Source organism: Lacerta agilis, chromosome 12 (assembly GCF_009819535.1).
Source record: "Lacerta agilis isolate rLacAgi1 chromosome 12, rLacAgi1.pri, whole genome shotgun sequence".
Taxonomy (NCBI): Eukaryota; Metazoa; Chordata; class Lepidosauria; order Squamata; family Lacertidae; genus Lacerta; species Lacerta agilis.
Window position 1 is genome coordinate 54,634,531 of NC_046323.1, and position 60,948 is coordinate 54,695,478.

The 60,948-nt window shown below is 47.8% G+C and overlaps 5 protein-coding genes across 6 annotated transcripts; all 5 read left to right on the forward strand.

Annotated features, from left to right (window-relative positions):
• Positions 1 to 4,147: 4,147 nt before the first annotated feature.
• On the forward strand, positions 4,148 to 16,128 carry LOC117056027 (zinc finger protein 398-like). The gene is made up of 7 exons (XM_033166046.1): positions 4,148 to 4,490; positions 7,872 to 7,998; positions 9,210 to 9,317; positions 11,136 to 11,258; positions 13,142 to 13,246; positions 14,204 to 14,251; positions 15,279 to 16,128. Exons 1-7 carry the CDS (start codon positions 4,170 to 4,172, stop codon positions 16,007 to 16,009), a joined length of 1,563 nt encoding a protein of 520 aa, XP_033021937.1. The 5' UTR covers positions 4,148 to 4,169; the 3' UTR covers positions 16,010 to 16,128.
• A 5,632-nt stretch (positions 16,129 to 21,760) lies between these two features.
• Positions 21,761 to 35,290, forward strand: LOC117055822 (zinc finger protein 282-like). 2 transcript variants are annotated; one of them, XM_033165690.1, is made up of 8 exons: positions 21,761 to 21,845; positions 24,039 to 24,443; positions 25,693 to 25,819; positions 26,999 to 27,112; positions 28,479 to 28,589; positions 29,156 to 29,269; positions 29,674 to 29,772; positions 34,710 to 35,290. In XM_033165690.1, the coding sequence occupies exons 1-8, from the start codon at positions 21,822 to 21,824 to the stop codon at positions 35,267 to 35,269; spliced, it is 1,554 nt and encodes a 517-aa protein (XP_033021581.1). In that variant the 5' UTR covers positions 21,761 to 21,821; the 3' UTR covers positions 35,270 to 35,290. The 2 variants fall into 2 exon arrangements, with proteins under 2 accessions (XP_033021581.1, XP_033021583.1); XM_033165692.1 differs by having other exon boundaries at positions 24,042 to 24,443; positions 34,710 to 35,289.
• Positions 35,291 to 38,767: 3,477 nt separating this feature from the next.
• Positions 38,768 to 40,600, forward strand: LOC117056028 (zinc finger protein 84-like). The gene is made up of 2 exons (XM_033166047.1): positions 38,768 to 38,861; positions 39,219 to 40,600. Exons 1-2 carry the CDS (start codon positions 38,768 to 38,770, stop codon positions 40,598 to 40,600), a joined length of 1,476 nt encoding a protein of 491 aa, XP_033021938.1.
• A 3,165-nt stretch (positions 40,601 to 43,765) lies between these two features.
• On the forward strand, positions 43,766 to 44,876 carry LOC117056029 (forkhead box protein H1-like). The gene has a single exon (XM_033166048.1). The coding sequence runs from the start codon at positions 43,766 to 43,768 to the stop codon at positions 44,774 to 44,776; it is 1,011 nt and encodes a 336-aa protein (XP_033021939.1). The 3' UTR covers positions 44,777 to 44,876.
• Positions 44,877 to 48,905: 4,029 nt separating this feature from the next.
• LOC117056031 (zinc finger protein 777-like) lies at positions 48,906 to 57,952 on the forward strand. Its single transcript, XM_033166049.1, has 6 exons — positions 48,906 to 49,069; positions 50,227 to 50,616; positions 52,351 to 52,474; positions 53,242 to 53,418; positions 54,320 to 54,493; positions 56,979 to 57,952. The coding sequence occupies exons 1-6, from the start codon at positions 49,046 to 49,048 to the stop codon at positions 57,950 to 57,952; spliced, it is 1,863 nt and encodes a 620-aa protein (XP_033021940.1). The 5' UTR covers positions 48,906 to 49,045.
• The last annotated feature ends 2,996 nt before the right edge of the window (positions 57,953 to 60,948 follow it).

Here is a 60,948-nt window from a genome sequence, read left to right on the forward strand (position 1 = left end):
TGCATTTTCCTTCTAGGCGGTAGATGCAATGTAATCATGTAAACATAATTTTATGTTACAGTTTATGCCCTACAAACACGTATCAAAATGTGTAACGTGAGTTACCGCAATTATGGTAACTCACGTTACAGTGCTCAAATTTTGCATTCTAATTGCTCTCTTTATATTTATTTAGGAATTAAAGCAAATATTTTAAAATGGTCCTTACACCTGCTGAAAAGATGAAACGCAGGAGGGAAAAATTAAGAGCTGAGGGAAAATATAATGAATACAAAGCCAAGCAAAAAGAATTTATGAAGAAAAGCAGAGAGAAGAAAAATGCCAAAGAAAGTAAGTTGCCAAAGGCTGAACAGGTGAAGTTGCTGAGTGCCAGAAGAAAGAATGTAAGAGAAAGAGTTTCCAAACATAGAGAGTTGAAGAAGAAAGTCCCAGTTACTCCTGTTGGGACAAATAAAGACTCACCGTCTTGCCTAGCTCTACCCAAGTCACCACGCAAGAAGCGTGCAGTTATATGTAAACCTTTTGAAAGTTTAGGATCACAGAAACCATTAGGAAAGAAAGCTGTTCTATCTAAGTCTGCATTGAGGACTGAAAACTATTAATAAAGTAGAAAAGTTCTATAATCGCGATGGCATAAGTCGACAAGCACCGGGAAGAAAGGATGTAAAAACAGTAGTACGAAATGATGGTAAAAAAAAGTCCATATGCAATTACGGCATCTAATCAATTCAGTTAAAGAGACATATGCATTGTTTTGCGATGAATAGGGTAAACTACTGGGTAAAACTGAATTTGCCAAACTACGCCCACAGCATATATTGTTGTCCAATAAACTTCCACATAATGTGTGCCTGTGCAAGTATCATGAAAACTATATCATGGCAATAAATTCTTTGCACAGTTGTATGCCAGGAAATTTTCCAGCATACAGTTCTGAATTTCCCAACTCCTTGATCTGTAAGGAACTGAAAGAAAGCTGTTGGTTGGGGAAATGTGACAAATGCAAATTTGGCTTTTCAACGCCTTTTAAAGTTCATTATATATCTTCTCCCAGAAGTCCTTTACCTTTGGGCATGTCCACCACATATGAAAAAAGGTACCTTCTACTTGCTTACATTTCCAACATTTATTACATAGGTGTTTTTGCTAAATGTGAAAAGCACATTTAGCAAAAAACCAGAGGCCTTTCTGCTGGGCATGACCAACTATGAAATCCCCAACAAGGACAGAACATTTTTTATGTATGCCACAACAGCTGCTAGGATTTTATTAGCTAAAAACTGGAAAACTGAAGAATTACCAATAGTGGAAGATTGGCAAATGAAGATGATGGAATACATGGAACTCGCAGCACTGACCGGGAAGCTCCGAGACCAGAGGGAAGAAGCGGTGCAGGAGGATTGGAATAAATTTAAAGACTATTTGAAACAGTATGTAAAGATTGCTATCTGAGAACGGAATCAGAGGACTTATAAGGTTACAATTATGAAATTAGTTTAAGATAGGAGATAAGAATTAGGTAATAGAATTTCTTTTTAATGTGAAATAAGATTAGAAGAGAATGATGATTATATAATGTTTTGAAATTACTAAAGAGGATATACAGTGAACACAGAAAGAGAGGATGTGAGGAGGTCCCTTAATAATGTTAAGTAATAGTATGAGTATAATTAAATAAGCGTTTTTGTTTTTGTTGTGATTTTTGTTTTTGTATTTGTATGAATTGTATTTTATTTTTGTTTTTTGTAATTTTTGTAGTGTGTTGTTTTTGTTGTATTATCAACAATTTAATAAATTCTTATATAAAAAAACAAACAAATGCAAAGGTGGCAAACAGAAACTTGATGAAGCTTTTGAAAATATTCCGGAACGTCTTTCAGCAACCTGGAATATTTGGAAAGAAAATGAATATGATAGGTTATGCAAGATGGCGGTTGAGGGGAGTGCGAGAGACATTGCTTGTCACATTGGAAGTATGACAGAAACTTTTATGCAGCACTGTTATATAAAAAGGGAACAAGCCAAAGCCTACCAAAAACAGAGAGAAGCAGTAGGACGGAAAGACTTTGATCAGAAGACTGCACTTATACAGGTCGACTTTTCGGAAAATTACACCTGTGCGGCACAGGATGAAGTGCCCGCTGGAAACAAAACCAAGTAAGCTTGTTTACTTGTTCAATGTGGTATAGTGGGAAGCGCCACCGTTCCTGCTTCTGACAACCTAGATCATTCAAAGGAGACAGTGGTATGTTACACAGATTTCATTTTGCAGCAGATTCCTAACGAAGTTGACATAATGTATGGTCTGATGGACCGAGCTCACAATGTAAGAACAAATATGTTGTGGCTGCAATTGCTGCTCTTGAAGAAAAGAACCACAATAAGGTGGAACTACTTTGCTACTTTGATCGCAGAAGAATGGATGCTTTTGAATTATGGTGCTGGAGGAGACTCTTGAGAGTCCCATGGACTGCAAAAAGATCAAACCTATCCATTCTTAAAGAAATCAGCCCTGAGTGCTCACTGGAAGGACAGATCCTGAAGCTGAGGCTCCAGTACTTTGGCCACCTCACGGGAAGAGAAGACTCCCTGGAAAAGACCCTGATGTTGGGAAAGATGGAGGGCACAAGGAGAAGGGGACGGCAGAGGACGAGATGGTTGGACAGTGTTCTCGAAGCTACTAGCATGAGTTTGGCCAAACTGCGGGAGGCAGAGAAGGATAGGCGTGCCTGGCGTGCTCTGGTCCATGGGGTCACGAAGAGTCGGACATGACTGAACGACTGAACAACAACAACAAACACTTTGCTACATCGCATGGCAAAGGCCCAGTTGATGGCATAGGAGGGACCATTAAGCGTCAAGTTTGGAATGCAGTGAGAGCAAGAAAGCAAATAGTTTTCAGTGCCACTCAGTTTGTCACCACAGCAGCCAAAGTCTCTACGGTGAAAGTAGCGGAGATCACACCAGGCCAAATCGTTAAAAGAAACGCTACGCTGAATACAATGAGTATTTTCAAAAGTGCACAGCCAATGAAGGCCATATCAAAGATGCACCATATTAAGATTCTGGAACACAAACCTATTTGCTCCATACTTTCTAAAAATAGTGATGCAGTAACTAAGCAGACCTATGAAGTGGGAGTTCTACCTTCATTTAGTTCTAACCTTCCTACTGTTGCAAGTTCAACTGTTCCTGCTGATATTAAGCTTGGATCTTGGGTAGAAGTGAGTTATGAGGGAAATGTTTTTCCAGGAACTGTGAAAGACATTAAAATTGTTGAAGAGCAGCAGGAGTACAAAGTTAGTGCTATGAAAAGAACTGGAAATTTCCGGACATGGCCCATGCCTGCTGATGAAATATTTTACATCCGATCATTGGCGTAATTTCCCCACCTACTATGGTTAATTCAAGAGGCTATTATAGATTCTAAACTGTCTCTAGCATTCATGTTTAAATAAATATTTGTCAAAATTTCCTAAGTGACAAGAAAATAATTATTTACCTTCATAAAATTCCAATGCATGAAATTATTATTTCAAAAGTAACGTGAGTTACCATATTATGTAACGTGAGTTACCATGAGAAAAGTTATTCAATTAATAACCATTGAAATTTGAAATGCCTGACCACTATGCTATGAAAGGCAAGGTTTCTGTAATGCTATTACCTAAAAAGTTTTTTTCTAAATTCCTCATAAGAGGAGGAAAAAGAAAAAATGTGGGTACATAAAATTAAGCTGTCCAATTCATGTAACGTGAGTTACCACACAAAAAAATAATTTTTATTTTTAATATTTTGAAATTAACATGAAAAAGGTAATAAGCTTTTATAATAACCAGGTATGTATTACATACACAATTGTTTTATTCAAGATTGCTTCTCATTTACTATGTTTAGATATTACTTAATTGTTGTAATCACAAGTCAGATGTAACGTGAGTTACCATGGAATGACCCTCCAATAATGTTGGAGGCTCGATTCTCGCCCAGCCCTGAAATCTCATGGGGTTGGACTGGATGACCTTTGGCGTTCCCTTCCAAATCTACAATTTTCTGATTCCATTTCCTCCACCCTTACAGAGCAAGCCATGGAGTTCGAGGTTTCAGAAAGCGGCCGCCGGCTGCCGTCGCGCCCTGCGGCGCCCTGTAAGGCCACGTTTAACAGGGAGATGAAGGTGCCCGTGCCAGAGGCGTCTTCGTGGTTTGCGGCGCCTGCCGTGGAAGCCACAGACACGGCGCTTCCTTCCCACGGCGCCCGGCTTCAGGGCCTGGAGAGGAGGATGGTGGCTGCGGAGCAGAAGTGGGTCGGCTGCGAGAGGGTGGTGGCGGAGATGGGGCAGGAGCTGGAGAGCAAGCTGTCTGCGCTCGGGACCCTGATGCGGGAGAACAGCGTGCTCCAGAGGAGGCTGGACAACTTGGAGAACCTGCTGAAGAACCGCAACTTCTGGATCCTGAGGCTTCCTCCGGGCGTTAAAGGAGAAATCCCTCAGGTAACATTGCCCCGGCCGGCTTGATTTGCACTACAAAAATGTATTTGTTGAACGCCCCTTCCTTGGAGGTTTTTTATACAGGTACTCTTTCGCTGCGATTCTTCTTCGTTACTTTTGCATCCCACCTTTCCTCCATGGTGTTCAAAGCGGTTTGCGTAACAATCCCCATCTTATCCTCACAACAGTCCTGTGAGGTAGGTGGGGCCTAGAGATTCCAAAATAAACGTCGAAGAAGAACTTTCTGGCGGGAAGAGGAATGGGCTCCATCGGGAGGTGGTGGGGTGTCCTTCGCGGGAGGTTTGTTTTTATTTATTTTTGGACAAAGTAATAATCATAAATAAATGAGAATAAAAATGTGCACCCCGCCACCGAGGCCATTCCATTGTAACTGTCCAACATCCCAGAATTTCACTGCCTTTTGCGATGGTTTGACCCCTTTCCATTTTAACAGTACAAATTCAACAAACACACTCCATATCTCCTCAAAATCATTTCTCCTGCATTTCCCCCGTCTTATCTTAATAGCACATGGTTTTTTTTAAAGGAATTTATTGGTATTTAGGAAAAAATACAGAAAAGAAACAAAGAAAATACATACAAAATACAAACCACAAAATACAAAGCAAAAAAAGACTTATACAATGTCTAAAACACATCTAAAACAACAAAACACCAATTTAACTATCTTAATCTTCTTTAAAATCTTACTTAGGGGGACTTCCTCACGTCCTCTCTTCCGCATTCATTTCTAATATACTGTAGTAACTTTATAACTACTTTAACTCTACTTTTACAACTAATATTAATCCTTATCTATCACCTTATTCTTAACAAAAATACGTAAAATACATAAAATCAGAATTTATCTTCTTATATCCTATCTTAAGCTAACATTTTAATGAACAGCACATATTAATTTATCATTAATAGCTATATTCCACACCTATGGAATATTCCACACCTATATTGCCCCCCCCCCCACTTCCTGGCTATAATAACTTGTGCAGCTGTCAACAAATTTGTGAGCAAGTCCTTCACAGCCTTTGAACCTTCTGCCCCAACATAAATGGATAATAATGCCACCTCTGGACTTTTGGTCAGCAGTTTTCTGTTATCTCCTTTAACACCCTTTGCCAGAAAAATCCTGGCACCCCCTCCAACATAACGTAAGGTGTTTTTTTTTTTTAAGCAGAGGTTGGATGGCCATCTGTCAGGATTTCTTCAGCTGTGATTCCTGCCTTGCAGGGGGTTGGACTAGATGACCCCTGGAGTCCCTCCTTGTTCTCCTTTCACCTGCAAGTGAAAGTAATCACATACAGCTCCCGAGTTAAAACAGTACAGCGCATCACCAGCTTTCATTTCAGGATGAAGCGAGGCTGCTATTTTAAAATACTGTATTTAAAAAATGATTGATCAGCCCTCAAGTTTAAAAAGTTCAAGGCATCATCAGAGATTTGCAACATATCCTAGACAATGACAGTTCTCTTTCTCAAGCTCTGGGAGGAAGACCTTTCACCACCTACAGGCAGCCACCCAATCTCAAACAGCTCCTCACCCACAATAATACAACAACAGGACTCAACATGGACACTGGTACCAGAGCCTGCAATAAAACCAGATGCCAACTCTGCTAAACCCGGACAACACCATTACTGGTCCCAACAACATCCAACACACCATCTCAGGACTATTTAATTGCTCATCTTCCAACATTGTGTATGCAATCAAATGCCAACAGTGCCCTTCAGCTCTCTATATTGGACAAACAGGCCAAACCCTACGCCAAAGGATAAATGGACATAAATCTGATATCAGGAATCACAAGACAGAGAAACCAGTAGGAGAACACTTCAATCTCCCAGGACATTCTATAAGAGATCTCAAAGTAGCTGTCTTAATACAAAGGAATTTCAGAAATAGACTGGAAAGAGAAGTGGCTGAATTGCAACTCATTACCAAACTTCACAGTGAAGCTGTGGGTTAAAGCACAGAGCCTAGGGCTTGCTGATCAGAAGGTCGGCAGTTCGAATCCCCGCGATGGGGTGAGCTCCCGTTGCTCGGTCCCAGCTCTTGCCCACCTAGCAGTTTCAAAGCACGTCAAAAGTGCAAGTAGATAAATAGGTACCGCTCCAGCGGGAAGGTAAACGGCGTTTCCGTGCGCTGCTCTGGTTCACCAGAAGCAGCTTAGTCCTGTTGGCCACATGACCCGGAAGCTGTACGCCGGCTTCCTCAGCCAGTAAAGTGAGATGAGCGCCGCAACCCCAGAGTTGGACACAACTGGACCTAACGGTCAGGGGTCCCTTTACCTTTACCTTACCAAACTTAAAACCATGGAGAGACCTGGTCTGAACAAAGGCATTGGATTCTTATCTCATTATACCTGACAAAGCTATCTTTACCTATCTCACCCCTTGCTTTTTCCTTTAGGACTAATTGCAGTCATTAACGGTCATCAACAGGTTTCCCACACCCATCAGCCAATCCCCCATTCCCACCCCCCTTCTGAGTAATACCCCTCCCCACTCTCCCACTATATATAAGGGTCTGGTGACTTCTGTTTCAGTGTATCTGAAGAAGTGTGCATGCACACGAAAGCTCATACCAAGAACAAACTCAGTTGGTCTCTAAGGCGCTACTGGAAGGAATTTTTTTATTTTTTATTTTGTTTCGACTGCAAGTGAAGGCAGCTTTATTCCGACAGGCCTTTGGGAACGGTCAGCTTTGGAAGAAAAGGGCTTTCATATTGCAGTGACAAAGATCCCTTCTTTGTTTTTAGCTTTTGGTATTCTAGCTTTGTTGTTTGAAATGGTGCAGAGTCCTGGCCTGTCATGCGCTGACTGGACGTGGGGAACCCCCAAGGGAACACCTAGGGGACGAAGGCTCAGAGCCAGTGGTCAGAGGGAAAGGAGGGAGCAGACTGGGAGGAGGAGGAGGAGGAGGAGGAGGAAGTGTTGGGAGTTTGGTGAGCAGGAAGAGACTGTGGCTGTGGCTGTCCAAACTCGGAAGGTGCGTGTCGGCAGCCTGTGGAAGAAGACAGGGGGTCTCCCCCTCCTGCTGCGACCAGCTTGCCTCTCTCCTGTCTCCCAGAACCAGAAGAGGTATGAAGGGGGTGGAGCAAAGGGCGCCAAGACAACTGAGCCTTAGGCTGCTGGGGAAGGAACCGGGCAAGGAGCCTTAGAGAGCGGTGGGAAGGTGGGGGGCCTTCAGTCCTTGGGGCAAGACCTCTCGGGAAGAGTTGCTGAGACCCCCCCCCCCTCGGCCTGAGCTGCGGTTTGTTTCCTTGAATGAAGAGCTATTTGAGGGTGGGAGATAACAATTCATGAGCATCGAAAGTGGGTGGAGGCGGGCGCTCTTTGACGTTTGGGACGCTTTCCACCCCAGGTGCCGGTGACCTTCGGCGACATCTCCGTCCATTTTGACGCTCAGGAGTGGGCCAACCTGGATGAGGGGCAGAAGGAGCTGTACAAAGGGGTCATGCGGAGCAACTACGAGATGCTGGTGTCGCTGGGTAAGAGCTTTGACACCCAGGCATCGCGATCTCTGACGGACGGTGCCTCTCCACCCCTCTTAAATTTCCCAAACGATTTGCGGCGCCTTTGGGCTGTTCCGTTACGCACAATCGCGTTATCGCTGCCTGTTGCCCGTAAACCGCTTTGAAGGCCATTCTATTTTTCAGTTATTATTTATCAGATTTGTCCGAAGGTCTCGGTTCACGACATGAATGGAACCGCAAAGTACGCACTAAGAACAAGGACAAAGCAAGCCAACATTTAAAAGGAAGTAGATGTTTGAATTACAAGTGGCATAGGAATGTACCGTATTTTTTGCTCCATAAGGCGCACCGGACCATAGGGCACACCTCGTTTTTAGAGGAGGAAACAAGAAAAAAAATATTTTTCTGGTTTTCCTCCTCTAAAAGCCCTGTTTTTTTCAGGATCAGCTAAAAGTTTTGCAGCTTTTTTGCAAAGGGAAAAGCCCTGTTTTTCTGAGGATCAGCTAAAAGTTTTGTAGCTTTTTTTGCAAAGGGAAAAGCCCTGTTTTTTGGGGGGGGGGTTGAGGATCCGCTAAAAGTTTTGCAGCTTTTTTGCAAAGGGTGAAAAGCAAAACTCCTTTTGCAGAGGGGGGAAAGCAAAGAGGAAAAGACCCATTTTTTATGGGGTTCAACTCACATTTCTGCAGCTTCTGAAGGAAAGGGAGCCCTTTCTACAGTTTCCAGACAGATAATCTAATCAGCCAGTCCCATGTCGCTGGGGAAACAAACAACCTCCCTCTGCAGCACATTCAACAATGGAGGGCGGGGCTGAAAGGGAGCCGGGACTCTTATCTCTCTCCCGATCTCTTGCTGATCAGCTGCTGAGCGGGGTCCTTTCAACACCCCCTTTTCTCATTGTAAAATAAAAAGCATGATCCTCTTTTGGCCCCTGGGCAATTCGGCTCCAGGGACCACCATTCGCTCCATAAGACGCACAGATATTTCCCCTTAATTTTCAGGAGGAAAAAAGTGTGTCTTGTGGAGCGAAAAATACTGTAATAAATGAGATCAAATCAAATATTTGCCATGCTTGCTTTTGGGAACGCTGCATCTATATTCCGATTAATGTGCATTCTCCCCCCCCCAAAATCCTCTTCCTCGTGCCCCCCTGGCATTTCTGCTCATTGTGCAAACCCCACCACCTTGTTCTGAATGACACTGACGGCCTCTCCTTTTCCCGTGGCCAGACTATGCCATTTCCAAGCCCAGGATCCTGTCCCAGATTGAGCGAGGGGAGGAGCCCCGTGCGGAGGACCCAGGAGACTCGGACGCAGAGGAGCTGCCTGTGGATCCAGGTAGGTGGGTGGGGTGGGGTTGGGTGGAGGGGGATGAGGGATCAAGCCCCTTCTCCCTCAAATATGGCCCTCTCCACTTTCCCGGCGGCAATGTTACCGTTTGGGGATGAAAACACATGAGCAAGACAAAAGAGATATCCAGCTAGGGACGTTTCCCAAAGCTGAAGGCTGGAAGTCCTGATCCAAGTTTGCAGATGACACCAAGTTGGGAGGGGTGGCTAATACCCCAGAGGACAGGATCACACTTCAAAATGACCTTAACAGATTAGAGAACTGGGCCAGAGCAAACAAGATGAATTTTAACAGGGAGAAATGTAAAGTACTACACTTGGGCAAAAAAATTGAAAGGCACAAATACAGGATGGGTGACACCTGGCTTGAGAGCAGTACATGTGAAAAGGATCTAGGAGTCTTGGTAGACCATAAACTTGACATGAGTCAACCGTGTGATGCAGCAGCTAAAAAAGCCAATGCAATTCTGGGCTGCATCAATAGGAGTATAGCGTCTAGATCAAGGGAAGTAATAGTCCCACTGTATTCTGCTCTGGTCAGACCTCACCTGGAATACTGTGTCCAGTTCTGGGCACCACAGTTCAAGAAGGATACTGACAAGCTGGAAGGTGTCCAGAGGAGGGCAACCAAAATGGTCCAAGGCCTGGAAACGGTGCCTTATGAGGAACGGCTTAGGGAGCTGGGTATGTTTAGCCTGGAGAAGAGAAGGTTAAGGGGTGATATGATAGCCATGTTCAAATATATCAAAGGATGTCATCTAGAGGAGGGAGAAAGGTTGTTTTCTGCTGCTCCAGAGAAGCGGACACGGGGCAATGGATTCAAACTACAAGAAAGAAGATTCCACCTAAACATTAGGAAGAACTTCCTGACAGTAAGAGCTGTCCGACAGTGGAATTTGCTGCCAAGGAGTGTGGTGGAGTCTCCTTCTTTGGAGGTCTTTAAGCAGAGGCTTGACAGCCACCTGTCAGGAATGCTTGGATGGTGTTTCCTGCTTGGCAGGGGGTTGGACTGGATGGCCCTTGTGGTCTCTTCCAACTCTAGGATTCTATGATTCTTAACGTGGCGTATAGTTGAACTGCGGAACTCCCTGCCACAGGAGGCAGTCATGGCCACCAACTTGGATTGCTTTAAAAGAGGAGCAGGCAAATTCACGGACACTAAGCATATCACCGGCTACTGACCCGATGGCAGCGTTCTGCTTCCTCTATCCGAGTCCAGCAAGGAAAAGAGCAAAGAGCTCTGTTGGCCTCAGGTCTTGCTTTGGGCTTCCCGTTGGGGCAGCTGTTTGGCCACCGTGATGGCAGGATGTTTGCCTAAACGGGTCTGATCCAGTAAGGAAGAGTCATCGTATTTTTTATGTACAGTGGTACCTCCGTTTACGAACTTAATCCGTTCCGGAAGTCCGTTCTTAAACCGAAACTGTTCTAAAACCGAGGCGCGCTTTCCCCAATGAGGCCTCCCGCCGCCGGTGCCCTTCCGCCGTTCGGATTCCGTTCTTAGACTGAGGCAAAGTTCGCAAACCGGGACACTGCTTCCGGTTTTGCGGAATTCGTAAACCGAATAGTTTGTAAACAGGGCTGTTCTTAAACCGAGGTACCACTGTACTGCCGTTAAGGAATTGGGACGTGGCACACGAGGAAAAGGGAACGGTCTGGAGGAGGAAAAAAGCGAGCACAGACACAAGTTCCAGCTGCTTGCCCTCCTTGACCCTGCAGCGAGTGCCTGTGCAGGGGTGTTCTTTGGCGTGGGAGATGTGTTAAGTGAGGAGCAACAGGTCATGGGTGGCCTCCTTTTTCCTGGGCTCAGGATCCCCGATCGCTGCAACGGACGCTTCCTCCTGGGACGGGAAAGAGGTCAAGGAGGAGGCGAGGCCCTTTGACGACCCAGAAGAGAGTCAAGAAATGAACCTCGCCATCGACCCCGACTTGGGTGAGTCCTCTTGACCCGGGCGGGATCCCTCGATCTCACGCCCTGCGCCCCTTATTCGAATGGCTCTGTTGTTCTTTTTTCACGGGTTAGTTCCACCACTTATTTCAGCTAAGGGTGTCGATGTTTTAACACTGGTGTTACTTACCTGCGAGGCACCAACACTTTGGAACTCCCTGCCTGTTGATATCAGGCAAGCGCCTTCATTGTATTCCTTCCAGCACCAGCTAAAAACGTTCGAGTTTAGATGTGCCTAACCAGGTGTTTTTATGGGACGCGTGTGGCGCTGTCAGTTAAACCACAGAGCCTAGGGCTTGCCGATCAGAAGGTCGGCGGTTCGAATCCCCGGGACGGGGTGTGCTCCCGTTGCTCAGTCCCTGCCCCTGCCAACCTAGCAGTTCGAAAGCACGTCAAAGTGCAAGTAGATAAATAGGTACCACTCCAGCGGGTATGTAAACGGCGTTTCCATGCGCTGCTCTGGTTCGCCAGAAGCGGCTTAGTCTTGCTGACCACATGACCCAGAAGCTGCACGCCGGCTCCCTCGGCCAGTAAAGCGAGATGAGCGCCGCAACCCCAGAGTCGTCCGCGACTGGACCTAATGGTCAGGGGTCCCTTTACCTTTAACCAGGTGTTTTAGTAAGGAATTGTGCAGGGATACAGGTCACCATATCTACCAAGCGATTGATCAATTCTGCCTTCACCAACCTGGTGCCCTCAGATGTGGCTGGACTAGCAACTCCCACCAGAAAAGAGGGGGGGGCCTCTTGTGTTCGAATTCTGCTTGTGGGTTTCTCAAAGGCAATTGGTTGGCCACTGTTCCACCTGGCCTTTGGGTTGGTTTCTGTTTAATATTTATGCTTCATCTTTTATTGGTGGGTTATTTTGAAATTGAGACCTGCAGTTTTAATTGAATTTTAAATTTGTATTTTAATCTGTTATTTTAAATTGATCGTTTTTATGTTTTTTGTTGTGATTTTAATTGATGTTAGCCGCCCTGAGCCCGGTTCTCTGGCTGGGAAGGGCGGGGTATAAATAAAATTATTATTATTATTATTATTATTATTACTGTGAGAACAGGATACTGGACAAGGTGAGCCGTTGGCCTCATCCGGCAGGTTCTTCGTAGCTTCTTAGCAGGGTGGGTTTGATTTAAATCATGATTTAAATCTTTAATCACTATTCAGTGAGACTCGATTTAAATCAAAAAATTTTTACAGAAAGACTCATTCTTGCTGGTATAATCTTAATATTTACAACCAGATGAAGGTTTCATTTTTGGAATAATAAATTTCCAGAGTAGTTTTTACAGTTATATCAAAAATTACTGATTTGGTTGTACTATTAGAAATACATAGACCGATAATTATGAAATTATTGTGAGGTTTAACTGTTAACTGTTTATATTTGCACAAGTTTTCTGCTGTACTTTATTGCAAGGAGAAAAATAATCATTTCCTTAATAACAATTTAAACAATTTGTTTAACTAAAACAATAACATTATAGCTTATGTATCCATGTTTCTTAACTGATGTGGTTAAACCTTAGATTGAGTTTTTGCATACATGAAGAACTTAAAACAAATCCTTATTTCCTGATGAATAGCCTTTGTACTATAATGTAACTTAAATAGAAAACTATCTTTAGAAATATCTTTCCTCCAAAAGCATTTTTTTTTAAAAAAAATCCAATTTGAATTTTTAAAAAATCCGATTTTTATTTATTTATTTTTTAAATCATTAATTTTTATCCACACTGGTTCTTGGCAGCACTTGGGGCCAGGGGTTCCCCAAATGCCATAGCAAAGAAGTGGGGGGGGGCTGGCTTAGTTTAGTTTTGATTCCCAGAGAAAAGCATTTGGGGTATAATTTCCTTTTGTTTTCCCAAGAACTCCAGATTGTTCAACACGAGACGACGGGGCCGCAGATTAAGGAAGAGCAGGAGGAAATCCACATCAAGGAAGAGCCTCCGTCTCCGGGGAGCCCCGGCAGCGGTGAGCGTTGAGGCCCCTTGGGCACAGAACCAGGATCCCTCCCTGGGTTTGGGCCCTGGGATGAGCACCAAGAACAGACCACCCGCAGCAGCGTCGTTGGCCGTTCTCCGGGTTGGTGAGGCTCGTTTGACGACAGTGAGAAACAGAGCATTGAGCGTTGTCGGCCTGGTCCTGTGGAACTCCCTGCCACCAGAGATTCAGCAGCCGCCTTCTATGCCCAACTTTTAAACACCTACTGTACTCCGCCAGTCCTAGGCATACAGATAAGAACACCTCCTTCCACTGCGGTTAACTGGGCTCTGCTTTTAAATGGTCTGCCGATCGGAAGGTCGGCGGTTCGAATCCCCGCAATGACGGGGTGAGCTCCTGTTGCTCGGTCCCTGCTCCTGCCAACCTAGCAGTTTGAAAGCACATCAGAGTGCAAGTAGATAAATAGGTACCACTCCGGAGGGAAGGTAAACGGCGTTTCCATGCACTGCTCTGGTTTTGCCAGAAGCGGCTTAGTCATGCTGGCCACATGGCCAGCTGTACGCCGGCTCCCTCGGCCAGTAAAGCGAGATGAGCGCCACAACCCCAGAGTCGTCCACGACTGTACCTAACGGTCAGGGGTCCCTTTACCTTTACTGTACGATCTTATTTTTCCGTTGCTGTAAGCTGCTTTGATATATATTTTTTATGTTGCAGCGTTATACATATTTTAAAATGATTTGATAAACAAATAAGCAGCTCCGTATGGGATGACATTCGTCCGCAGACTCTGCTGTTGTTGGTCTTTTTCTGAATGTTGGCCTTTTCCCGTCGGTGAAATGACGGTTGGATTCTTGGCGGGGGGCGGGTGGGTCAGCAGGGGGAATGATGACCAACTTTGGTCTCCTCTCTCATCCACAGGGCCGCTTGTTTCTGCCTGGATAAAACAGGAGGAGGAGGAGGAAGAAGAAGAAGAAGAAGAAGAAGAGGGAGAAGAAGAACAGCCCATCGAGGATCAGCAGGTCTTGGTTCCGGCAGGTGAGGGCTGGCTTGGGAAGAATCATAGAATCCGTAGAGTGGGAAGGGGCTCCAAGGGTCATCTAGTCCAACCCCCTGCAAAGAGGAGGAAGGCCTTTTAGTTTTCTGCACAGAATAGAGCTGTTGGGGAGATGTTGCAGCTACCTAACAGTCCGTAGCATTCTTCAGGCAGACCCCCATCCTGCAAGATCTTTACTCAATCTTTCAGTGTGGCGGCAGCTAAACTGTGGAACTCCTTGCCTGTTGACGTCAGCCTTCACGATGTGCTCTTTTCAGTACCTGCTAAAAACTTTCTTGCTTAGGAAAGCTTTCCCAGATGTTTAGTTTTAATCTGTTTTTAGTCTTATTTTAACTTTTCAAAAGTAAAAACTTTTTTTATATAAAATTTATTTATTTGGTTTTGCAAATAATTTTTTTACAGAGAATATATCACACACAAATAATAAAAACAAGGTTCCAAGGAATCTCCTGGACTTCCATCCTCCCTTTTATCAATCCTTTCCTCCCACATCTTTTTGATAATCCAAAATGTTTACCTCTTCCGTTCAAAAGTTAAAACTTCAAAGTGGTCTGCAAAAAAAAAAAGTCAGTAAATTATTAGTAAAAACAAATTAAAACATTTGAGGAAGTTCCAGGCTCAATCCACAATCGCATCTCTCGGCAAGGTGGGGGGAACCCTGGAGAGCTGCTGCCAGTCAGTGTTGGCAATACAGAGCTACATGGAGCAGCACTCCATTTGTTAAATCAGCCCTTGATTTAGAACATTGAGGACTAGAATCTTGCTTTATTTTTAGGTGAGCTTGGCAGTGGTGCCTTTGCTTGGCATGCAGGAAGGTTCAGCCTCCAGTGGCCTCTCTAGGTAGGGCTGGGAATGTCTCCTCATGTGAGGAGTGCTGCTGCCTGCCAGTGTGGACATTACTGAGCAGGATGGACCCAATGATCTAACAGCTTCCTGTGAGCCTCAGGAGACTTTTCCTTGCCCCTGCCCAGCCCCCTTTTCCTAAAGACGGTTTGCTTTTTGTCCCAGCTGGACGCCGGACGCCGTGCAGGGCTGCAGAGGAGGAGGAAACCGACCAGAGCTCAGCCGCCCCACCCAACGCGACGGAGGACCCCGAGCGGAAAGCGGTAGAAGGCAACCTCTTCCAGTGCGAGATGTGTGCCGCGGACGGCTCGCCGCGGACCGCCTCCGCCGACCACCCCTACAGCCGCAAGCGGAAGTTCCAGTGCACGGGCTGCAACCGGAGCTTTGCCTTCCAGGGCCAGCTCTCGCAGCACCTTCTGACGCATGCGCCCGGCGCCCAGTTCCCCTGCGCCCAGTGCAACCTGTGCTTCTCCAGCCAGAAGTCGCTGGCCGTCCACGAGCGCGTCCACTCGGCCGACTGGGCCCTGCCCTGCTCCGTCTGCAGCAAGGCCGACCCGCCCGCCTTCGACCAGAACCAGCAGTCCCCCGCGCCCGGCCGGCCCGCCCCCTGTCTGGAGTGCAGCGTCTACTTCACTGACCCGGCCGCCCTGGCCGCCCACCAGCGGATGCACTCGGACGACTGGCCTTTCCGCTGCCCGCAGTGCGACCGGACTTTTGTGCACCAGGGGCTGCTGCTGGAACACCTGGAGAACCACAGCCGGATGCAGAGCCGCCGCTGCCACACCTGCGGGTCGTGGCTGTCCTACAAAGGGACCCTGATGCCCAGCGGGGCCCGCCTGTTCCACTGCAAGAGGTGCAACACCGCCGGACGAGTCCCGGGGGACTTGAAGGCCTGAGGCAGGAGGAGAATCCGACCCACCATCAGTGAGGGGGCGGCCCTCAAACAGGCACATTCTCCTGGCAGACCCTTTGAGCTCAGCAAGGCAGTCAGGGATCCCTCTCTTGGGAGAAAACGGGGCGTTCTCCCCCCCCCCCCCGAGACCCACACAACTTTGCTTGTGGCTTTGTGCAGGTGGCAGGAAGGCAGACCAGCAAACGGAGAGCCAGGCTGGGGGATGGGAAGAAAGGAGAAAGGGCCGCCCAAGATTTGGCACGACATTCCCTGAGCCTGGCAAGCAAGGTGGCAGCGGGCCGTAAAAACTATTTCCCTGCCCCCCCGGTTTCCTGTGCTGGGGTTTAAGTCTTCCCCCTCCCGGGAGCCTCCAACAGCCTTCGCAAGGCCTCTCAGAGCCCGGTAAGGTGGGGATAGCCCCTCGGGTTGTGTGTCCGTGTTCCTGCCTTTGTGTGCAAACCTCCAGGACGTAATCGCCAGGGCCTAAACTGCAGGCCTGCTGATGGGCCTAGCTAGGATTTTGCGGTGTGGCAAAGCTGTGGCACTCACGAGCCGCACACCACCCGTGGATGCGCTTGGGGAGGGGTGAGGAGGGCCTTGTTAACTTTCCCCCTGCAGCCCTCCGTTTCTGCGGCCTCAATAAGCCCCCGTTCCTTTCCCTTTGGCAAACGTTTCTCTTTTCTCCCCGGGCTCTGTCCACCTGAGGGACACACCTGCCTGAGTCTCAACCTCCCGGGCAGAGCGGTGCCTGCATAGATTTCTGCCCGTCTTGCAGGGGGGCTGCACGTGCTGAATGCCCAGGGATCAGTGGGGCTGGGAAGGCAACAGCGCTGAGACGTGAACCCCTATCGATAGCAGCAGCAGCAGCTCCAGCTTTGCGGAAGGTTTGGCCCTTGGCACGGTCTCCTCTCCTTTTCCTGGGGGCCACAGGCACAAATGCCCGCAAAATACCCAAACGAGGAGAAGGCCTTTTCAGTGACTTCTGCAGCGGCCAGCTCTGGGGCCCTCTCCTCGAAGACAGCTGCTGAAGCCCCATGAAGACATTGAATGCCCAGTGATCTATGGGGTCCAGGCATGAACCCAGTACGTGTGTGTGTGTGTGCCCCTCAGGACCCCCTTAAGTCATGCCCAAGGAAACCTCTTGGCAGTGCCACTTCCTTCTGCAGCTGCCAAGGGAAGAGACTCCAGAACGGATGGCTCCCTTTGCCTCCTCCGTTCTTCCCCCCAGCGAGCCCATTTCCTCCATGCCTGCTGCCTCTGGGCTACTGAAGGTCCCAGAGCTCCTCATTAGGTGGTTGCCGCTGCCCCCTGCCCCACAGAGGTGGATCGGGGCCTTCTTAAAGGGGCAGCCACTCTTGACAGGTGATCCTCTGTGAGATGTGTGCTAGCTTTAACCTGCCCGCTTTCCAGTTTTCTGGATCCCTCCGTAGGGCTTCATCCCGCTCTCCCTCCCGGACTTCAGAGGTTCTGGTTCTGCCCTTGCCACAGAACTCTCGCAGTCGCTCTTGCCTTTCCAAAGCAGGGGTTCAAGGAGATGTTTTTCCGCAGTTCGGTTGGAAGAGGTTGGCTGCTGAGCTCTCCCTGTAGTCTTGTCGTCCTTGGCCCCCCCCCCACCTCGGTCCGTGATCATATTATGGGACGTTCAACCTCTGGAAGATTTCTTTACATGCACACCTTTTATAAATAGGAACTTTGCTCCCTTAAGCTCCATTTGTGGCTGTGGCGTTCTTCCCCTCTCCCCTTGGAGTTGTGAATCGTGCTCCTTTGGAGGTCTTTAAGCGGAGGCTTGACAGCCACTTGTCAGGAATGCTTTGATGGTGTTTCCTGCTTGGCAGGGGGTTGGACTGGATGGCCATTGGGGTCTCTTCCAACTCTAGGATTCTGTGATCCTTATGACATAATCAGTGGGTCCTGGAAGAGGAGGGAATTTGCCACCAGCTGACAGGCTGTCCTGCGGGTTCCTTCCCCCGCAGGTTGACCTGCAGCTGCTATCAGCCCAGTCCCCATGGCCTGGGGTCAGGACTGACTCTGGGACCATTGCTTTTGCCGCCCTTAAAGCTGCGTTGATGGCTCCTTCCACATTTGAGAAGCGTAAAGTTCATATAGCGAGCCATACCCTCGGTGGGGCTGGGGGCTGGTTGAGAGTCCTTCATTCCCCCCCCCCCCAGGAATCTCCTGTAACCTCTTTGCTGCGGAGCCGACACACAAGTTTAAAACATTGCTGGGATTATGAAAATAAAAATTCGGAAAACAACCTAGTGTGTAACTTTTTCGTTTTGGAGTGCCTTGTTTGAAGTCAGCCCTGTTTAGGGAAGTTGTTAATATTTGATGTTTTATTGTGCTTTTAATATTCTGTTGGGAACTGCCCAGAGTGGCTGCGGAGACCCAGCCAGATGGGCGGGTATAAATGTTGTTGTTGTTGTTCAGTCATGTCTGCCTCTTCGTGACCCCATGGACCAGAGCACGCCAGGCACGCCTATCCTTCACTGCCTCCCGCAGTTTGGCCAAACTCAGGCCAGTCGCTTCGAGAACACTGTCCAACCATCTCGTCCTCTCTCGTCCCCTTCTCCTTGTGCCCTCCATCTTTCCCAACATCAGGGTCTTTTCCAGGGAGTCTTCTCTTCTCATGAGGTGGCCAAAGTACTGGAGCCTCAACTTCAGGATCTGTCCTTCCAGTGAGCACTCAGGGCTGATTTCTTTAAGGATGGATAAGTTTGATCCTTTTGCAGTCCATGGGACTCTCAAGAGTCTCCTCCAGCACCATAATTCAAAAGCATCAATTCTCCGGCAATCAGTCTTCTTTATGGTCCAGCTCTCACTTCCATGCATCACTAGAGGGAAAACCATAGCTTTCACTATACGGACCTTTGTCGGCAAGGTGATGTCTCTGCTTTTTAAGATGCTGTCTAGGTTTGTCATTGCTTTCCTCCCAAGAAGCAGGCGTCTTTTAATTTCGTGACTGCTGTCACCATCTGCAGTGATCATGGAGCCCAAGAAAGTAAAATCGCTCACTGCCTCCATTCCTTCCCCTTCTATTTGCCAGGAGGTGATGGGACCACTGGCCATGATCTTAATATAATATAATATAATATAATATAATATAATAATTACATTATTATTACTATTATTATTATTATTAGAGTTGAACAGACATAAAAGAGTAACAGCAAAATCCTGGGACAAACTCGAGTAACTTTCACTCACTGGGATATGTGGGGGGTCCATTGTTCTGTATAGCTGTAGTAGGGGATTTTTTTCCAATAGCCACACCATTGTGATATTTAAGTTTAGTTGCTCATGGTGGTGACTGCTGGGGAACCCAAAAAAGTGGAGTCCACAGGCTTATAAATTACACAAATTCTATAAACAATGACAACACGAAGCTAATAACAATATTAGTAGCATATTTTTTATAATTCTTAAACAGAAAATATATGTTGGAGTCACAAATAGTGCAATTCAATCAAAACCGCCTGAACCAAATTAGAACAAGGAGTCAAATAATATCACAGAGGCAAACAAGCCTTTCAACAGTCACAATCCTGTAACCGTGACTAATCGAAGCTCCAAGCTTAGAAATTCTTAAAGAGAATTCTTAAACAGAAAGTATGTAATAGAATCACAGAGAATGTGAGTCTCTCATTGTTGCATGAACGAAATTAGACATTATAGATTTATAAATCACACAGGCATTCTCTCACCCATATAGTGTGTGACTTTATATTGCTATTAATCGACTTGGGCACCAATTTGGAAATCAGAGGAGACTGGTCCAATTCGAGAGATTGAAACACTGCCTCACCAAGCCCAGGCTGCCCTTAGCTAGTCTCTCAGCTGCCTGGCTTCTTCCCAAAAGTCCAGGGGGTGGCTGTGCCTCAGTTCCAGGCTATGGGACTACTCTTGAGTGCATCAGGTGTTAGGAAAGGGGGAAGCACCTCTGGTGGCGGACCAGCTGTGCTCATGGGGCATTTTGTCTTGATAACACAGTAAATGTACGTAATTAAAAAGAGGAATTATTGCAAAAACAAGCAATTGGCTCCGGATGGCTCTAGCCAAGCCTCCGGCATCCTCACTCAGTTGACCCTTCTAAAGAATCCTTCCGTTTCTGGCAGAATAAACTGAACCTATGACCCTTGCATTTCTTATTTTGTTTCCTGACAAACACCCTCCCCTGGTGATGACTTCGTGGCTCCTTGGATCCTCTCCACCTTCTTCCTGAGAAGACAGGCTGTCAATCTTCTCCTTCGCGCCTGCCTGTGCCACTTGAGAGCCTTGTCCACATTCCAACATGGTCTCTGCTCCAACCTTATCTGCCTGCCTCTCAAGGTCAAGGGGAGGATGGGGAGTCTGCATCTGCCTTCTGTCCTCTGCCTGAGAGCAATCTGATCCCGCCAGTTGCAAACCGCGGTCTGCTGCCGGCTGCATTCCTAGGCTGGGAGCTAGCGTATTCATGACAGATACGAGTTTTCGTTGGCAGTTTTCCCTCAGTGGAAACTTCTGTGGGGCGGAGAAAGAAAGCATGTGCATTAGCCAGCCACGCCGTCAGGGGTCCGCCCAGTGCCGCACGCCACTCCAACTCCCATCATCCCCTCTCCAGCGCTAGCATTTGAACGACGGCGGATGCCGCAAGGTTGAAGCCGATGGATATTTGTGGATGCAAACTGGTTGGCATTCACTTTTGGAAGCCCATTTGGCAGACGTTGACAGGCCAAAGCGAGGAGGGAAGTTGCCCAGCCGCAGCCAGTGGAAGCTCCTAGGTGGAAGCCGGTGGAGTTCGCATTTGGATGCTGCAAGGTTGAAGCTGGTGGATATTTGTGGTTGCAAACCGGTTGACATTCATCTTTGGAAGCCCATTTGGCAGATGTTGACAAGCCGCAGCCGGATATTGGATAGTGACATCACAGGGATTCCGTAGCCAACGGCAACAGCTGGGTGGGGAAGCACCTCATTTTTAAATAAAATTAAAAATTGATTAAATAAATTAAAAATAAATAAATTGATTAAATAAATTGATTAAATAAATTAAAAATAAACAAATTGATTAAATAAATTAAAAATAAACAAATTGATTAAATTTAAAAATAAATAAATTGATTAAATAAATAGATTAAATAAATTAAAAATAAATAAATTGATTAAATAAATTGATTAAATAAATTAAAAATAAACAAATTGATTAAATAAATTAAAAATAATCAAATTGATTAAATAAATTAAAAATAAATAAATTAAAAATAAACAAATTGATTAAATAAATTAAAAATAATTAAAAATAAAAATGACTGCTGAGGTGCCTCAACGACAAGCTGTATGCAGTTTTTATTAAATAAATAAGAACGGAAGAATTCTCGCCCGCAGTTCAGCAGGGGAAACCTCTGTGGGGCGGAGAAAGAAAGAGCGTCCCATAACCAGCCACGCCCTCAGGGGGGGCCGCCCGGGACCTCTCGACACTTCAACTCCCATCATCCCCTCTTCGGCGCGGCCGGCGGCAGGGCATGACGGGAGTTGTAGTAGCTTGGAATCCGGCGGTTTCCCGCCCCTCAAAAAACCGCCATCCGGAGACTGAGAAGGGAGGGGCGAGAAGAGGCAGTTCGTTCCTCCCGCCTGCTGGCGGCGCTGCGCTGAGGGGAAGCGGAAGCTGCCGCCTGCCGGTCTCGCGATACCGGGGCCGGCGCACACTCCGTCTCCTCGGCTTCCCGCTGGGTAGGCGCTGCGGCTGCGGTGCGCGTGCGCAGTTCGGCCTCCGCAGCTTTCTCCCACCCCCCACCCCCGCTGACTCCGAGCGCCGCTCGCCTTGTCTGTTTCTCTTCGGAGCCATGGCTGGGGGGGCGCCTGTCCAGGTGAGGCTGGGGGGGGGGGGGAGAGGGCGGGAGCAGCGACACACCTGACGCGAGGCCTTGTGGGAAGCAGGGGGAGGAGGAAGACTCACCCCCCTCCCCAGATTCTCCTTGTTTTACCTCAGAAATCTCAGAGCGGGGGGTGGGAAGGGTCGCCTCTCCCGCTTTGTTCATCTCCACCCCCCAAAAAAAGTCCCTCAAGGCCTCCCCTCGGGCCCTCAACCTCCCTTCTCGCCTCAGGGAAACGAGGGAAGCCCCCGTGGAAGCGAGGAAGGACCCTCCCCATTTGTTTATTGTTTATTTATAGCACCCTATATCTGGAGGTCACTTTTTATAAATAATTTTTATTGAATTTTACATTTTTATCTTTTTTAATAAGAATATTATTAATAAATTAGTATTATTAATACCCTGCCCATTTGGGCAGCTTCCAACAAAAGATTAAAAATAAATTAAAACATCAGTCATTAAAAACTTCCCTAAACAGGGTTGCCTTCAGATTCTTCTAAATGTCAGAATATCTAAAATATAAAATATAAAACCACAAAATATGTAATCAAAATACGAACAATAACACCCCACCCCCCCAAAAAAAACCTCATTTTAAAAGGGCATTTCAATGTCTAGTCAGTGAGCTCTCCACTCGCACAAGCGGAGGAGGCGAAGTTCCTGCACTCTCAGTGGGGGAGGGGGGGCAACTCTGGAATTCCTTAATAGTCCCAGATTCTGGAAAAGGAAAGGAAAATCACAGGTCTAGGATGCTATTTGTTTGTTTTTATGAGGTGGGGTGGGGAGCACCAGACCCTCCACGTGTCCCTGTTTTTCAGGGCCTGTCCCTGGCATTCCTATTATCAAATGTTGTAGGGTATGGGGTAGGCGTCGTGTGGCGGGATAAATTATTCCCTCCGCCTGCCCGATATTTATATGCCACCTGGTTGCAAAGGTCCGCCTGGATGGTTCACAAGGTAAAAAGCACATCCCTGCTGCTGGTTGCACTCACCAAGTGATTCCCCTGGCGCTGATGGGCAGCAAATGGGTCGGATACAGATGTTGGCCAGGGAGGAACTTTCCCGTAGGGGTCCTGGAAGCAATTGACTTGGAAACCCTTCTAAATACGCTATTTTTGATATTTCAGTGAATCTCTCAAAATGCAAGCCAGGGTATGAAAAAATGAAAAAAGGGTGTCCTTCCTGACAGTGAGAGCTGTTGGACAGTGGGATTTGCTGCCAAGGAGTGTGGTGGAGTCTCCTTCTTTGGAGGTCTTTAAGCAGAGGCTTTACAGCCATCTGTCAGGAATGCTTTGATGGTGTTTCCTGCTTGGCAGGGGGTTGGACTGGATGGCCCTGGTGGTCTCTTCCAACTCTAGGATTCTATGATTCTATGTTCTGATGCTATGGGAAGCATGCTGAGATGAGCAAGGGATGCAATTTGAACTGATCAGGGGCCAGAAGCACTTGCTCCGCTGACTTGCTCCTGTGTGAGCTGATGCACAGACAAAGAATACAAGGAGATGCCTTATACTGAGTCAGATCATACGTCCATCTAGCTCAATATTGTTTATAGTGACTGGCATTGCCTCTCCCAAGATTTCGGACAGGTTTCTCCTCTAGCCTTAACTGGAGATGCCAGGGATCTTTTGCATCCGAAACAGATTCTCTGCCACTGAGCTATGGCCCTTCCTCAGCACTTCTTTAACTCCCCCTCCCCACATCCAGTAAGAACCATGAAAAAAGACTGACAGAGTTCCTTTCTTGCATTGCTTCACTTGCTGCTGATCACCACATAAGAAGTGAGGACAAAGACAAATTCACTTAAAGGTCACAAAGGGAGAAGCTTCTCTTGTGACTCATGCAGTAGCGAAGATGATTAGATTAAATTGCATTTTGTCTCTTGTCTCATGTTGGCTAAAGGTAAGGGAAGAGCAGTGGCCCTGCTTGATTCCTCCTCAGGCTGCAAGTTGTATGCATCAATACCCAACCATTCACTGGGTTTGTTCAGTACTTGCAAAATTACCACTTAAATGGCAGAATTTTTGCACCCATTTTGCCCAAGCTGCTGCCTCACCAAAATATGTTGCTCCCTCTGACCTTCAGAAGGAGAGAATGGGGTAGGAGGTGGGAAGGATTTTTCTGAATGCAGCAGATGTCATCTGAGACGCAAGATGGCCTCTGACTTTGGGTTTCTGTCTCCGCAAAGCAGGCTATGGAGTGTGATGCGGAGCCGAGGTCTCTCCTGCCTTTCCAGTCCCTTGTGAACCTCAAGCAGGCCACTACGCGGGAGATGCAGGTGCAAACGTCAGAGGCTTCCATGTGGGCGGCGGTGGCTGCCATCCAGGCCATCGACAAAACGGTTGACAACCACAGCATGCGCTTGCTGCGCTTGGAAGGCAGGATGGGGTCAGCAGAGAAGAAGCTGGGGGCCTGTCAAAAGACCTCGACAGAAATGGAGAGCCAGCTGGAGAGCAAGTGGGCTGCGCTGGGGACCTTAACTGAGGAGTACAGGCAGCTCCAGAAGAGACTGGAGAACATGGAGAATCTGCTGAAGAATCGCAATTTCTGGATCCTGAGATTCCCCCCTGGTGTGAAGGGAGAAACGCCCAAGGTTAGGAGTATTTTTAATATCATTTATTACATTTGTATGCCGCCCTTCATCCATTGATCGCAGGGCAGTTCACAACATAAAATGACAATATAAAAAAAACACAAAATGCAATCAGCCAAAGGCTTGGTTGGCACCTGAAGGTGTATAATGAAGGCTTTGATGTAAGTGCAGAACATTCTGCTACCAGAGCTAGCAAACATTATTCATGTTTACTGCATGGAATTATGCAAATTACTCAAGTGCTGTAGATGCAAACAATAATATTTGGGCTGCCAGGAAGAACTTGGAGCCATGAAAAATATTTTAAAAGTCAACTATGAATCCTCCCTGTAGTCATTTGAAGTCTATCCAGAATTCTCCTCCATAGCTCATTTCAGACTTTTAGCAGGTGGCTTCCCCACCTTTTTTTTCCAGCCATGAGGACTAGAAACACAATGAAAGCATTGGTTTTCAAGAGATCAGTAAGCTGTTTTTTTGTACTGAATGCATGGCTCTGTGATTCACAGCGCACTATTAATGCCCCCAAAATTCTTCCTGGCTGCCTCCTTGGGCTTTCTGTGGGAGTGCTAGAGGTTATTCCTTTTCCTTGGGTCACAGCACCAAACAGAAAGTTGCTATCCCAGTGTTCCCCACATCTGTATTCCTGAATAATAGAATGCTTTGCAGATGTTTTAGCAGTTCACACTTTACAATGGGGCTGTAGGATGTTGAGAACTTTTGGAAACAAATTTATTTTATCTCAGTGGCCAAAATGTGTGGCCTTGAAAACAGGATGCTTTTGTCAGACAAAACAATAGTCCTGTTAGCACATAAAAACTAAGCTCAGTGTGAACAAGTAAGTGTGCTGGTTCACAGAAAGAAAACTGGCTGCTTCATTCCTCCATGTTTTGGCTTCATGTTACATCCAAACCTGGGCTTGTGGTTTATCACCCACAGACAGATCACAAGTGGTAAGCAAATAACAAACCTTAGCTACAACAAATCATGAGCTCAGGGTCATATGTAATACCAAGCCAAACCGTGACTTAGTTCCCAGTAGCAGGGGAAGTGACTGTGATTTTCACTCTGTGCACTGATACACCTGCTCATTCATGTTTGGCTAAGTGTTATGTGTGCACCAAAGGACAGCCTCTTTTATGTAGAAAGTTATTCTTCCAACTCCCATCTAGTAACATTTCTTGCCTACCAGTTAGGCCAACTGGGTTGGGAGTCAAGAGGGTGCTGAGCTTTTTAACTTCGGTTATTCCAGGTTCCAGTGACCTTCGATGACCTCTCGGTCCATTTCAACGAGAAGGAATGGGGAGACATGGACGAGTTGCAGAAAGAGTTGTACAAGACAGTCATGAAAAGCAACTACGAGATGCTGGTCTCGCTGGGTGAGATTTAAGAAACCCTGAGTTGATATATAATGGGATGTAGGCTCCAAGTTCTTACTTGTTTGGGTGACCATGATCAGTATCTTGAGAGCTAATGTGGTTTAGTGAATAAGAGAGGCCTCTCCTCTTTGATGATCTGCAACGTGTGTGTGTGTATTTAAAAAGAAACAAAATAGGGGCATTTTTTTGTCATGGAAGAGTGTGTTCAAGCTCAGGCAGAGAACCTGCCACTGGACCCCTTTTTTAGTTTCTGAGCCATTACCATGGGTTCATAGCTCCAACCCTTTGCTTGGTTCAGGAAATCCACAGCTGGAGCAAATCAGCTGGGGAGAGCCTGGAAGTGGCAGAGCAACCAGGCTCCATGGCATCAAGCCACAGCAGCGTAGCACTGGTATCCAGCATAGCCTAGGCCAGCTCAGCTTCTCCCACCCCTGGGATGCCCAGTTTTTGGTGGGTCACATGCACTCTTGGCAAATGAAGCAAGGAGCTAGCTCTGTACAGGAGGAAGCCAGTGGAGTCATTGGTGGGGGCGGGGTGGAGACGCCTGCCCCATCCAACACACACCCCCTTCCCCCAGCATGGCAGATAAGGGATTTGCATTGCAGCGAAGCCTATTAGAAAGTCAGATTCTGTAGCTTCCTTCCCCAACCTGCTATCCTTCTGATGTTTCGGACTGGAATTCCTAACGTCTCCAGCCAGCATGACCAGTAGTCAAGGATAATAGGAATTGTAGTCCCAGACATCTGGTGGTCACCAAGTGGGATGGATAACTCATGGGCAGCAGCAATATTTTGGCTAGTTTTGCACCTTGATACACACCCATTCTTGATTGTTGGAGCTGTTTGATGTTCAGCTCGAGGGAGAGGTTGCAGCTTAGCAGTAGACTGCACACTTTGTGTTTTAGTGGGGCTCCAGTTAGTTCATCTTACAGATAATTTTTTAATGGACCTCTGGTAGCAGAGCTGTGAAAGGTTTCTTCTGCCTGAAACCTTGGGACAACTGCTGCTTGTCAGAATAGATGATACTGGGCTAGATAGACTGGTGGTCTGACTCTGCATAACACAGCTCTTCCTGTCAAAGCCAGGGCTTGTTTATTTGCAAGCCTTCGCAATTCTCTGAGCCTTTTGTTAATGAATGGCATATAATGACCTCCTCTTTTTCCATTCATCGATTGAACAGACTATGCCGTCGCCAAGCCAGAGATCCTGACTCGGATTGAGCAGGGAGAAGAGTTGTGTGAGAAAGGACTTGGAGATTCAGAAGGCAGTGGTGTCCCTGAACAACTTGACGCAGGTGCATTAGCAGGCCTCCGAAACAAGAGCAGAGAGTCCTTTTGCTGCCTCATCGTAACAGAGATATTATCTTGCAATTTATTTTGACCTTTGCCGCTGGCTGTGTTGGCAGCATTTGGATATGACTTGCAAGTGAAGCCTGTAGACCAATGTGGGTGAGATCCAGCTCCTCAGCCCCACTCCTTTGCCTCAAAGGATATTGGTCGGAGCTTTTTCCCTGGTATGACACCAGGAAAGAAGAAAGCTGAGGACAGGAAATGCTGCCTGAGTAATCCTTGTTGTGTATGGACATCATTGTGTAATTTCTGTTCTTTTATTGGATTTGAGTGTGGTTTTATTCTGAGAATATAAATTGCCACTTTTTGGCTATGAAGTGGAAAAGTGGAACTAATCTAAATGAATAAATAAGTGAATGCATGGGGACATTGGGCTGGATGCCCCTCCTTGCACTTTAGTTGTACTCAAAGTATGGAAATGAATCCACATGTTAAATCCACCTGTTTAAGGTGTTTGTTTACCTGGGGGGCTTGAGGAACAGAACTGATATTTGTGTTGCAAAAGACGCACCTTTTCCAGCATGTTGATTGTTTTCTTTTTGCCTCATATACAGTGGTGCCCTGCTAGACGAATGCCTCGCTAGATGAAAAACTCGCTAGATGAACGGCATTCGTCTAGCGGAAGCTGCCCCGCAAGACGACAAAGTCAATGGGGCTGCTTCGCAAGACAAAAAATTTTCGTCCTTTTTTTTTTCTTTTCGTTTAGCGGAGCGCGACTGTCATTGCTGCTTCGCTAGACGAAAAAACCGCTAGACGAAAAAATTCGTAGAACGAATTATTTTCGTCTAGCGGGGCACCACTGTACTTCATGCCTGTAGTGCTTTTGCAACAACTTTCATACTTGGCAAAAACGTGTTTCTTTCCTGTTACAAATATTAATTTTTGTATAGGAAGAAGTGGCCTTATATGCCCATGACGTTGTGTTTGTCCTCATGCACCTTTTGCAGCAGTGTGTATAATTTCTCCTGCCCGTTGTTGGTCCTGGGTGATACCTTTTTAATTGCAGAAAGTTCTTGCATCCAGATTGGAAAGCCATCTTATTCCACCAGGCAATTTGTAAATGCAAGACTGCTTGGAGAGCCTGGGCGTTTTCAGAATGTGACATGGGCTGCGTTAGGGTGCAGGGATGGTTAGAAAATGAAGATTTCTTACATGGGAACCTGGTTAGGAAAGTGATTGGAATGTCTTGGGTTGTGTAATGAAACACAGAGAGTTTAAGCCTCAAGTTTGTGACCAGTAGGTTGTCGTGTGTGCATGGTTTTCAGTGTTCCATCAGCTGATGCACAGCAACCTCTTCTCTCTCCCATTCAGACTGCCCCACTGCTCCAGTCGATGTTTCTTTGTGGCTTAAACAAGAGGTGGAGGAATCCCAGAATGGGGAGGCTAAGCTTCCTGAGGAGACGAGCAATGGCTGCCACATGGGTGAGTATTTAAATGCATTGTGGTTTCTGCTCAGCTCTTAGGCTCCCAAGCAAGAAAGCAAGCCCTTGACTTGAGGGCTCCCCTTTTTCCCAGCAGGCTCTCTTTTATTGTAAAGCCAAGATTATGAGGAAGCTGCTGACACAATTGGCAGCCTGACATATTCATTTAGTCCTTTGCAGGCAGCTTTGGAGACACAAGGCATATTCTTCGGGTGGGACCATACTTCAAAGGTTTCTCTCCTTCCTCACCTCCACCACAACCCCATGTCACCTTTGCTGTTTTAACTGGCTGGTTTTATGGGTTGTGTTGCACTTCACTGTGCCCTTTATCACTGCCCCTTCAAACACTTTCTTCCAAACCATCCATCCTTTTCTTTGCTCCTTCACCTCCTTCCTCTGACCTCTTTCACACTCTTCCCACTGACCTTCCCTGGCTGCTAAGCCCTCCTCTTTCTGTCCTCCTCTCTTGCCACACACGCACTTCCTCCTCCTGCCTGTGGCTCTGGATGAGTTTTCTCCTTGATGGAGAAGAGCAGCGTTCTGTGACCTCCCCTCTCCTATGCACAGGTTCTCCCATGGATGTAGTAGAGTCATCCTCGTGGATTAAAGAGGAAGTGGAAGAGGTGCGCTTTGCTCCTGAGGATGGCCAGGAAAGAGATCTCGTCCACAAAGGTAGCCTGGGTGAGTCCTGTCTTCGATCTCCCTTGGAACCAATTATGGTTGTCTTGTTAGGAATGCATTGAATGCGTAAATCCTCATGAAGACATTGCAAGAGGGTGTAAACAAGCTGATTTAAATTTGTAGTGACGGCTCTAATATAATTGTTGCAGCAAACCTTTAAAGGCTTGCAGTCCTGATTCTTAGGCATGCAAATTTTCTATCCCTGGCCATGTACCACCTTCCTTTCGCTTTTGCTTTTTGTTTGTTAACTACGTCCCAAAGCACATGCCAGACTGTGGTGGGTGGCAGATTTCCCCCTGCAGTTTGGCTAGTTACCCTCCTACCAAAATATATTTCTGCTCTGAACGTTGTGGAAAGAGTAGAACGGGACAGCCTTGGTTGCAAATTTTCTTCTTCCTCGACAGAATACCAAACTGTCACAGTGGACGAAGAGCACATGGCGGGACCCCAGGAAGGCATGTGTGCACAGGAGCCATTGTTCCTTGGTGAAGGGCCAAGCACTGGTGAGTAGCAGGACAAAGATTTTTTGGCTCTTGAGAGTGTTGGTCCTTAGATTCCCCCTTGGGTGGGGCTGGAATTCTTGCAGGTAGCAGCAAACCTTCTGACCCAGCCAGTGTGCTCTGTCTTCCCACTGTACTAACTGCAGTGTTCTGTCTCACCACCAAACTTGCACATAGTTTGAAGCAGCAAAGCTGCATTCCTAAGCAAATTAAGGGGGAAGATGTACCAGAGAGCAGGATTGTGATGGTTGGGAGGGCTTCTGGTATGATGAGCAACGGCTTGCAGAGCCTCAGGGCTGGAAGGCGATCAGCCCCTTAAAACAACTCTACATGCTCTCACCTTATGGTAGCTTCTTCCTGCTTAAGGGTACTAGGACTTTGGGTGCCTTCTCACAAAACCATTTTTCATTTTAAAGGTCTGGATGCTCTTTCTCTCGTGTCTTTAAAATGCACAGCCATGAGGGGAATCGGGGGATCAGACTTGCAGTCACACACATTTATTGCAGGAGGAAACTGAACTTGTACTTGATGGAGAGAGACCTCTGTGACTCCTTTAAGATTTGGTGTCCACAAGGTCTGGGATTTTAGAAGTTAGAAAGTATCTAATGGGGAGAATGAACATCCTTGCACACAGCGATAGAAAGGATGCTCGTGGGGAAATGCAATATAAAGTTTTTGGGGAGTTAACTTTCATCCTCCTCATAACAGCCGAGTCGTTTCAGACTTGCTCTGAAGTTCTGAGTCTTAATTGTATCTGCTGCATTTCAGAACGTTTTAAGATGCGACAAATATTTGCTCAGATTAGTTAACAGTGTTGGGAGACTTTCAGGCACCTCTTAATGGTATTCATGGCAATCTTTCCTTGAGCCCACCTAACCAGGTATAACCCCAACGCTATTTTCAAGTTGCCATCGCCTGTTCCTGCTCAAGACTAAATTCTGGTGTGTCTGGTTTTGTGGTTTTTTTTTTAAACAAAGAAGTATACATAGTAACAGAGGGCTGTCGTTCTTTAAATTTCTAATAGTCCTAATAGATTCCAATTGAATCACACACTTCAAATGCCCCACAGGATCTAAAAAGCACTTGGGAGGAGAAGGTGGCTAACTGGCAAATAGTCACCTGCGCAGTCGGTTTGCACAGCAGTCAATGCCAGTTTGGTGTGGTTAGAGTGTTGGACCAAGACCTGGGAGACCTGGCTTCTAGCCCCCTCTCAGCCATGAAGCTCACTTGGCGACCTTGGGCCCAGGTACTGCCTCTTAGGCTAACCTACCTCACAGGGTTGTTGTGAGGAAAAATGGGGAGCAGGAGAGGCAAAATCATGCATGCCACATTGAGCCGCTTGGAGGAAAGGTGGAATATAAATAGGGTAACACACACACACACACACACACACACACACACACATATATATATATATATATATATATATGTCAATGCTTAAAATTAGTTCCAATACAAACAACTCACTACGGCCAGGATCCAAATAAACAGTGCTCATGCCGGGGGAGTAAGGTTTTTCTCTGCTAAGGAGAGAAGCCACTAATCAATTTGAAAAGCAGCTTCTCTCTCTTGTGCCCAAGATAGTAAGTGATGCTGCTTTCTTTGCATGCGGATCTTGGGCACACACCATTTTTGTATGCTGGTTTCTGCTAAGTAACTAACTTCAGCTTTGTGTATACTTTGCTAAGAAGTGGAACCTCCTTAGGCCCTTTGCTCTCTTCCCCAGTTGTTGGTTTGGCAGGGGTTTGTGGCATTCTCAGAACGGCAGAGGGGATTGCTTGGGACAGGGCCCTTCTAGTCAAAGTGCGAGCAATGAAGCAATGCTTCTTCTAGAGCAGGAGAGGCAATTGCTGCGGAAGGTTGGAGAGCGTGGCTGCGGTGGTGGCATGCTAGCAGATCCCAACACTTCTTGGTCAGGCAAGCTACAGGCAAGGCCAGGATCACCAAGAAAATCACACACTGCTCATTCAGTCCCTGAGAACCAGAATCCCATTGGACGTAAAGAGTGACAGAGCCCTTCCAGATCTTGCTGAAGCCCCTGGCTGCCAGAGGAACCAAAGTTTTTGCAGCGAGCTAGGCTGAGTTTTGCTTGCAACAAATGGGCCAGAAGCAGACTCCACCTGAAGATGTCTCCCGCGGGAAACGACACGGTTCAGAATGGTGCATCTTTAGCATTTCCCTCGGAGGGAGACGCAACTGCTGACATTTCAAGAACTTGAAAGAAGCCTAAATGTCACCGCTCTCTGCTGGATGCGTTTGGGAGGCGCTTGGCTCTGGGAAGAGGAACTGTGGAAGCAAGTTGTATAACGTGGAAGCTGGCATCGAAATGTCTCTGCTAGGCCAGATGTGGGCTGGAGGTCTTGGAGCATAGAAGTATGATATAGAAGGCCACGCTTCTATCTTCTGTTTTGTGTTGGGAAGCCAAAGTGGGGGCTACCAAGGGAATGCATTGGAGCAAGAGATCAGTTGTTTGATACCAGTTCCCCCCGAGGAATTTTTCTGCGTTACTGAGTGCCCCAATTTGGTAGCTGTTCAGCACAGCTTCGTGTGTCGGGAGGCTCCACCAAACTGTTGCAGCAGGCAGGAGTCTCTTGGAATGCTGCCTTGAAAGCCGCCTGCCGAGAACTGCGTGGAAACTGGAGGAAGGCGCCAGAGAAGAGGCAGCAGCCCAAGACCCAGTGGCTTTCCTAGGTTCCCAGACCCAGCCCAGTTCGCCCGGTGGGTCAAGGAGCCCTGGGAAAGTGTCTCTGCGGACATGACAACCCACAGCCCAGTCATTTATTGCTTGTGGAATTGCAACAGCTGGTTCAGACTTCATCCAGGGCACGAAATGTGGGGCTACTGCAGAACAGGGTGCAGTCATTGCTGTTGCCAGGAGGTGGGGGGGGAGGGGACTCCTGCTTTGGCCTGCATCCTAGATAATGAAGTGATTAGGGGTAAGGATGCTGACGAAGTCGGCTTCAAATGAATGCCACTGAGGGTTTCTTCTCCTGAAGCAAAAGCATCTTTAGGCTTCAGAAACCGGTTCAGGTTTAATGAAGCCGTTAAATTATTGCTAAATGCCTGAATGCAAGATCTTTCCTTCCGGTTCATTTCCCATGTGTAGTTCTCCTGCTTGTGACCCAGGTAATAAAATAACAATAATAGCAAATAATGGTAAATGTATTCACTTGCTGTGGTGAAAAATCCAGTGCTTAGAATAACACTGTTGATGTACCTTTTCAAAAAAAAAAAGTTCTTTGGAAGAGGCTCCATCGTCTCCCAAGGCAGCTTGTTTCATGTTCTGTTGCTTCTGTGAGTGTCTGCAGGCCATTTGCTTGCTGGAGCCATTGGCAGGTACCATACCCCAGTTGTATTTCATTGCTCCCACTGTCCAGCTCGTGGTATGTGCTGTGTTCCGGCTAGTGCAGTTTAAATCTGGTGTGGGTATGGAGGGGCTGTGGTGCGGAGGTGGATTTGTAGTTCGTTTCCTCTTAGACTGGGTTACACGGCCCTGTAGTAACACCTTCCCTCATCTTACTGGTACATGTTGAACAATGACCAAGGTGCCCGCTGTAATGATTCCTCCCAGCCCCAATATATTCCATGGATACCTTTTAGTTTTGCATTTAAGGCTTTAAAATGTGTCATAGTCTAGGTTGGCAATATAATAAAGCTGTGAACTTTGGATTCTCAGTCTTCTCCATCTTTCTCTTTTATCTCCCCCCATCACACTTTTAGAAATAATTGTCGTGTGTGAGCAGGATGATAGCGTTGGGACAGCATTAGACTGGGATCAAGGAAGAAGGTGCTATAATACAATGCTGAAATTTAGGGAAACAGGGTGGGGGGGAGGACTTAATTCTACCTGTGAATGAGGTGGTACAGAGCGTTCATTTAAGGGAGACATTAGCAGAAAACTGGGAGTGGGGTTTGCAGATTTGGAAGCGGGGAAGGGCGGGGTGAGATTTAGGTACTGAAGCAGAGGTGGGAAGTTTGGCAGGGGCACACAGAGAGAATAGGCCGAATATGGATAGTTTTCCTGCAAGGACAGGGGGTTTTCACCATCCACTTCCTCACTGCCAGGAAGTTTCCAAGAGTTGTCCAGGTTCCACTGCCTTCCACCACTACTGCAAAACATTTTTTCTGGCAGCTCCTAAGGCGTGGCAAACACCATTTTATAACAGAAATGTCATTTCCTTTGTTCCTCCACTCCTCTGCCTTGCTGGTCACTTTGGAGACCTGCCCCCTATTCCATCGGAGGGAAGGGGGAGGACCCACACATCAGCAAGCAGCGGAGGGGACAAGGGAACTTTGCACAGACTCCTCAGGAGTCCTCTGGGACCCAGGCAGCCTGTAAAGAGGGACCTCAGGGAGTGAATATCTTTGACATAATGGGCCATGATAGAGATAACCAGAGAGAGATAGAGACAGAGAGAGAGAGAGTTTTTATAAGGCAGTGTCTGCAAGCATTGGAGTGGGAGGCTTCCATTTTTTCATAGCTTGCAGCAGACCCAGGATCATGGTTGCAGATTTATTGCCTTCACAAAGTGCTTGCCCCTTCTGCTGCAATGTGATTGTAAAAACATACAGGTTGGAAGAGATCTTGTGGGGAATCTTGTGATACATACCTTTTGGGCTTTGTCTACCCATGTGGGTTTCCTGGGACACATTGGTGATGAAGACCCAACAGAAAACCCTGGGTCCCTGTTCACAGATCTGTCCAGGGCAGCAAACGTTTTCTTGCGGAAAGCAAATTCCTGTGTGACGTTTCCTCCTTGAATCTGTGGTTACAAAACTTCAGGTCCCGGTTCTGTGAGCCGCTTTAGTTCTGTGAGTTGGGTGGTCCTTTTGGCCGTCTCTGGCACCTGCAGGAAGTTCCCTGTTCCCGGTCTGGAGGGACCAAAAAAAAAAAAAAAAATTGTTTGGGGCCCCAGAGTAAGAGCTTCCTCTTTGCTCAGGTCCAGCCCCCTTTCTGACTTGGGTTGACGCCGCTGGCGACATGGAGCACGTCCTGCGCGAGCAACACCGAGGGCGTTTTTACGAAATGATGGAGGAGATCCTGTCCACCAAGCGAGAGGACAACAACAGTTACATTAACCGCGAAAGATACAGGACTTTGATCGAAGAGGTCAAGGAGGCGAAGAGGCTCCGCAGCAAAAAGGGCAAGCATTACCGCCGGCTGAGGCGCTTCAACGTCCTTAACATCGGCGAAGAAGAGAAATTGGTGGTGCCCGTCTCCCCTGGGCACACCGAGGTCGTGTACTTCGTGCAGTACGAGGACTTGTTTGACATCCTGCACGCGGCACATATCGCCATCGGCCACGGAGGTCGGACCAGGATGCTGAAGGAACTCAGCCGTAAGTACAAAAACGTCACTGCTGAGGCTGTAATGACTTACCTGAAGCTTTGCGAGCTGTGTCAGAAAAAGCAAGGCGGTCCCAAGAAGGGCTTTGCCGCAAGGCCCACGTTTCACAGCGAAAGGGATTCCCGTTGTTCGTTTGATATAATTTACATGTAGCAGGATCGGGATGTAAACTCAAAACAGTACATCAGGATCCCCTGAGAAAACCGTTCAGCCTGGACCGCTATCAACCAGGTAGGCTGACTTATTTTTCACAATCCCCATTCCATGTCCAAGCTCTGCAGAGAGCTTGTATTTCAAATAACTGAAAAATTGGTGCTTGGGGTGGAGCCGTGATCGATAACGGGGAGCCACAGACCGTCGAGACACACAAACGGAGACATTTGGAAACAGTAAGCTTGGTCAACGGAAGCAAGACGAAGTCTGAAACAGTTTCATTCAAAGCGTGAGGATTTTATAGCATCACGACGGCATGAAAAGGATTCCTTGCAGAAGCTGCCTTTGGAGGGCCCCAAATGGTCTGGCATCATCAAACTTGATTTCAGATAAAACAAAATCGAAAATTCTTTCTAGTAGCACCTTAGAGACCAACTGAGTTTGTTCCTGGTATGAGCTTTCGTGTGCATGCACACTTCTTCAGATACACTGAAACAGAAGTCACCAGATCCTTAAATATAGTGGGGGAGTGGGGAGGGGTATTACTCAGAAGGGTGGTGGGAATGGGTGATAGGCTGATAAGTGTGGAAAACCTGTTGACGACTCTAAACGGCTGCAATTAGTCTTGCAGGGAAAGGCAAGGGGTGAGATGGTTAAAGATGGCTTTGTTATGTATAATGAGATAAGAATCCAATGTCTTTGTTCAAACCAGGTTTCTCCATGGTTTTAAGTTTGGTGATTAGTTGCAATTCAGCCACTTCTCTTTCCAGTCTATTTCTGAAATTTCTTTGTATTAAGACAGCTACTTTGAGATCTTTTATAGAATGTCCTGGGAGATTGAAGTGTTCTCCTACTGGTTTCTCTGTCTTGTGATTCCTGATATCAGATTTATGTCCATTTATCCTTTGGCGTAGGGTTTGGCCTGTTTGTCCAATATAGAGAGCTGAAGGGCACTGTTGGCATTTGATTGCATACACAATGTTGGAAGATGAGCAATTAAATAGTCCTGAGATGGTGTGTTTGATGTTGTTGGGACCAGTAATGGTGTTATCCGGGTTTATGTGGCAGCAAAGTTGGCATCTGGGTTTATTGCAGGCTCTGGTACCAGTGTCCATGTTGAGTCCTGTTTTTGTATTATTGTGGGTGAGGAGCTGTTTGAGATTGGGTGGCTGTTTGTATGCGATGAAGGGTCTTCCTCCCAGAGCTTGAGAAAGAGAATTGTCATTGTCTAGGAGAGGTTGTAGATCTCTGATGATGCGTTGTACTGTTTTAACTTGGGAGCTGTATGTGATGACTAGTGGTGTTCTGTTATTTTCTTTTTTGGGTCTGTCTTGCAGCAAGTTCTCTCTGGGTATCAGCGCCCCAAATGACAGTGAACATCAGTGCTAAAAATGTTATAGTGTAGTAAAATGGTGTTGTTTGCTATTAAATGCCGATTAGCTTTGCAGCTGCTTGTTTTCTTCACAGTGATGTCAGGTGGAATGTTAAGAGAAATCCTATTAAATTCTTTTGTTTGAAAAATGGCTTGGCATAATTCATTCCCGAGATAACTTCTCTGGTTAAGATTTGAAACCAGAAAGGTATAAGAACATAAATTCCACAGTTCAACTATGTTCCAAAGTTCAACAATGTGCCGCATGAAGAAATCACTTCTTTTTGTATAGCTCAGTTGGTAGAGCATGAGACTGTTAATTTCAGGGTTGTGGGTTCGAGTCCCACATTGGGCAAAAAAGATTCCTGCCTTGCAGGGAGTTGGACTAGATGATCCTTTTGGCCCCTTCCAACTCTACCGTTCTGTGATTCTGCGATTGTATACAGGGTTGAAAATGTGCTTCATTTATCTTCTCCGTTGACAGTGACAATTGCACGTTTAAAGGTCATACTTAAAAGTAATTAAGGTTTTTCCACAACTGCTGCCTTTCCCTGGCCTGGCTTAGTAAATGTTAGCACCATTAACGTTTGAGCATTTGGTACTTCCTACAAGCTTAGTAGTAAATTTACTGTTTTTGATAATGTCATTATCAAACTCCCAGCAATACTTCTGAACATAATAAACTACCGCAAGTGCCATTGTGTCGTTGGGCATAGTCAGTGCAGCCTACATTCTTGGCTCTCATAACCGTTCGCGTTTCAAGGAAAGCCTAGAGGGCCGTGTCATAGAATTATAGAATCCTAGAGTTGGAAGAGACCCCAAGGGCCATCCAGTCCAACCCCCTGCCAAGCAGGAAACACCATCAAAGCATTCCTGACAGACGGCTGTCAAGCCTCCGCTTAAAGACCTCCAAAGGAGGAGACTCCACCACACTCCTTGGCAGCAAATTCCACTGCCGAACAGCTCTTACTGTCAGGAAGTTCTTCCTTATGTTTAGGTGGAATCTTCTTTCTTGTAGTTTGAATCCATTGCCCCGTGTCCGCTTCTCTGGAGCAGCAGAAAACAACCTTTCACCCTCCTCTATATGACATCCTTTTCTATATTTGAACATGGCTATCATATCACCCCTTAACCTTCTCTTCTCCAGGCTAAACATACCCAGCTCCCTAAGCCGTTCCTCATAAGGCAACGTTTCCAGGCCTTGGACCATTTTGGTTGCCCTCTTCTGGACACGTTCCAACTTGTCAGTATCCTTCTTGAACTGTGATGCCCAGAACTGGACACAGTGTTTGTCATCATCAGCTCCTGCAACACCTCATGATGCTAGAAGGAGCATGGCAACTGTACTGTGATTATGAATATTGCTTTTTATAGGGTAGGGGGCACTGAGGATAGGCTTATGGCAGGGGTTGTCAACCTGGTCCCTACCGCCCACTAGTGAGGATTTCAGGATTCTAGGTGGGCGGTAGGGGGTTCTACGGCACAAGCTGAATCCTCCTTCCATCGAGCACTGGTGGGGCGGTATGGAAATTTTACCACCAAGAAAGATGCATTAGTGGGCGGTAGGTATAAAAAGGTTGAGTAACTATCCTTTGCTTACAGAGCCAAGGAGGCAGTGACCCCCAAACGTTTGGGAACCACTGTTCTAACTAAATAAAATGAAGGTGTTGGGCTTCAAAATATAAAGCCCATGCTTTGAATTGGTCCCAGAAACAAACAGGCAGCTCATGCTACTAGCACAGGGGTAGGCAACCTATGGCCCGTGGGCTGGATGCGGCCCAATCACCTCCTAAATCCAGCCCGCAGACTGTCTGGGAATCAGCGTGTTTTTACATGAGTAGAATGTGTCCTTTTATTTAAAATGCATCTCTGGGTTATTTGTGGGGCATAGGAATTCGTTCATTCCCCCCCCCCCCGGAATATATAGTCCTGCCCACCACGTGGTCTAAGGCACGGTAAACCGGCCCACGGCTGAAAAAGCTTGCTGACCCCTGTACTAGCATGATAGTGGCCTCCTTCTAACAGCTGTTTGCTGCGGTTGGCCATTTCTTCCCTTGGTCTGATTTGGTGGCTGTTCCCGAGCCCTCTTAAAGCAGGCTGGACTTCCAGTTGGTATCACCAAAAAGATGGGCCAGCGGGTGGTAGGGGAGACCTCAGCGTCAAAAACCAAATTACTCCTGTATCCCTCTACTCACAGCTTATTCCTGCGTCTCTTCTTAAGTCAGTTGAGCAATGGCAAGGAGTTGCCCTCCTCGCGAGTTTATTTGCGTGCCGCTTTTCCCTGCTCAAAGAGCCTCACAGCAACATACAGACTAAAACCCAGCATCTCAAGACGTTGCGCTAACCATTACAAAGCAGAGCACAATTTAAACAGCAGCAAAACTTGCACCAATGTCAGTTAAGACCAGCAAACGCTTCCTGTTAACAAACACTGAAGTACCTAACAATAGAACCCAGTTACAGGGTTCTGTAACATCCAGATAGGAGCGAAAACAGGGCACCTTAGGAGTCTGCTGCAGGAGAGAGCTTTTCCTGTGTAACGCCTGGTCCCCTTCTGTTGTTCTTTTCTCACCCTAGCAGAACGAGAAACTTCAGCAGACACACAGGAGACACAGGAAGGGGTAAGCCGCTGGAAGCCGGACTTGCTCATCGACCTGTCGGGAAGAACCACCCCTCCCAGCCCTGGGCACAGCCTTGCCCGTGGCGCTGAGCCTGGTGCCGAGTCCCAGCCCATCAAGGAGGAGCCGGAGGACTTGATGCAGGAGCTATACTCCTACCTGGACTGCGGGAAACGCTTTGGGCACAAGCGGTCTCTGCTGGACCACGAGACACCCCACCCCTTCCAGTGCCTGGAATGCCACAAGAGCTTCGGCTGGGAGGACGAGCGCCAGCCGGACAGCCACCCCCCTGCCACCTGCCCCGAGTGCACCCAGCGCCTGCGCAAGAAGCGCTCCAGCCTGGCTCATGTGGCAGACGCCCAGCCCTTCGCCTGCGCCACCTGCGGCGCCACGTTCAGCCAGTGGTCGATGCAGCTGCTGCACCAGAAGTGCCACGGGCCACACAGCCACTCCTGCGCCGACTGCGGGGCTGGGGCAGGGTCGGCGCAGGAGCTCCAGCGGCACCGGAGGGCCCACGCCGTGGTGGGGAGGGCCCACTCCTGCCTCAACTGCCCCCGCAGCTTCCTCTCCTCCTCCGAGCTGGCTGCCCACCGCCGGACGCACACCTCGAGCTGGCCGTTCACCTGCAGCTGGTGCCAGAGCACGTTTGCCAGCCGCAGGGTGCTCTCCGAACACCAGGAGCTGCACGTGGCGGCGGCCAGGAAGGTGCTGCCTCACGTCAAGCTCAGCTTCAGCTTCAACTGGCGGGAGTTCCTGGCGGAACAGATGAAGCACTGCCTGCACTCCGGCTGCTCCCCGCGGCAGGCGCTCACCGAGCTGCTGCAGAAGAACTCGGAGCTGTGGCCCTACCCGTGCGCCAAGTGCGGCACCCACTTCTTCAACCAGTGGGCCCTCGCCAACCACAGGTGCGCTCCCTTGCTGAGGACGCCCGCCCAGGCCATGACGGGGGGTGGCAGCGTGCTTTGGCAGGGGCCGGGCGCAGATCTGCCCCCAGCCGCATTCCGCTGCCCCTCCTGCGGCCTGGGCTTCCCCCAGGAAGAGTCGCTGGCGGCACACCTGCCCAGACACAGCGGCGAAGGGCGCCCTTTCCAGTGCCCCCACTGCAAGAACAGCTACCTGTGCAAGGAGGCTCTGGCCGGCCACGTGCAGAGCCATTTCACCTGGCGGCCGGCCCACTGCTACATCTGCGACCGGGATTTCGCCCGGCCGGAGGAGCTGGTGGAGCACCTCGGCACCCATGTGGTGGAGCACCCCTACAAGTGCGGCCGCTGCCACAAGAGCTTCCTGAGCCCCTTCCTGCTAGGCAAACACTTCCAGCAGGAACATTCTGCCCTGGGGTAGCCGCACGTCTGCAACTGGTTTGCCAGGCGCTTCGCTCAACCTGAGCTGCTGGAAGACCACCTGCTGTCGCACGCTGCAAGGGACCCCTTCCAGGGCAACGGGGGCGAGAGAGGCTGTTCTTGCCTTCACTGCTGGGGGAGCGTAGGAGGAAGCAAGCAGAAGAGGAGTCGTGCCTGGCGCAAATGGGAAAAAAGACAGAGGTGTCTTCTCTAACTGGCTGCAGAAAGGGTTCCCCAAACTGAATGTGGCTGGAAAAGTCTGCTCAGGTGGAAAGGTCTGTCTGGCTCTCGAATGGTTTCTGGTTCACCTTCCTCTTCCTCCTCCTCCCCGCTGCGATCCTTCAGTATCGCTCTCAGGTGCCCTTTGAACACCGTGCTGTCGCTGCGGGAGTTGCAATCAATTAATTGGCAGATGGCCTCCCGCATGTAGGTCCCGAGGTCTGCTTTGAGATCTTTTAACAATCACGTGGTGCACATTTTATATGCATCCTTAAAACAGGCAAAAGAGTTTTTAAAAGCAAGACGAGAACAACCGAGCATAGGTTTAAAAGCAACGCCAAATCAATGGCTAAGGCTGAGAACTTTTCTCCTAGCTGGGAAAGCTTGTTGAGACTATCATGTTCTCACTTGTTTCCGGAAGGGGCAGAGAGGGGGCTCTTCTGGGGGGTTCAAACCGTGATCCTGTGGCATGTTTAAAGGTCCATGTGGGTGAGACAGATGGCAGGGTGCTGTTTTATCTAGGGAGATCCATGGGGTTGACTGCTCTGTGGATTGTGGGCCCTACAGAAGCACTGTAGGGTTGCCCCCTGAGAAAAGTGCCACCCTCGATGCTCCTGCGATGAGATTCTTCCGTTCCATTTGGAATGGTTTTATGTGGTTTGTAGTAAAGGGACCCCTGACCATTTGGTCCAGTCGTGTCCGACTCTGGGGTTGCGGCGCTCATCTCGCTTTACTGGCCGAGGGAGCCGGCGTACAGGTTCCGGGTCATGTGGCCAGAATGACTAAGCCGCTTCTGGCGAACCGGAGCAGCGCACGGAAACACCGTTTACCTTCCCGCTGGAGTGGTAACCATTTATCTACTTGCACTTTGACGTGCTTTCGAACTGCTAGGTGGGCAGGAGCAGGGACTGAGCAACGGGAGCTCACCCCATCGTGGGGATTCGAACCGCCAACCTTCTGATCAGCAAGCCCTAGGCTCTGTGGTTTAACCCACAGCGCCACCCGCATCCCAGTGGTTTGTAGTACTAATGATTTTAATGGTTTTTTTAAAAAAATAATAATAATGGCATAGTCTGTTGTTGTAACCTGCCCAGGGACCTAATAAATAAATCTTATAAATAAGTGTAACACTTGAAGAGCATCATGGGAGTTGGGTGCATCAGTCCCTCTACGAACAGCAGTGTCTCTCTGAGAGCCAGTGTGGTGTAGTGGTTAAGAGGGGTAGACTCGTAATCTGGGGAACCGGGTTCGTGTCTCCGCTCTTCCACATGCAGCTGCTGGGTGACCTTGGGCTAGTCACACTTCTCTGGAGTCTCTCGGCCCCACTCACCTCACAGAGCGTTTGTTGTGGGGGAGGAAGGAAGGGAAAGGAGAATGTGAGCCGCTTTGAGACTCCTTCAGGTAGTGATACAGCGGGATATCAAATCCAAACTCCTCCTCTTCTTCAGCAAGGCTGTGGCAGCTGCATTCCAGAAACCGGCAGCCTCGGTGTCCTCTTTTTGCGGGACTCTGGAACGCAGGTCACCAGGGTGCCGTGCTAGACCACACAACAAGCACAAGGGTTGCAGGGCGAGGCAGCTGGAGCGAACACACCCATGGTCACGTTTGCGTGGAGGAAAATACTTGCAGGAAGTTTCAGAAGCAAGGAAGCCTGGCCTTTTCTCTGTTTCAGAGCCTGCAAAAGGGTTGTATTACGGCAGCGACAGAAGTGGGGGAGATGGAGGAGGTAGTGTGCTCTGTTGCATTCTGAGCAGCCCAGTGCCCTCCAGATTTATTTATATTTTGAACTACAAATCCCATCAGCCCCTGGCATTGGCTGGTGGGAATTGTAGTCAGAAACATCCAGAGGTCATACTGGCTACCTGACAAAAGGGCAGCTTCAGCTTAAAGAGCTGCGTTTCAGAGATCATTTTACTAGACATCTTTTCATGGAAAGACTTTTGCTCTTGCAGTTGTACTGTGACCAGTAAGTTCATTCCCAGCACCTTCCTTTCAGGGGCTACAAGGAGCGTGAAATGGGGCACGGCCTGGTCAAGATTTTTATTTTATTTATTAAGCTTATATACTGCCCTGTACCCGCAGGTCTCAGGGCAGTTTACAGAATAAAATCAAAATATGAAACCACAAAATCCATAATCAGAATAAAAACAACAACCCAATAATCCCTCCTCCCACATTTTAAAAGGGCATAGGATGTCAATCAAATCAACCAAGTGCCTAGCTAAAAAGGAATGTTTTCGTCTGGCACTTAAAGGTGTATAATGAAGACACCAGGCAAACTTCCCTGGAGAGAGCATTCCACAGACGGGGAGCCACCACAGAGAAGGCCCCGCTCTCATGTTGCCACCCTCCTGACCTATTGAGGAGGAGGCACATGAAGAAGGGCCTCAGAAGATGATCTCGGGGACCGGGTCAGTTCATATGGAAAGAGGCGGTCCTTGATGTATTGCCGTCCTGAGCCTGTTAGTTAGATAGAGATCAGCTGTGCCTAGTTTCCTCCCAGGCTTTGGCGAGGTGTTGGGTCTTTCCTTCCCGTTAACCTTTATTTTCCCAGAGGAAAATATATTACGTTTTCTACTTTGCATGCAGAAGGTCCCAGGTTCATTGCCCCTCCTTGACCATGGGACTTGTAGTCCATTCTTTGCTGGATACCGCTGCCCTGAGGGGTAAGGGCGGCATCCGAACTTCAAACAACACTTGTAAGCTCCTTTGCTCTCAGTTCTGCCCGTGTCGAAAGTGTTCTCCATTTAAAAAACAACGCTGGATCTTGTTGAGACGTGGCAATGAGGATGATGGTCTCCTGCCTCCTGAGACAGACGTGCTTCAGGTGGCAGGACAAGAGCTGATGGTGGTCATTGTGGGGAATGGGAAAGACGGAACCCATGGGTGGGTGGGTTGGAAGGCACCCCCTGAGTGGTCCTTTGCGTTGAGCTGCAGCCATCAACAAATGCCGGGTCTCCCTAAGGATTCAACTTGGTTTGTCTCAGAAGGAATTCAGCCCAGACTGCCTTTCTCTCAAGTCCAACCAGGCCATCCCTGGTCACCTGGACTCTTAGGACCCTCGGCCACCAAGTCTGCCCGCCCCCACCAAGCCCCGCTGTGCACAGCTGACATCAACGTGGACCCCCTGGAGAGCTGGCAGCCCCAGACACCCTATTGGACGACGACAAGCTTTCCAGCAGCGACACCAGACGAGACGGGTCCAGAAGCCCTCTGGCCGGCACAAAGCTCGCCAGCCCCGCCGAGGACGCACAAGAAGAAAACGTACAGCCGGCTCTCGAAGCCGCCCTACACTTACTTAGCGATGATTGCTCTGGTCATCCAGCGCGCTCCGGAGAAAAGGCTGCCCTTGCGGCAGATCATTGCCGATATCCAGGCCCTCTTTCCCATTTTCAGCGACGGCTACCAGGGCTGGAAGGACTCTATCCGGCACAACCTCTCCTTGAACCCCTGCTTCAGCTTGGAGCTCAAGGACCCCTCAAAACCCAACAGCAAGGGGAACTTCTGGACGGTGGACGTGGCCCGTATCCCCACCGGCGCCCTCAAGCTGCGGAACACGCCCATCTCTCGCCGGGCCAAACTGGCTTTCGCACGGGACCTGACCCCGTACGTGCTCCACGGCTCCCCTTACCCAGTATCACCAGAGCTCCCCTGTACAGAGACCCCCCTCCCCCCACCAGGGAGGCTTGTAAGCCTCAAATCTTGTCTGAGCGACGTGGGAGACCTGCTCCCTGCCTTGCGGGCCTTTCCCCGCCTGAACTGGGAGGGCGGGGCCTGGACTGACTCCAGCTACAAAAGCCGAGGCTGCGGAAGAGACCAGAGACCATCTCGACTGTCTCTTAGCGCAGACCCAAGCCTGAGCTTCCACAGCTGCTGCCCCCCACGAATCACCATCCACAGGAGGGGAAGCAACAGCTGCAGAAACGTTCTACGCGAGAACATGTTATGCTCTTGCTAACAATGCTATTTTAAATGTGCATTTTATATTTGACTTCCTTTCGTAATGTTTTCCTTTGAAATGCCTTAAGGCATTTTTTTTTTGTTAACTTCGCTGCGTCAAATGTGGATTCGGTAGCTGACCTCCTTTGTAATACTTTTATTTTGAAATCTTTCAGATAATATTTTAGTTTCCTGTTAATTAAAGTGTGCTTTAGATGTATACTTTATATTTGACTTTCTTCTGCAGTGTTTTCTTCTGGGTTGGTTTATTTGAGGTTTTAATGTTGTTGTTTTTTTATTATTAAAAATACAAAGCGGTATAGAAAGGAAATAAATAACAATACATACCAACAACAGAGAAGTCTGCATTTCTGTTTGTGGAGGGACAAACAGAACCCTTTGGTATTGTATTCATTCATTGCTTTTTATACAAAAACGTCTCAAAGTAAGAAATAACACGAATAAATTAACAGCCAAGTATAAAACGAAATCTCACCAATTTCACGCATGAAGTGACCCTTCAAAAACACTGGACATTTATTTTTTACTTCTGCCATTTTCCTCCAGGTGGAGGAAACTGCACAGATTTGCTTTGGACAATAAAAGTGTCTCTCTGTGTTTGATTAAAACCAACTAGTTGTGCTGATACTGCTGTGTGCTAATATCTTTCCTGGCCCAAGCAAAGTGAATTTTTTTAGTGTTTTAAAGAACTCCAACTCTGCTCCCCATACCCAGCCACTTGGAGGCAGAAAATTGAAAGAAAGAAGAAACCCACATTTTTGCCCCGGGCAACACAGATGACCCCCTTATGAGGAAATAATGCAACACTTGGGACTTTTTAGGGGTTTTTTTTTTGGGGGGGGGGAGATGAGAAAGAGACTACATGATAGAAATTTATAATTTATAAAATGATGCCGGACATGGAGAAAGTGGGTACTGAAAAGTCCCATTCCCCCTCAATAACTAGAACTTCTGGTCATCCAATGAACTAGATCAGTGTTTTTCAACCTTTTTTGGGCAAAGGCACACTTGTTTCATGAAAAAAATCATGAGGCACACCACCATTAGAAAATGTTTAAAAATTTAACTCTGTGCCTATATTGACTATATATAAAGTAATTTTTCAATTTTTCCCACGGCACACCAGGCAACATCTCACGGCACACTAGTGGAAAAACACTGAACTAGATTGTTGGGAGATTCAGGAATTATTATTATTATTATTATTGTTGTTATTATTATTATTTGAGATTCAGGAATTATATAAAAAAGAATTTCTTCAAGCAGTGCAGAGTGCAGTGGTACCTTGGTTCTCAAACTTAATCTGTTCCACAACTCTGTTCCAAAACCAAAGCGTTCCAAAAACAAGGCACGCTTTCCCATAGAGAGTAATGCAAAACGGATTAATCCGTTCCATACTCTTAAAAACAACCCCCAAAACAGCAATTTAACATGGATTTTACTATCTAACGAGACCACTGATCCATAAATTGAAAGCAATCAATGTACTGTACTATAAAATAAATAAGACAGTATTGTAGATGATAAAAATTTTAAAAAAAAAATTTTCTTACCTGCACTGATGATAGTCATTGTTTGGAGGGGGGGGGGGGCTTTTATCTATTTCTGCAGCCATACAATCAATCAGTAGCTGAACTGGGTTCCCCACAGTCACAAAAACAAATTAACTGAAAAAGCCTCAAAAACAAAAACACAAATAGCAAAAACAAAAGCGGCAAACTTAATCCATTCCGGAAGTCCGTTTGACTTCCGATATGTTCGAAAACCAAGGCATGGCTTCTGAGTGGTGCAGGCGCCTGAGAAACAATAGCTGACAGCCACATCGGACGTTCACCTTCCAAAAAACGTTGGAAACCGGAACACTTATGGGTTTTTGGCGTTCGGGAACTAAGGCATTTGAGAACCAAGGTACCACTGTAGTTAGTTAGTTAGTTAGTTAGTTAGTTAGTTAGTTAGTTAGTTAGTTTTATACCACGCTTCCTCCAAAGATCACAGGGTGGTTCACAACATAAAAATACAAGATAACACAAAATACATAGCAAAATGAAAAAATAGCTTTTGTTGTTTAGTCGTTCAGTCATGTCCGACTTTCATGACCCCATGGACCAGAGCACGCCAGGCACGCCTATCCTCCACTGCCTCCCGCAGTTTGGCCAAACTCATGTTAGTAGCTTCGAGAACACTGTCCAACCATCTCATCCTCTGTCCTCCCCTTCTCCTTGTGCCCTCCATCTTTCCCAACATCAGGGTCTTTTCCAGGGAGTCTTCTCTTCTCATGAGGTGGCCAAAGTACTGGAGCCTCAGCTTCAGGATCTGTCCTTCCAGTGAGCACTCAGGGCTGATTTCCTTCAGAATGGATAAGTTTGATCTTCTTGCAGTCCATGGGACTCTCAAGAGTCTCCTCCAGCACCATAATCCAAAAGCATCAATTATTCTGTGATCAGCCTTCTTTATGGTTCAGCTCTCACTTCCATACATCACTACTGGGAAAACCATAGCTTTAACTATACGGACCTTTGTCGGCAAGGTGATGTCTCTGCTTTTTCAGATGCTGTCTAGGTTTGTCATTGCTTTTCTCCCAAGAAGCAGGCGTCTTTTAATTTCATGACTCCTATCACCATCTGCAGGGATCATGGAAAATAGCTACCTTCCCACAAACACTGAAAAGGCCACAGGCTGTTGAATCATAGTTAAACTATGGAACTCACTCCCACAAGAGGCAATGATGACCACCAACTTAGATGACTTGAAAGAGCATTAGACAGATTTGTGGCCGAGAAGGCTACCGATCGTCACTAGCCAGGATGGCTGATCACACACACCCCATTTGACTGGCAATGCCCATCAACTCTGTGGGAGCCTGGCCTCCCAAATACAGGCTCCTAGGAGTTGGCTCCTATGCTCAAAGTCGTGGGTTTGAGCCCCATGTTGGGCAAAAAGATTTGTCGCATTGCAGGGGGTGGACTAGATGACTCTTGGGTGTCCCTTGCAACTCTGCAATTCTACGATTCTTTAAAGGTTGGAGGGCCGCCTGTCACGTATGATCTGGTTGAGATTCCTGCATTTCAGGGGGTTGAACTAGATGACTCTCGGGGTCCCTTCCAGCTCTACCATTCTATGAACTCTGCACATCCTCAGACGCGCGCAGGAGAGCCCCTCTCGCGCGTTTGGCAAGCGGAACAGAAAGTGAGGAGGAATTGAAGAACCTTTTAATGAGGGTGAAAGAGGAAAGCGCAAAATATGGTCTGAAGCTCAACATCAAAAAAACTAAGATCATGGCCACTGGTCCCATCACCTCCTGGCAAATAGAAGGGGAAGAAATGGAGGCAGTGAGAGATTTCACTTTCTTGGGCTCCATGATCACTGCAGATGGTGACAGCAGTCACGAAATTAGAAGACGCCTGCTTCTTGGGAGGAAAGCAATGACAAACCTAGACAGCATCTTAAAAAGCAAAGACATCACCTTGCCGACAAAGGTCCGTATAGTTAAAGCTATGGTTTTCCCATTAGTGATGTACGGAAGTGAGAGCTGGACCATAAAGAAGGCTGATCGCCGAAGAATTGATGCTTTTGAATTATGGTGCTGGAGGAGACTCTTGAGAGTCCCATGGACTGCAAGAAGATCAAACCTATCCATTCTCAAAGAAATCGGCCCTGAGTGCTCACTAGAAGGACAGATCCTGAAGTTGAGGCTCCAGTACTTTGGCCACCTCATGAGAAGAGAAGACTCCCTGGAAAAGACCCTGATGTTGGGAAAGATTGAGGGCACAAGGAGAAGGGGACGACAGAGGATGAGATGGTTGGACAGTATTCTCGAAGCTACTAACATGAGTTTGGCCAAACTGCGGGAGGCAGTGAAGGATAGGCGTGCCTGGCGTGCTCTGGTCCATGGGGTCACGAAGAGGCGGACACGACTGAACGACTGAACAACAACAACAGCTTTCCCACGGAGCGCTGCTGGGCATGCATTCTTTGGAGGCTGCCCTAGCCAAAAACCTCCGAGGGGCAGGATCCGCGCCGCCCCTCCGCGGGTGCAAGCGAAGCTCCCTTTGCGTTTGCTTCTTTTTGCGCGGCGCTTTGTGCAGCGATGCTCTCCAAGGCCCGCAGGCGGCGGTGCAGCTCCGGAGTGGCGCCGGTTCCCCTCCCTCCGCACCCCGCCTCCCCGCTTTGCAAAGCCGCTCCCGACATGCTCTGAGCTGCGGATCCCAGCGCCGGCCCTCCGCATCAGCTCCGGACGGATTCCTCGCAGGGACCCTCCGGAGGCGCCATGGCCGAGTGGGCGCCCGCGCAGGTAAGCAGCCGCGCGGTCCCCAAGCCCGTGCGCCGTTGCATCTCTCCGGCTCCTCCTCCTTGCTTCCTGGATCCTGCTCTTTTTGCGTGGGGAGAGGATGCACTTTGCGCCCGGCTGATCCGGACGAGCTTCCCCCTCCCTCCGGGGCACTTGCGTCGCTTGTAACTCGCTTCGCTCCCCTCCTTCCCGGTGCAAAAGGGAAAGGGAACGGCGGCGTTGGCTGTTAGCAGGCGGGATGGCGGAATTCTGTGGATGGAGATGCGGGCTTGCAGCCTGTGCTGTGTGAACGGGGTGCTTAAATGCGGAATCAGGCTCTTTCTTTAATGGGACCCCTCCCTCTGCCTCTGTCCTCTCCGTGCTGTTCTGAGGCATTTGCTGCTTTCGGAAACCGATAAGTCGTGGGATCTTTTATTACTGTCCAAACATTTCTGCATCGCAGGCCATTGTACCACCACGGCCCCTTCCCAACCACAGTCAAAACAAAATCGAAAATTCTTTCTAGTAGCACCTTAGAGACCAACTGAGTTTGTTCCTGGTATGAGCTTTCGTGTGCATGCACACTTCTTCAGATAAAGCTCATACCAGGAACTTCACACGAAAGCTCATACCAGGAACAAACTCAGTTGGTCTCTAAGGTGCTACTAGAAAGAATTTTCGATTTTGTTTTGACTATGGCAGACCAACACGGCTACCCACCTGTAACTATTCCCAACCACAGTGATTGCATTATAACAGGCATGTCCGACAGGTAGATCGTGACCTACCAGTAGATCGCTGGATGTCTGTGACAGATCACTGGCAGATCACTGGTTCCCTCCAAAGAAGCTGAACCCCCAAGAAACAGGCCTTCCTCCTTCCTAAAAAAAAAAAAGCTCAACAACTAACTTTGACCTGAACCCCCAAAAAGGGGGTAGATCACTGCCAGCTTTTAACTCTGTGAGTAGATCGCAGTCCCTTGGAAGTTGGCCACCCATACGTTATAATATTTATGTCCTACTTTTTCTCCAAGGAACTCAAAGCGGTGCTTCAGAGATGCATTGCAGGCCGGTCTTCCCCAACCTGGTGCCCTCCACATGCTTGGAGTGTTTTCAAACAGCAAAAATGAAAAGCTTAGTTCCTTTTTTAAAAACCAAAAAAACTTGTGTCCTTGCCAACAGGCTCCGGAACGGGACGCTGAATCGCGGGGGGCTCCGTCTTCCCTGCAGTCCCCCGCCGTCCTCGAGTGGCCGGCGGGGCAGGCGACAGAGGTGTCTGTTTGGACGCTGGTGGCGGCCGTCCAGGCGATGGAGAGCAAAGTCAACGCTTTGACATCTCGGCTGCTGAGCCTGGAGGGCAGGGCAGGGACGGCGGAGAGGAAGATCTTTGAGTGCGAGAAGACGGAGCTGGAGATCGGGAACCAGCTGGAGGGCAAGTGGGCGGTGCTGGGGACCCTCATCCAGGAGTACGGCTTGCTCCAGAGGAGGCTGGAGAACCTAGAGAACCTGCTCAAGAACCGCAACTTCTGGATCCTGAGGCTCCCGTCCGGGTTCAACGGTGAAGCCCCCAAGGTAGGTGGGCCCTGCCTGGCAATAACAGGAGCAAGGTTGCGTCGGAGGACTTTTTGTGGATGGGTTGATGGGACCAGTTCAGTGTATGGAAAGCTGGATCTGGGAGGAGACGCGAGCTCCTCTGGCTCCCTGGCCTTTGGTTAGTCGCTGGCAGGAGCCAGCCAGCAGTAAATCACACTGTGCAAGTTGGAGTTAACTCTTTATTAGCAAAAAAACAGGATCTGCACAGGAGTGTCAGTCAGGCCTAATGCAGGGGCGTTCTTAGCCCCTTGGCTGCCCGTGGCGGGAAGCCAAGAGGCACCCCTGGGGGCGGGGCATCGCGGTGCGTGCGTGCGTCATGACGCCCTGCCCCCGGGGGTGCCGGGCGGCATCCCTTCGTGCCGCGGCTGCTCGTGTCTGCGTGAGCAACCGCTGCACGAAGGGGTGCTGGGCAGCGGATTCAGGAGTCTCTGCGGGCTGCAAAGACTCCCGAATCCGCCGCCTGGGCTCCCTTGGCGGAGCGCAAGTCAGGGCAGGGAGAGGGACGGGCCAGCGAAGAGGGGTGTCCCTCCTCGCTGGCCCACCCCTCTCCATGCCCCGGCTCCGCAAGCCAGCCAGCAGCGGAACTAGGCATAGAGGCAAGGGGCGGGCCAGCGAGGAGGGGGTGGCACTGCACCTCGCTGGCCTGCCCCTTGCCTCCATGCTGAGCTCTGCCGCTGGAAGGGGGGGCTATTTTTGGCGCTGCCGGGGCGGAGCCGCAGGGGCGGCCAGCAAGGGGGGTTGACACCCCTCCTCACTGCCCGCCCCTGCGGCTCCACCCCGGCAGTGCCGAAAATAGCCTAAAAAGAAAAAAAAATGAAAAAAGATATATATATATAAAAGCCCAGGGGGCGGGGCCGCCCCCGATGTGTCACCCCCAGCAGGGGCGCTGCAAACTCAGCGTTATCAGCACCATGGTCCAACCAACTTCTTTGCATGGCGTTAATCTATGGAACTCGCTCCTGCAGGAGGCAGTTGTTGTTGTTGTTGTTGTTGTTGTTAATTTCATTTCTATATCATTTCATTTGTATTTTTAAGAAGAAAACCTCAAAGCGGTTTACAACCTTCATTAAAGCATCGAATAAAACAATCCAGAAGGAAACATTGCGGAAGAAAGTCTAATATAAAGTATGCATCCCAAGCAGCACAATTATTATTATTATTATTATTTATTAAATTTTATAAAAACATTACAAACACACTTAATACAAAACAATACAACTATAATAAACAATAGACAAAACTACAATAAAAAATATATATTACACTATCCTTAACCTCTATCCTTAACATTGTATCCTGACTTCCTCCTGTCTCCACTTCCTGCGTTCCTCGTGAATCATCTTTAGTCATTTCTTACCATCTTAAAATATCTTATGTTACTATAAAAAAAACCATTAAACTTATGTAATATCTCGACTCATACCTTCTCAATTTCTACATCATAACCAAACTCTAAATCTACAGTCTGTCTTTCCTTCCAAATTATATCTTAATTTTCTATCATACAATGGTTTTTTAAATATAAAAATACAATTGACAGGAAATGCTGTCTCTCAATTAAGAGAATTAACAGGGATTCTGTAGCCGCGATTCCTGCATCGCAGGGGGTTGGACTAGATGACCCTCGGGGGTCCCTTCCCGTGCTACCTTCCTATGATCATTTGTTTACCAGGGTGCTCTGGGGCATCACCCTTTGTGGCTGACACCTTGCAGGTGCCGGTGGCGTTTGGTGGCAGCGCAGCCTTTTCCCAGGAGGAGCGGGAGAAAATGGAGGACTGGCAGAAGGAACTCTACAGGAACGTCCTGAAGGGGAACTACGAATACTTGATCTCTCTCGGTAAGAGCCGGGGGGGGGGGGAGGAGGCTTCTGGGCCCTGCCTCCGAATTCTCCTTCCCTTTGGGCCTGTCCTCAGTCTCGCCTCTTCTGTGCCACAAAATCCCCGTTTTCCGCATCGGTACGAACTCGATTGCTCAGTGTGGCAGCCCCTACACTTTGGAACTCCCTGCCGATTGATAGTAGGCGAGCGCCTTCGCTGTAGTCTTTTTCAGCATCTGCTAAAAACATTATTGCTTAGACAGAAGCAATGCTTAGAAAGTTGAGGTCATTCCAATGCTGTTTTAGTCCTTTAAAATACCGTTTCTTGATTTTATGGTTTTATTTTATTAAAGATTTTCTTGGTTGACAAAGTGTGTGTAATGTCTCTCGTATTTTTCCATAAAGCATTTTTACAGATCACTTTTAGTTGTTGAGACATTAGGGAGAGGGGGGGGGAGGAAGTGGGTGGGGTGGGGAGATGATGTTTTTATTTTCCTTAAAATATGTAGGGTTTGGTATCAGCGTCACTTGTGTTGGTTCTCTGTTGTTTGCTTGTGTTTCTTTGGCGGTGAGAGGTATGGTTTTATTTTTTTCGCACACCGCATCGAGGGGTGGAGTGGGGGGGCTTATCGTTGTTGCAATCGGGCCTTTATAAATTTTGCGGAACAAATGAGTAAATATCCTTCCGTTCCCCTAAAAACAACCCTTCTACCCCACTCTCTAAACTAAGTATGCTCTGTTCCTTGTCTCTTTTTCCCTCCCTCTCCCCACCCCCCCAACCCCAACAGATTATGCAATCTCCAAACCAGATATTCTGTCCCGGATGGAACGAGGGGAGGACCTGGGTCCCGGCGAACAGCAGGACAAAGACTCCAGGGAGAACCTCGGGGATGCCAGCGTGGCTGAGAACCCCCTGCAGAAGCAGCAGAAACATCAGAGAAGCGCGGCTCTAACATTTGTCCCAGGTTGGACTAGATGACTCTTAGGGTCCCTTTCACCTCTACAGTTCTGTGATACAATTCCACGGTTGCCTTTTGGACTAGGCCAGCCTTTGCCAACTTGGTCTCTTCCCACTTTTTAAAGAAATACTGTTATTCCTGCCCCACCTTTTCCCATGGAGCTCAAGTTGGGAAACGTAATTCCACCCATGGCCCCCTCACAACAACCCTGTGAGGTAGGCAAGCCTGAGAGAAGTGGCTGTTTTGCCAGGGCCACACCTAGTGAGCTTCATGGCCCGGTGGGGATTTGAACCCAGGTCTCTCCCAGGTCCGACACTCTAACCACTGCAACACACTTCCAATGAGAGCACTTTTTTTGGGGGGGGGGTGATTCTTGGTTTGTATGGAGGGTTTTTTGTTCTTGTTTCCATTATGTATTTTCAAATTCAAAATTTATTGCGGCTGTAAGCCCATAAAATCATGAAATATGCAATATAAAACACTAAGTTACAACAATCAAAATACACTTGAACCACCGAGTCCACAGAAGACCGTACCACGGCTGTTGCTGATAGACAGAGACACAACTCAAACACAGTGGTATTGAAACTGCAATCTAGGGGAGAAAAACAGAAATCTTAATGGTTGTATCGTTGGCCGAAACGCCTTTTTTGGGATAGAACAGAATTTTAAAACCTTGCTACCTGCAAGGTTATGTAAGAATAATTGTCTTGCAGGAGTAAGGCAAGGTGTGACTCTGCTGGCATGCCAACAAGTTTCTGAGTTATTGGTCTTAGTCATTTTGCCCTAGTCTCTCTATACAAAATGTATTTTCAGTTTTCACCTTGTATTTTTTCCTGTGAACCGCCCTGAGGTCTACAGGTGAAGGGCTCTATAGAAATTTGATAAATAATGACGACGATGACAGTTCATGGATCTTTCTCAAGGAAGGAAGAAACCCCATCTTCTCCCATCTCCTCTGCAGGCTCTCCGGAGTCCATCTCCGAAGCTGCCTCCTCCTCCTCGCAGGTAAAACAAGAGCAGGATCCTTTGGCGCAGGAGGAAGAGGAGGAGGAGAGTCCAGGAAGCAAAATAGCCCCAGGTGAGTAATCAGTGGACCTTTTTAAAAAATCTGAAAGCCAGAAATGGGTAGCCGTTAAGCCTTTTGTTCCGGAGACCAATGGGCTGGGTATTAACATCCCAACAGGCTCTTAAAATTAAAAAAGGCTCTTAATTGCTTCCAGAGGATATACTGGGGGACCTTGAAGGGGGGGTGTTTGGGGGGGGATGCTGGCCTGTGTCTCCTTTGTGGTTGTTGTTGTTGTTCAGTCGTTCAGTCGTGTCCGACTCTTGGTGACCCCATGGACCAGAGCACGCCAGGCACCCCCATCCTCCACTGCCTCCCGCAGTTTGGCCAAACTCATGCCAGTCGCTTCGAGAACACTGTCCAACCATCTCGTCCTCTGTCGTCCCCTTCTCCTTGTGCCCTCCATCTTTCCCAACATCAGGGTCTTTTCCAGGGAGTCTTTCCTTCTCATGAGGTGGCCAAAGTACTGGAGCCTCAACTTCAGGATCTGTCCTTCTAGTGTCCTTCTAGTGACCTTTGTGGTGGAGATATCTAATCTCTCTAGTCCAGTGGAGAAAGTAAGATATCCTTCTGCCCTCCCAAGAGGCCTTAATCCCTTGACCAGCAAGGGATGCATTCATAGGTGGAAAATACTGATTTCCTCTTCTTCCAAACCCTGGCCGGTTTTTTTTTTTTTTTTTTTTTGCAAGGCAGTTTTGCAGTGAAATAAAGTGCCAGGGAGGGATGCGTTTCTGTGCACTGCTCTGGTTCGCCAGAAGCGGCTTAGTCATGCTGGCCACATGACCTGGAAGCTGTACGCCGGCTCACTTGGCCAATAAAGCGAGATGAGCGCCGCAACCCCAGAGTCGTCCGCGACTGGACCTAACGGTCAGGGGTCCCTTTACCTTTAAAGTGCCAGGGATCAGGCTGCGCTGGCATCTGCAGAGCAAAATTTTGCTTTGTTTGCCAAGGCCTAAAGTCAAAGGGATGCGGGTGGCGCTGTGGTCTAAAACCACATAGCCTAGGGCTTGCTGATCGGAAGGTCGGTGGTTCGAATCCCTGCGACGGGGTGAGCTCCCGTTGCTCGGTCCCTGCTCCTGCAAACCTAGCAGTTCGAAAGCACGTCAAAGTGCAAGTAGATAAATAGGTACCGCTCCAGCGGGAAGGTAAAGGGCGTTTCCATGCGCTACTCTGGTTCACCAGAAGCGGCTTTGTCATGCTGGCCACATGACCCGGAAGCTGTACACCGGCTCCCTCGGCCAGTAAAGCGAGATGAGCGCCGCAACCCCAGAGTCGTCCGTGACTGGACCTAATGGTCAGTGGTCCCTTTAACTTTACTTAAAAGTCGAAGAATTGTAGAAGAGTGGGAAGGCATCTAGTTCAACCCCCTGAAAAACAGGAATCTCAACACATTTATCAAATAATCGTTGAACTGAAATATGATTAAGAAGTATATTAATAGTGAAATAATTATTAAGCTCTAACTTAAAATGATTTTTTTTATTCATAAGAAACTTAGTAATGCAAACATATTGGCATTTGGCAAGAACAAAAGTTCCTTTAGAAACACCGTGTACAAAAACTCATAATCTAGTCTCTAGAAACTTCCTATAACATGAAATAATAATAGGTGTAAATATATGATGCAAACTACTAATAATTATAAACAGCAGAATGTAGGCACCCTATACATAGAAAGGAGCAAACCAGTGATATTTGAGGGAGCAGGCTAGCAGGCGGGGCCCATCATAGGAGCCTACACAACACACAAACACGGTTGCTGTATGTAGATTTTATTTTATTTGTTTTTTATCTTATATTTTGGAAATGTATATCCAGTTTTTTTCCCTTTAATTTTTTTGGGGGCCCCCAAGAGAGTGGGACCCTAAGCTATAGCTTGTTTCGCTTATATGTAAATCCGGCACTGGCCATCCGTCACATGGAAGACAGAGCAAGCTGGTTTCCTGCTGCTTCAGAGGGTAGGATCCAAACCAAGGGATTTAAATAATAATAATAATAATAATAATAATAATAATAATAATAATTATTATTATTATTATTATTATTCAACGACACATTTTAAAAGGGCATCTGATGTTGATCAGCCCACGGCCCAGTCGAAGAGGAACCTTTTTGCCTGGCACATAAAGGTGTATAATGAAGGTGCCAGGCGAACCTATCATGGGAGAGAATTCCACAAACAGGGAAGCCGCCGCAGAGAAGGCCTTGTTCTTGTTTTGCCACCCTCTGGACCTCTTGCGGAGGAGGACATGAAGAAGGGTCTCAGATGGTGACCGCAGGCTGTGGGTCAGAGTGCTGTGGATTTAGACGCAGATTGTGCAAGGATAAATACTTGGAATGCATTTTTGTAAAATTACAATGGCTTGTTAATAATTGCACATTCATTGCAACAATAGCAGTGCTTATTAAACTATCTACAATCTCAAGCACTTTTCCCTCCCCCACTCACTTCTTTCTCTTTATTTGTTCACTAAAATAAAAAAATAAATCGTTGATGCAGTTGACAGCTGGCTGATGCACCAAAAATGGGGATCCCCTGAGGAGCTGGAGCCCCACTGGACTCTGGTAGAGAGATCGGAAGAGAACGTCTACCAGGACGTGAACGGCAGCTATGGTCTGGGTCAAGTGTCACCCCAGGGCTTCCCCGAACAAGTCTCCCCCGGGGCGCCAGAGAGGGATCCTGGGCCGCCCAACGGACCTCACCTCCGGCGGGGTTCCCCTGAGCAGCCCTACATCTGTGCCGACTGCGGGCACACCTTCGTCCGGAAGGAGAATTTCACCCGTCACCGCCGCTCCCACCTGGGCGAGAGGCCTTTCTCCTGCCGCGAGTGCGGGAAGGCCTTCGTCCACCAGTCGACGCTGACTACCCACTACCGCACCCACACCGGGGAGAAGCCCTACGGCTGCGCTGAGTGCGAGAAGCGCTTCGGCCGCCTCTCGACCCTGGTGGAGCACCAGCGGACGCACACCGGGGAGAAGCCCTACGCCTGCGGAGAGTGCGAGAAGCGCTTCGGCCGCCTCTCCACCCTGGTGGAGCACCGGAGGGCGCACACCGGGGAGAAGCCCTACCAGTGCGCCCAGTGCCACAAGCGCTTCACCCGAATGACCAACCTGACGGTGCACCAAAACACCCACGGCGGAGAGAGGGCCTATTCCTGCACGCGCTGCGGGAAGAGCTTCCCCCAGAAGGCCGGCTTCCTCAAACACCTGCGTTCCCACGCCCGGGAGAAGCTCCACCAGTGCCAGGACTGCGCCAAGAGCTTCGCGTGCAGCTCCTGGCTGCTCCGGCACCAGGCCGTGCACTCGGGCGAGCGGCCAGAGGGTCTCTCCCGCTGCCACGTCGGCGGCAAGGCCTTCCGCTGCCAGCAAAGCCTGAAACTGCACAAGAGCGGCCATGCCGCCGCAGCAGGCGGCCCGTGGGCGACGCATCCTGACAGCCAGGCTCCTTTCGTGAAAACGGAGGAGGTGGGGTGACGGAAGGGGGCAAGGGGGCTGCATGGCGAAGGTCTCTCCTTCTGGAAACCCCCAGAAAGATCGAAGGCAGGCAGCCTGTCTGGCTCTGGCACACAGCTGACTTGGGTTAGCAATAAATCTGATTGTTATTTTTATATATATTCTTTATTGATAATAAAATGTAATATGGAGATATGGGTGTTGTTTCTCTCCCCCTCCCTTTCTCCCTCTTTTCATGTCTGATTCTACCATGTGTGCCAATAAATCTGATCACACGCAGGCAGGGCTGGAGTCAGGTTTGATGAGGCCCTAAGCTACTGAAGGTAATGGGGCCCGTTTTATGTCCAGCTGTCCTTTGCCAACAACAAATTGTCGCTGTTAAATATATGCTGTATTGTAATTTATGGGCCTAATAGGTACCTCAAGCCATTTGCACATGCAGAATGTAGGCACCCTATATATAGAAAGGAGCAAACCAGTGACATTTGAGGGAGCAGACTAGCAGGTGGGGCCCATGAGTTACATAGGAGCCTACACAACACACAAACACTGTTGCTGTATGTAGGTTTTATTTTGTTTTTTATCTCATATTTTGGAAATGTACACCCACCTTTTTTTCTTTAATTTTTTTGGGAGCCCCCCCAAGAGATTGGGGCCCTGAGCTATAGCTTGTTTAGCTTATACGTCTATCCGGCACTGCACACAGGCAGGCGTTGGCCGAGGCAGATCTTTGCAGGGTGATCATAACATCGTGGCATGGAAGAGACGCCCAAGGGTCATTTAGGCCAGCCCCTTGCAATGCAGGAGTCACAGCTAAATGGTAACAGAATCATTTAAGGGACCCCCCAACCCCCTGCAATGCGGGAATCTTTTGCCCAGTCTAGATTACAACTAAAGAGTCCCGGATTCCTCTTTCAGAAAAGCTTCTTGATTTGGTTCATGGCCACAGGGCTTACAGGTGAAACTCAAAAAATTAGAATATCGTGGAAAGGTTCATTTCTTTCAGTAATTCAACTTAAAAGGTGAAACTAATACATGAGATAGACTCATGACATGCAAAGCGAGATATGTCAAGGCTTCACTTGTTATAATTGTGGTGATTATGGCGTACAGCTGATGAGAACCCCAAATTAACCATTTCAACTTTGGGGTTCTCATCAGCTATGCCACAATCATCACAATTATAACAAGCAAAGGCTTGACATATCTCACTTTGCATGTCATGAGTCTATCTCATATATTAAACTCCAGTAGCTAATGAAAACAATTGCTTACATAAATGGACTTTTCCACGATATTCTAATGTTTCGAGTTTCACCTTTAGCTCGGGAGACCTTGTGCCAGAACAGGTGACAGGAAGGTCTCACCCAAGCATGTGCAGAGTTTCTTCTATTCATTCAAGTACAACAGCCCACTAGTGAGGACTGAGCACGGTCGCCACCCAAAAGGCAGTGTTTGTTTCCTCCATGTGAGTTTGAACCCCAGGACCTTTTTCCTTGTCAGAAATTAATTTCAGCCTGGTGTTTCTAAAGAAACCTTGCCAGCAGGAAAGATGGAGGGATCCTTGGTAAACCAGGAACTATGGAGAATTCTCTGCATCGTTCAGTGGAAAAGCTTTGCTGTTGATGGGCGTCAACTGCACTTGTTGGGTTTGTGCCTGCTACACAAGGCCATTCTATGCAGTCTTGATTTGGGAAAAGCCTAAACTATATAAAGTTGGTATTTATATGGTTTTTACAGATGGAGTTGGATATTGCTGTAATGGAAAATGTTAATAATTATTAGGGAGGGAAGGAGGTAGATAAAGGAAAAAATTAGCCTTATAAAATTTGGTTGAACATGTAGAATTTGATAAAGGTCTTAGAAGAGTTCAGAAGTATTTAGAGGCCGAGTGTGAGTAAGAATTTTAAGAAATTAAGGTTGATGTATAAATATGTTTTAAAAGAGATAAGGAGGGAAGTTATAGAGATGAAAATTAGAACTGATGATGAATTGGAAAACTGGGAATTAGGTTTGTTTTTGAAATTCAACAGGGGGGCGATCAGAGGAAGTCAATCGATAATGAAATTAAGAAGAGTAAGAATGTCTGGCCTAGGAGAAGGGCCAGGCCTAAGCAATGATTCTAATTATATTAATTGGTTAAATTTGAAATGTAATAATATGTGCTCCTGTGAGAGGGGGGCTTGGATAATTGCTCCCCTCGGTGGGAGAGGGGGGAGTATGTGAAAAAATTTAACCATTATGTAATGTGCTTTAAATTGTAAAAACCCTATAAATTTTTAATACAAAAAATAAAAAGGTTGGGTTAGAGGGCAAGACCTCAGGGAGCACTTAAGACTCACACGTTTGACTACATGCTTTGGGAGCTGTACAAAAACATGCGCCCCAGAATTTTAGCTCAGAACGTTCTTTGGCAAGTTCTGGGTCCCCTTTGCCACTGAAGATCATGGCCACTGGTCCCATCACCTCCTGGCAAATAGAAGGGGAAGATATGGAGGCAGTGAGAGATTTCACTTTCTTGGGCTCCATGATCACTGCGGATGGTGACAGCAGTCATGAAATTAGAAGACGCCTTCTTCTTGGGAGGAAAGCAATGACAAACCTGGACAGCATCTTAAAAAGCAGAGACATCACCTTGCCGACAAAGGTCCGTATAGTTAAAGCTATGGTTTTCCCAGTAGTAATGTACGGAAGTGAGAGCTGGACCATCAAGAAGGCTCCAGTTACAGGTAGGTAGCCGTGTTGGTCTGCCATAGTCAAAACAAAATAAAAAATTAAAAAATCATTCCAGTAGCACCTTAGAGACCAACTAAGTTTGTTCTTGGTATGAGCTTTCGTGTGCATGCACACTTCTTCAGATAAAGAAGGCTGATTGCCAAATAATTGATGCTTTTGAATTCTAGTGCTGGAGGAGACTCTTGAGAGTCCCATGGACTGCAAGAAGATCAAACCTAGCCATTCTCAAAGAAATCAGCCCTGAGTGCTCACTAGAAGGACAGATCCTGAAGCTAAGGCTC

Excerpts from the sequence above, each read along its gene's own strand:
- LOC117056027 (XM_033166046.1), top strand. The coding sequence starts at position 4,170 with ATGAAGGTGCCCGTGCCAGAGGCGTCTTCGTGGTTTGCGGCGCCTGCC. Across the intron at positions 7,999-9,209 it reads CGAGATGCTGGTGTCGCTGG|ACTATGCCATTTCCAAGCCC; the intron begins GTAAGAGCTTTG and ends TCCCGTGGCCAG. Across the intron at positions 13,247-14,203 it reads TCCGGGGAGCCCCGGCAGCG|GAGAAGAAGAACAGCCCATC; the intron begins GTGAGCGTTGAG and ends AAGAAGAAGAGG.
- LOC117055822 (XM_033165690.1), top strand. The coding sequence starts at position 21,822 with ATGGCTGGGGGGGCGCCTGTCCAG. Across the intron at positions 21,846-24,038 it reads CTGGGGGGGCGCCTGTCCAG|CAGGCTATGGAGTGTGATGC; the intron begins GTGAGGCTGGGG and ends GTCTCCGCAAAG. Across the intron at positions 28,590-29,155 it reads GAGCAATGGCTGCCACATGG|GTTCTCCCATGGATGTAGTA; the intron begins GTGAGTATTTAA and ends TCCTATGCACAG.
- LOC117056028 (XM_033166047.1), top strand. The coding sequence starts at position 38,768 with ATGGGCCAGCGGGTGGTAGGGGAGACCTCAGCGTCAAAAACCAAATTA. Across the intron at positions 38,862-39,218 it reads ATTCCTGCGTCTCTTCTTAA|CAGAACGAGAAACTTCAGCA; the intron begins GTCAGTTGAGCA and ends TTCTCACCCTAG.
- LOC117056029 (XM_033166048.1), top strand. The coding sequence starts at position 43,766 with ATGCCGGGTCTCCCTAAGGATTCAACTTGGTTTGTCTCAGAAGGAATT.
- LOC117056031 (XM_033166049.1), top strand. The coding sequence starts at position 49,046 with ATGGCCGAGTGGGCGCCCGCGCAG. Across the intron at positions 50,617-52,350 it reads TCAACGGTGAAGCCCCCAAG|GTGCCGGTGGCGTTTGGTGG; the intron begins GTAGGTGGGCCC and ends GACACCTTGCAG. Across the intron at positions 52,475-53,241 it reads CGAATACTTGATCTCTCTCG|ATTATGCAATCTCCAAACCA; the intron begins GTAAGAGCCGGG and ends CAACCCCAACAG.